Source organism: Mytilus californianus, unplaced genomic scaffold (genome assembly GCF_021869535.1).
Source record: "Mytilus californianus isolate M0D057914Y unplaced genomic scaffold, xbMytCali1.0.p SCAF_56, whole genome shotgun sequence".
NCBI classification, from domain to species: domain Eukaryota; kingdom Metazoa; phylum Mollusca; class Bivalvia; order Mytilida; family Mytilidae; genus Mytilus; species Mytilus californianus.
Window position 1 is genome coordinate 966,526 of NW_026262708.1, and position 72,089 is coordinate 1,038,614.

Genomic DNA, 72,089 nt, shown 5'->3' on the forward strand with positions numbered 1-72,089 from the left:
GTTTTTGTGTACGTTAATGTAGTATAAAAAATTCTCAAAATATGTAAATTGGCTTATTGATATTATTCACAAATTTAATATGTATATACAAATACTGTTTCGATCCCTAACATCACTGAAGATACATTGATTGTCAAAATCCGGATATGGTGTACTAATTTTTGCACCTTTTGTTTGCGGTATACCATCTTTACTGCAAGTTTATTGTTTTCTGTTTGGTATTAAATTCATCCATTTTGTTACATCTTGCGATCCGTTTATTTGGCAATCGCCAATGTCAGTCAGCAGGGTTTAAGAACATCAGTTATTCGACCTGTTAGTCAAATGGGTTTTGTTAAAATTTGTCATATCTAGAAAGCAAGTGGTGGTACCAGAAACATATTAAAAGCAGTTCATGTCGGTTGTTCTATAAATTATCATCTCGAGCTCATCACTGGCATCGTTATTCATCTTTCTGGGTTTTTTTTACATCCATTCTAAAGTTTAAAATAAGACAACGCACTTTATACCATCAACTGGAACTCATCTTCGACAGTTCGTGAAGCACAAAACTATAATATGAATTTGACGTAAATACACGGACACGACTGGAAACACCATTTTTCAATCTTTCAAGAACCATAACTCCTAAAGGTATAAAACCACTAATTCATAGCCCCATTGCTTTCTATGTTAAAATCTGCAATTTCAAGCATTAATGGCTAATTTGTCTTAAGTTCAAATAAAGTAGCAGTTATTTCATGTCAAAACTATACCTTATCCTGACTTGTGCTGAAAAATTCAACATACCTTTAATTGCATTTTAGAGCGTACTGGTTCCCGGAAGTTTGATAGTACAAAAACAGGTACTTCTGATCTGAACAACAGGGCAAATGTGCCCTCCTATTAAAATTGTATATACTTCTTTATTATTCAAAAGAAACTTTCAACACGGGTTCTACAGTGATCCCAAGTCCCAAAGCTTTCATTTGATACCAAAACTACCCAAATATTCCACCTATTGACAAAGATAAAGCTATGCGTAGGAACTATTTTGTTTAAAATATGTACTACTTTCTTGTATGTTCTTTCCGACCGGGCCTTAATTAGTGGTTCTATACCTATAACAGCACCTAACTTGTTATATTGACTTCTGCTTGACTTAATTTCTTTCTATGATCTATTTCTAGCATAGAAAAACACATAAAGCTTTAGTCAAAACACAATATCACTGAATTCAAGCTCAAATTGGACTGGTAGTAATATATGCGTTATACAAAGAAAACTCCATATGGATACTAATAGTGACAGATATGACACTTTTTCAATGTTTACCAGTTATTATTTGTTAATATCTACTCAAATAGCAGTGTCCTTACATATCTGTTTTATTTTTATCAAAGATTCTTCCTTGAATATAAATACAGTGGTCCAAACATAAAAAAATAATAGATAATTTTGACCCCCCTTTTTTCTACATGTTGAAAAAGGAGAGTGATTTGGTAAAAACCATACTTTTATGTATAAACATGGATCAACAAGAGCAATTTATGTATCTCCCAGTTAGACAACTTGCTAAACTGGTTATAAAATGCATTTCAAGTGAGATTTGGGAAATCCTATATAAGTATACACTCACTAGATAATTTGACCAAAAGCAATATTTATACTATTAACTAGTCAAAATGTACATGTTTCATTGGTTTCAGTCTTAGGTAATGCAAAAATTCAAACATCAGGTAAAATCTTAACTGTGTGCATGCTAAATGATCCAAAAAGGCTGATATACCTTATTGTAGCAATTTGAGGGTTGTAATTTGACACCAACATAATTGTTACATAAAAAAAATAATGTAACATGATTACTGACAACAAATGTGACTAAATTTCATTGTAAAGGGTGTCATTTCTAAAAATAGAATTTCACATGCCTTTCAGTAATAGGTATAAAACCACTAATTCATAGCCCCATTGCTTTCTATGTTAAATTCTGCAATTTCAAGCATTAATGGCTAATTTGTCTTAAGTTCAAATAAAGTAGCAGTTATTTCATGTCAAAACTATACCTTATCCTGACTTGTGCTGAAAAATTCAACATACCTTTAATTGCATTTTAGAGCGTACTGGTTCCCGGAAGTTTGATAGTACAAAAACAGGTACTTCTGATCTGAACAACAGGGCAAATGTGCCCTCCTATTAAAATTGTATATACTTCTTTATTATTCAAAAGAAACTTTCAACACGGGTTCTACAGTGATCCCAAGTCCCAAAGCTTTCATTTGATACCAAAACTACCCAAATATTCCACCTATTGACAAAGATAAAGCTATGCGTAGGAACTATTTTGTTTAAAATATGTACTACTTTCTTGTATGTTCTTTCCGACCGGGCCTTAATTAGTGGTTCTATACCTATAACAGCACCTAACTTGTTATATTGACTTCTGCTTGACTTAATTTCTTTCTATGATCTATTTCTAGCATAGAAAAACACATAAAGCTTTAGTCAAAACACAATATCACTGAATTCAAGCTCAAATTGGACTGGTAGTAATATATGCGTTATACAAAGAAAACTCCATATGGATACTAATAGTGACAGATATGACACTTTTTCAATGTTTACCAGTTATTATTTGTTAATATCTACTCAAATAGCAGTGTCCTTACATATCTGTTTTATTTTTATCAAAGATTCTTCCTTGAATATAAATACAGTGGTCCAAACATAAAAAAATAATAGATAATTTTGACCCCCCTTTTTTCTACATGTTGAAAAAGGAGAGTGATTTGGTAAAAACCATACTTTTATGTATAAACATGGATCAACAAGAGCAATTTATGTATCTCCCAGTTAGACAACTTGCTAAACTGGTTATAAAATGCATTTCAAGTGAGATTTGGGAAATCCTATATAAGTATACACTCACTAGATAATTTGACCAAAAGCAATATTTATACTATTAACTAGTCAAAATGTACATGTTTCATTGGTTTCAGTCTTAGGTAATGCAAAAATTCAAACATCAGGTAAAATCTTAACTGTGTGCATGCTAAATGATCAAAAAAGGCTGATATACCTTATTGTAGCAATTTGAGGGTTGTAATTTGACACCAACATAATTGTTACATAAAAAAAATAATGTAACATGATTACTGACAACAAATGTGACTAAATTTCATTGTAAAGGGTGTCATTTCTAAAAATAGAATTTCACATGCCTTTCAGTAATAGGTATAAAACCACTAATTCATAGCCCCATTGCTTTCTATGTTAAATTCTGCAATTTCAAGCATTAATGGCTAATTTGTCTTAAGTTCAAATAAAGTAGCAGTTATTTCATGTCAAAACTATACCTTATCCTGACTTGTGCTGAAAAATTCAACATACCTTTAATTGCATTTTAGAGCGTACTGGTTCCCGGAAGTTTGATAGTACAAAAACAGGTACTTCTGATCTGAACAACAGGGCAAATGTGCCCTCCTATTAAAATTGTATATACTTCTTTATTATTCAAAAGAAACTTTCAACACGGGTTCTACAGTGATCCCAAGTCCCAAAGCTTTCATTTGATACCAAAACTACCCAAATATTCCACCTATTGACAAAGATAAAGCTATGCGTAGGAACTATTTTGTTTAAAATATGTACTACTTTCTTGTATGTTCTTTCCGACCGGGCCTTAATTAGTGGTTCTATACCTATAACAGCACCTTACTTGTTATATTGACTTCTGCTTGACTTAATTTCTTTCTATGATCTATTTCTAGCATAGAAAAACACATAAAGCTTTAGTCAAAACACAATATCACTGAATTCAAGCTCAAATTGGACTGGTAGTAATATATGCGTTATACAAAGAAAACTCCATATGGATACTAATAGTGACAGATATGACACTTTTTCAATGTTTACCAGTTATTATTTGTTAATATCTACTCAAATAGCAGTGTCCTTACATATCTGTTTTATTTTTATCAAAGATTCTTCCTTGAATATAAATACAGTGGTCCAAACATAAAAAAATAATAGATAATTTTGACCCCCCTTTTTTCTACATGTTGAAAAAGGAGAGTGATTTGGTAAAAACCATACTTTTATGTATAAACATGGATCAACAAGAGCAATTTATGTATCTCCCAGTTAGACAACTTGCTAAACTGGTTATAAAATGCATTTCAAGTGAGATTTGGGAAATCCTATATAAGTATACACTCACTAGATAATTTGACCAAAAGCAATATTTATACTATTAACTAGTCAAAATGTACATGTTTCATTGGTTTCAGTCTTAGGTAATGCAAAAATTCAAACATCAGGTAAAATCTTAACTGTGTGCATTCTAAATGATCAAAAAAGGCTGATATACCTTATTGTAGCAATTTGAGGGTTGTAATTTGACACCAACATAATTGTTACATAAAAAAAATAATGTAACATGATTACTGACAACAAATGTGACTAAATTTCATTGTAAAGGGTGTCATTTCTAAAAATAGAATTTCACATGCCTTTCAGTAATAGGTATAAAACCACTAATTCATAGCCCCATTGCTTTCTATGTTAAATTCTGCAATTTCAAGCATTAATGGCTAATTTGTCTTAAGTTCAAATAAAGTAGCAGTTATTTCATGTCAAAACTATACCTTATCCTGACTTGTGCTGAAAAATTCAACATACCTTTAATTGCATTTTAGAGCGTACTGGTTCCCGGAAGTTTGATAGTACAAAAACAGGTACTTCTGATCTGAACAACAGGGCAAATGTGCCCTCCTATTAAAATTGTATATACTTCTTTATTATTCAAAAGAAACTTTCAACACGGGTTCTACAGTGATCCCAAGTCCCCAAGCTTTCATTTGATACCAAAACTACCCAAATATTCCACCTATTGACAAAGATAAAGCTATGCGTAGGAACTATTTTGTTTAAAATATGTACTACTTTCTTGTATGTTCTTTCCGACCGGGCCTTAATTAGTGGTTCTATACCTATAACAGCACCTAACTTGTTATATTGACTTCTGCTTGACTTAATTTCTTTCTATGATCTATTTCTAGCATAGAAAAACACATAAAGCTTTAGTCAAAACACAATATCACTGAATTCAAGCTCAAATTGGACTGGTAGTAATATATGCGTTATACAAAGAAAACTCCATATGGATACTAATAGTGACAGATATGACACTTTTTCAATGTTTACCAGTTATTATTTGTTAATATCTACTCAAATAGCAGTGTCCTTACATATCTGTTTTATTTTTATCAAAGATTCTTCCTTGAATATAAATACAGTGGTCCAAACATAAAAAAATAATAGATAATTTTGACCCCCCTTTTTTCTACATGTTGAAAAAGGAGAGTGATTTGGTAAAAACCATACTTTTATGTATAAACATGGATCAACAAGAGCAATTTATGTATCTCCCAGTTAGACAACTTGCTAAACTGGTTATAAAATGCATTTCAAGTGAGATTTGGGAAATCCTATATAAGTATACACTCACTAGATAATTTGACCAAAAGCAATATTTATACTATTAACTAGTCAAAATGTACATGTTTCATTGGTTTCAGTCTTAGGTAATGCAAAAATTCAAACATCAGGTAAAATCTTAACTGTGTGCATGCTAAATGATCAAAAAAGGCTGATATACCTTATTGTAGCAATTTGAGGGTTGTAATTTGACACCAACATAATTGTTACATAAAAAAAATAATGTAACATGATTACTGACAACAAATGTGACTAAATTTCATTGTAAAGGGTGTCATTTCTAAAAATAGAATTTCACATGCCTTTCAGTAATAGGTATAAAACCACTAATTCATAGCCCCATTGCTTTCTATGTTAAATTCTGCAATTTCAAGCATTAATGGCTAATTTGTCTTAAGTTCAAATAAAGTAGCAGTTATTTCATGTCAAAACTATACCTTATCCTGACTTGTGCTGAAAAATTCAACATACCTTTAATTGCATTTTAGAGCGTACTGGTTCCCGGAAGTTTGATAGTACAAAAACAGGTACTTCTGATCTGAACAACAGGGCAAATGTGCCCTCCTATTAAAATTGTATATACTTCTTTATTATTCAAAAGAAACTTTCAACACGGGTTCTACAGTGATCCCAAGTCCCCAAGCTTTCATTTGATACCAAAACTACCCAAATATTCCACCTATTGACAAAGATAAAGCTATGCGTAGGAACTATTTTGTTTAAAATATGTACTACTTTCTTGTATGTTCTTTCCGACCGGGCCTTAATTAGTGGTTCTATACCTATAACAGCACCTAACTTGTTATATTGACTTCTGCTTGACTTAATTTCTTTCTATGATCTATTTCTAGCATAGAAAAACACATAAAGCTTTAGTCAAAACACAATATCACTGAATTCAAGCTCAAATTGGACTGGTAGTAATATATGCGTTATACAAAGAAAACTCCATATGGATACTAATAGTGACAGATATGACACTTTTTCAATGTTTACCAGTTATTATTTGTTAATATCTACTCAAATAGCAGTGTCCTTACATATCTGTTTTATTTTTATCAAAGATTCTTCCTTGAATATAAATACAGTGGTCCAAACATAAAAAAATAATAGATAATTTTGACCCCCCTTTTTTCTACATGTTGAAAAAGGAGAGTGATTTGGTAAAAACCATACTTTTATGTATAAACATGGATCAACAAGAGCAATTTATGTATCTCCCAGTTAGACAACTTGCTAAACTGGTTATAAAATGCATTTCAAGTGAGATTTGGGAAATCCTATATAAGTATACACTCACTAGATAATTTGACCAAAAGCAATATTTATACTATTAACTAGTCAAAATGTACATGTTTCATTGGTTTCAGTCTTAGGTAATGCAAAAATTCAAACATCAGGTAAAATCTTAACTGTGTGCATTCTAAATGATCAAAAAAGGCTGATATACCTTATTGTAGCAATTTGAGGGTTGTAATTTGACACCAACATAATTGTTACATAAAAAAAATAATGTAACATGATTACTGACAACAAATGTGACTAAATTTCATTGTAAAGGGTGTCATTTCTAAAAATAGAATTTCACATGCCTTTCAGTAATAGGTATAAAACCACTAATTCATAGCCCCATTGCTTTCTATGTTAAATTCTGCAATTTCAAGCATTAATGGCTAATTTGTCTTAAGTTCAAATAAAGTAGCAGTTATTTCATGTCAAAACTATACCTTATCCTGACTTGTGCTGAAAAATTCAACATACCTTTAATTGCATTTTAGAGCGTACTGGTTCCCGGAAGTTTGATAGTACAAAAACAGGTACTTCTGATCTGAACAACAGGGCAAATGTGCCCTCCTATTAAAATTGTATATACTTCTTTATTATTCAAAAGAAACTTTCAACACGGGTTCTACAGTGATCCCAAGTCCCCAAGCTTTCATTTGATACCAAAACTACCCAAATATTCCACCTATTGACAAAGATAAAGCTATGCGTAGGAACTATTTTGTTTAAAATATGTACTACTTTCTTGTATGTTCTTTCCGACCGGGCCTTAATTAGTGGTTCTATACCTATAACAGCACCTAACTTGTTATATTGACTTCTGCTTGACTTAATTTCTTTCTATGATCTATTTCTAGCATAGAAAAACACATAAAGCTTTAGTCAAAACACAATATCACTGAATTCAAGCTCAAATTGGACTGGTAGTAATATATGCGTTATACAAAGAAAACTCCATATGGATACTAATAGTGACAGATATGACACTTTTTCAATGTTTACCAGTTATTATTTGTTAATATCTACTCAAATAGCAGTGTCCTTACATATCTGTTTTATTTTTATCAAAGATTCTTCCTTGAATATAAATACAGTGGTCCAAACATAAAAAAATAATAGATAATTTTGACCCCCCTTTTTTCTACATGTTGAAAAAGGAGAGTGATTTGGTAAAAACCATACTTTTATGTATAAACATGGATCAACAAGAGCAATTTATGTATCTCCCAGTTAGACAACTTGCTAAACTGGTTATAAAATGCATTTCAAGTGAGATTTGGGAAATCCTATATAAGTATACACTCACTAGATAATTTGACCAAAAGCAATATTTATACTATTAACTAGTCAAAATGTACATGTTTCATTGGTTTCAGTCTTAGGTAATGCAAAAATTCAAACATCAGGTAAAATCTTAACTGTGTGCATTCTAAATGATCAAAAAAGGCTGATATACCTTATTGTAGCAATTTGAGGGTTGTAATTTGACACCAACATAATTGTTACATAAAAAAAATAATGTAACATGATTACTGACAACAAATGTGACTAAATTTCATTGTAAAGGGTGTCATTTCTAAAAATAGAATTTCACATGCCTTTCAGTAATAGGTATAAAACCACTAATTCATAGCCCCATTGCTTTCTATGTTAAATTCTGCAATTTCAAGCATTAATGGCTAATTTGTCTTAAGTTCAAATAAAGTAGCAGTTATTTCATGTCAAAACTATACCTTATCCTGACTTGTGCTGAAAAATTCAACATACCTTTAATTGCATTTTAGAGCGTACTGGTTCCCGGAAGTTTGATAGTACAAAAACAGGTACTTCTGATCTGAACAACAGGGCAAATGTGCCCTCCTATTAAAATTGTATATACTTCTTTATTATTCAAAAGAAACTTTCAACACGGGTTCTACAGTGATCCCAAGTCCCCAAGCTTTCATTTGATACCAAAACTACCCAAATATTCCACCTATTGACAAAGATAAAGCTATGCGTAGGAACTATTTTGTTTAAAATATGTACTACTTTCTTGTATGTTCTTTCCGACCGGGCCTTAATTAGTGGTTCTATACCTATAACAGCACCTAACTTGTTATATTGACTTCTGCTTGACTTAATTTCTTTCTATGATCTATTTCTAGCATAGAAAAACACATAAAGCTTTAGTCAAAACACAATATCACTGAATTCAAGCTCAAATTGGACTGGTAGTAATATATGCGTTATACAAAGAAAACTCCATATGGATACTAATAGTGACAGATATGACACTTTTTCAATGTTTACCAGTTATTATTTGTTAATATCTACTCAAATAGCAGTGTCCTTACATATCTGTTTTATTTTTATCAAAGATTCTTCCTTGAATATAAATACAGTGGTCCAAACATAAAAAAATAATAGATAATTTTGACCCCCCTTTTTTCTACATGTTGAAAAAGGAGAGTGATTTGGTAAAAACCATACTTTTATGTATAAACATGGATCAACAAGAGCAATTTATGTATCTCCCAGTTAGACAACTTGCTAAACTGGTTATAAAATGCATTTCAAGTGAGATTTGGGAAATCCTATATAAGTATACACTCACTAGATAATTTGACCAAAAGCAATATTTATACTATTAACTAGTCAAAATGTACATGTTTCATTGGTTTCAGTCTTAGGTAATGCAAAAATTCAAACATCAGGTAAAATCTTAACTGTGTGCATGCTAAATGATCAAAAAAGGCTGATATACCTTATTGTAGCAATTTGAGGGTTGTAATTTGACACCAACATAATTGTTACATAAAAAAAATAATGTAACATGATTACTGACAACAAATGTGACTAAATTTCATTGTAAAGGGTGTCATTTCTAAAAATAGAATTTCACATGCCTTTCAGTAATAGGTATAAAACCACTAATTCATAGCCCCATTGCTTTCTATGTTAAATTCTGCAATTTCAAGCATTAATGGCTAATTTGTCTTAAGTTCAAATAAAGTAGCAGTTATTTCATGTCAAAACTATACCTTATCCTGACTTGTGCTGAAAAATTCAACATACCTTTAATTGCATTTTAGAGCGTACTGGTTCCCGGAAGTTTGATAGTACAAAAACAGGTACTTCTGATCTGAACAACAGGGCAAATGTGCCCTCCTATTAAAATTGTATATACTTCTTTATTATTCAAAAGAAACTTTCAACACGGGTTCTACAGTGATCCCAAGTCCCCAAGCTTTCATTTGATACCAAAACTACCCAAATATTCCACCTATTGACAAAGATAAAGCTATGCGTAGGAACTATTTTGTTTAAAATATGTACTACTTTCTTGTATGTTCTTTCCGACCGGGCCTTAATTAGTGGTTCTATACCTATAACAGCACCTAACTTGTTATATTGACTTCTGCTTGACTTAATTTCTTTCTATGATCTATTTCTAGCATAGAAAAACACATAAAGCTTTAGTCAAAACACAATATCACTGAATTCAAGCTCAAATTGGACTGGTAGTAATATATGCGTTATACAAAGAAAACTCCATATGGATACTAATAGTGACAGATATGACACTTTTTCAATGTTTACCAGTTATTATTTGTTAATATCTACTCAAATAGCAGTGTCCTTATATATCTGTTTTATTTTTATCAAAGATTCTTCCTTGAATATAAATACAGTGGTCCAAACATAAAAAAATAATAGATAATTTTGACCCCCCTTTTTTCTACATGTTGAAAAAGGAGAGTGATTTGGTAAAAACCATACTTTTATGTATAAACATGGATCAACAAGAGCAATTTATGTATCTCCCAGTTAGACAACTTGCTAAACTGGTTATAAAATGCATTTCAAGTGAGATTTGGGAAATCCTATATAAGTATACACTCACTAGATAATTTGACCAAAAGCAATATTTATACTATTAACTAGTCAAAATGTACATGTTTCATTGGTTTCAGTCTTAGGTAATGCAAAAATTCAAACATCAGGTAAAATCTTAACTGTGTGCATGCTAAATGATCAAAAAAGGCTGATATACCTTATTGTAGCAATTTGAGGGTTGTAATTTGACACCAACATAATTGTTACATAAAAAAAATAATGTAACATGATTACTGACAACAAATGTGACTAAATTTCATTGTAAAGGGTGTCATTTCTAAAAATAGAATTTCACATGCCTTTCAGTAATAACAGCACCTAACTTGTTATATTGACTTCTGCTTGACTTAATTTCTTTCTATGATCTATTTCTAGCATAGAAAAACACATAAAGCTTTAGTCAAAACACAATATCACTGAATTCAAGCTCAAATTGGACTGGTAGTAATATATGCGTTATACAAAGAAAACTCCATATGGATACTAATAGTGACAGATATGACACTTTTTCAATGTTTACCAGTTATTATTTGTTAATATCTACTCAAATAGCAGTGTCCTTACATATCTGTTTTATTTTTATCAAAGATTCTTCCTTGAATATAAATACAGTGGTCCAAACATAAAAAAATAATAGATAATTTTGACCCCCCTTTTTTCTACATGTTGAAAAAGGAGAGTGATTTGGTAAAAACCATACTTTTATGTATAAACATGGATCAACAAGAGCAATTTATGTATCTCCCAGTTAGACAACTTGCTAAACTGGTTATAAAATGCATTTCAAGTGAGATTTGGGAAATCCTATATAAGTATACACTCACTAGATAATTTGACCAAAAGCAATATTTATACTATTAACTAGTCAAAATGTACATGTTTCATTGGTTTCAGTCTTAGGTAATGCAAAAATTCAAACATCAGGTAAAATCTTAACTGTGTGCATGCTAAATGATCAAAAAAGGCTGATATACCTTATTGTAGCAATTTGAGGGTTGTAATTTGACACCAACATAATTGTTACATAAAAAAAATAATGTAACATGATTACTGACAACAAATGTGACTAAATTTCATTGTAAAGGGTGTCATTTCTAAAAATAGAATTTCACATGCCTTTCAGTAATAGGTATAAAACCACTAATTCATAGCCCCATTGCTTTCTATGTTAAATTCTGCAATTTCAAGTATTAATGGCTAATTTGTCTTAAGTTCAAATAAAGTAGCAGTTATTTCATGTCAAAACTATACCTTATCCTGACTTGTGCTGAAAAATTCAACATACCTTTAATTGCATTTTAGAGCGTACTGGTTCCCGGAAGTTTGATAGTACAAAAACAGGTACTTCTGATCTGAACAACAGGGCAAATGTGCCCTCCTATTAAAATTGTATATACTTCTTTATTATTCAAAAGAAACTTTCAACACGGGTTCTACAGTGATCCCAAGTCCCCAAGCTTTCATTTGATACCAAAACTACCCAAATATTCCACCTATTGACAAAGATAAAGCTATGCGTAGGAACTATTTTGTTTAAAATATGTACTACTTTCTTGTATGTTCTTTCCGACCGGGCCTTAATTAGTGGTTCTATACCTATAACAGCACCTAACTTGTTATATTGACTTCTGCTTGACTTAATTTCTTTCTATGATCTATTTCTAGCATAGAAAAACACATAAAGCTTTAGTCAAAACACAATATCACTGAATTCAAGCTCAAATTGGACTGGTAGTAATATATGCGTTATACAAAGAAAACTCCATATGGATACTAATAGTGACAGATATGACACTTTTTCAATGTTTACCAGTTATTATTTGTTAATATCTACTCAAATAGCAGTGTCCTTACATATCTGTTTTATTTTTATCAAAGATTCTTCCTTGAATATAAATACAGTGGTCCAAACATAAAAAAATAATAGATAATTTTGACCCCCCTTTTTTCTACATGTTGAAAAAGGAGAGTGATTTGGTAAAAACCATACTTTTATGTATAAACATGGATCAACAAGAGCAATTTATGTATCTCCCAGTTAGACAACTTGCTAAACTGGTTATAAAATGCATTTCAAGTGAGATTTGGGAAATCCTATATAAGTATACACTCACTAGATAATTTGACCAAAAGCAATATTTATACTATTAACTAGTCAAAATGTACATGTTTCATTGGTTTCAGTCTTAGGTAATGCAAAAATTCAAACATCAGGTAAAATCTTAACTGTGTGCATTCTAAATGATCAAAAAAGGCTGATATACCTTATTGTAGCAATTTGAGGGTTGTAATTTGACACCAACATAATTGTTACATAAAAAAAATAATGTAACATGATTACTGACAACAAATGTGACTAAATTTCATTGTAAAGGGTGTCATTTCTAAAAATAGAATTTCACATACCTTTCAGTAATAGGTATAAAACCACTAATTCATAGCCCCATTGCTTTCTATGTTAAATTCTGCAATTTCAAGCATTAATGGCTAATTTGTCTTAAGTTCAAATAAAGTAGCAGTTATTTCATGTCAAAACTATACCTTATCCTGACTTGTGCTGAAAAATTCAACATACCTTTAATTGCATTTTAGAGCGTACTGGTTCCCGGAAGTTTGATAGTACAAAAACAGGTACTTCTGATCTGAACAACAGGGCAAATGTGCCCTCCTATTAAAATTGTATATACTTCTTTATTATTCAAAAGAAACTTTCAACACGGGTTCTACAGTGATCCCAAGTCCCCAAGCTTTCATTTGATACCAAAACTACCCAAATATTCCACCTATTGACAAAGATAAAGCTATGCGTAGGAACTATTTTGTTTAAAATATGTACTACTTTCTTGTATGTTCTTTCCGACCGGGCCTTAATTAGTGGTTCTATACCTATAACAGCACCTAACTTGTTATATTGACTTCTGCTTGACTTAATTTCTTTCTATGATCTATTTCTAGCATAGAAAAACACATAAAGCTTTAGTCAAAACACAATATCACTGAATTCAAGCTCAAATTGGACTGGTAGTAATATATGCGTTATACAAAGAAAACTCCATATGGATACTAATAGTGACAGATATGACACTTTTTCAATGTTTACCAGTTATTATTTGTTAATATCTACTCAAATAGCAGTGTCCTTACATATCTGTTTTATTTTTATCAAAGATTCTTCCTTGAATATAAATACAGTGGTCCAAACATAAAAAAATAATAGATAATTTTGACCCCCCTTTTTTCTACATGTTGAAAAAGGAGAGTGATTTGGTAAAAACCATACTTTTATGTATAAACATGGATCAACAAGAGCAATTTATGTATCTCCCAGTTAGACAACTTGCTAAACTGGTTATAAAATGCATTTCAAGTGAGATTTGGGAAATCCTATATAAGTATACACTCACTAGATAATTTGACCAAAAGCAATATTTATACTATTAACTAGTCAAAATGTACATGTTTCATTGGTTTCAGTCTTAGGTAATGCAAAAATTCAAACATCAGGTAAAATCTTAACTGTGTGCATGCTAAATGATCAAAAAAGGCTGATATACCTTATTGTAGCAATTTGAGGGTTGTAATTTGACACCAACATAATTGTTACATAAAAAAAATAATGTAACATGATTACTGACAACAAATGTGACTAAATTTCATTGTAAAGGGTGTCATTTCTAAAAATAGAATTTCACATGCCTTTCAGTAATAGGTATAAAACCACTAATTCATAGCCCCATTGCTTTCTATGTTAAATTCTGCAATTTCAAGCATTAATGGCTAATTTGTCTTAAGTTCAAATAAAGTAGCAGTTATTTCATGTCAAAACTATACCTTATCCTGACTTGTGCTGAAAAATTCAACATACCTTTAATTGCATTTTAGAGCGTACTGGTTCCCGGAAGTTTGATAGTACAAAAACAGGTACTTCTGATCTGAACAACAGGGCAAATGTGCCCTCCTATTAAAATTGTATATACTTCTTTATTATTCAAAAGAAACTTTCAACACGGGTTCTACAGTGATCCCAAGTCCCCAAGCTTTCATTTGATACCAAAACTACCCAAATATTCCACCTATTGACAAAGATAAAGCTATGCGTAGGAACTATTTTGTTTAAAATATGTACTACTTTCTTGTATGTTCTTTCCGACCGGGCCTTAATTAGTGGTTCTATACCTATAACAGCACCTAACTTGTTATATTGACTTCTGCTTGACTTAATTTCTTTCTATGATCTATTTCTAGCATAGAAAAACACATAAAGCTTTAGTCAAAACACAATATCACTGAATTCAAGCTCAAATTGGACTGGTAGTAATATATGCGTTATACAAAGAAAACTCCATATGGATACTAATAGTGACAGATATGACACTTTTTCAATGTTTACCAGTTATTATTTGTTAATATCTACTCAAATAGCAGTGTCCTTACATATCTGTTTTATTTTTATCAAAGATTCTTCCTTGAATATAAATACAGTGGTCCAAACATAAAAAAATAATAGATAATTTTGACCCCCCTTTTTTCTACATGTTGAAAAAGGAGAGTGATTTGGTAAAAACCATACTTTTATGTATAAACATGGATCAACAAGAGCAATTTATGTATCTCCCAGTTAGACAACTTGCTAAACTGGTTATAAAATGCATTTCAAGTGAGATTTGGGAAATCCTATATAAGTATACACTCACTAGATAATTTGACCAAAAGCAATATTTATACTATTAACTAGTCAAAATGTACATGTTTCATTGGTTTCAGTCTTAGGTAATGCAAAAATTCAAACATCAGGTAAAATCTTAACTGTGTGCATTCTAAATGATCAAAAAAGGCTGATATACCTTATTGTAGCAATTTGAGGGTTGTAATTTGACACCAACATAATTGTTACATAAAAAAAATAATGTAACATGATTACTGACAACAAATGTGACTAAATTTCATTGTAAAGGGTGTCATTTCTAAAAATAGAATTTCACATGCCTTTCAGTAATAGGTATAAAACCACTAATTCATAGCCCCATTGCTTTCTATGTTAAATTCTGCAATTTCAAGCATTAATGGCTAATTTGTCTTAAGTTCAAATAAAGTAGCAGTTATTTCATGTCAAAACTATACCTTATCCTGACTTGTGCTGAAAAATTCAACATACCTTTAATTGCATTTTAGAGCGTACTGGTTCCCGGAAGTTTGATAGTACAAAAACAGGTACTTCTGATCTGAACAACAGGGCAAATGTGCCCTCCTATTAAAATTGTATATACTTCTTTATTATTCAAAAGAAACTTTCAACACGGGTTCTACAGTGATCCCAAGTCCCCAAGCTTTCATTTGATACCAAAACTACCCAAATATTCCACCTATTGACAAAGATAAAGCTATGCGTAGGAACTATTTTGTTTAAAATATGTACTACTTTCTTGTATGTTCTTTCCGACCGGGCCTTAATTAGTGGTTCTATACCTATAACAGCACCTAACTTGTTATATTGACTTCTGCTTGACTTAATTTCTTTCTATGATCTATTTCTAGCATAGAAAAACACATAAAGCTTTAGTCAAAACACAATATCACTGAATTCAAGCTCAAATTGGACTGGTAGTAATATATGCGTTATACAAAGAAAACTCCATATGGATACTAATAGTGACAGATATGACACTTTTTCAATGTTTACCAGTTATTATTTGTTAATATCTACTCAAATAGCAGTGTCCTTACATATCTGTTTTATTTTTATCAAAGATTCTTCCTTGAATATAAATACAGTGGTCCAAACATAAAAAAATAATAGATAATTTTGACCCCCCTTTTTTCTACATGTTGAAAAAGGAGAGTGATTTGGTAAAAACCATACTTTTATGTATAAACATGGATCAACAAGAGCAATTTATGTATCTCCCAGTTAGACAACTTGCTAAACTGGTTATAAAATGCATTTCAAGTGAGATTTGGGAAATCCTATATAAGTATACACTCACTAGATAATTTGACCAAAAGCAATATTTATACTATTAACTAGTCAAAATGTACATGTTTCATTGGTTTCAGTCTTAGGTAATGCAAAAATTCAAACATCAGGTAAAATCTTAACTGTGTGCATTCTAAATGATCAAAAAAGGCTGATATACCTTATTGTAGCAATTTGAGGGTTGTAATTTGACACCAACATAATTGTTACATAAAAAAAATAATGTAACATGATTACTGACAACAAATGTGACTAAATTTCATTGTAAAGGGTGTCATTTCTAAAAATAGAATTTCACATGCCTTTCAGTAATAGGTATAAAACCACTAATTCATAGCCCCATTGCTTTCTATGTTAAATTCTGCAATTTCAAGCATTAATGGCTAATTTGTCTTAAGTTCAAATAAAGTAGCAGTTATTTCATGTCAAAACTATACCTTATCCTGACTTGTGCTGAAAAATTCAACATACCTTTAATTGCATTTTAGAGCGTACTGGTTCCCGGAAGTTTGATAGTACAAAAACAGGTACTTCTGATCTGAACAACAGGGCAAATGTGCCCTCCTATTAAAATTGTATATACTTCTTTATTATTCAAAAGAAACTTTCAACACGGGTTCTACAGTGATCCCAAGTCCCCAAGCTTTCATTTGATACCAAAACTACCCAAATATTCCACCTATTGACAAAGATAAAGCTATGCGTAGGAACTATTTTGTTTAAAATATGTACTACTTTCTTGTATGTTCTTTCCGACCGGGCCTTCATTAGTGGTTCTATACCTATAACAGCACCTAACTTGTTATATTGACTTCTGCTTGACTTAATTTCTTTCTATGATCTATTTCTAGCATAGAAAAACACATAAAGCTTTAGTCAAAACACAATATCACTGAATTCAAGCTCAAATTGGACTGGTAGTAATATATGCGTTATACAAAGAAAACTCCATATGGATACTAATAGTGACAGATATGACACTTTTTCAATGTTTACCAGTTATTATTTGTTAATATCTACTCAAATAGCAGTGTCCTTACATATCTGTTTTATTTTTATCAAAGATTCTTCCTTGAATATAAATACAGTGGTCCAAACATAAAAAAATAATAGATAATTTTGACCCCCCTTTTTTCTACATGTTGAAAAAGGAGAGTGATTTGGTAAAAACCATACTTTTATGTATAAACATGGATCAACAAGAGCAATTTATGTATCTCCCAGTTAGACAACTTGCTAAACTGGTTATAAAATGCATTTCAAGTGAGATTTGGGAAATCCTATATAAGTATACACTCACTAGATAATTTGACCAAAAGCAATATTTATACTATTAACTAGTCAAAATGTACATGTTTCATTGGTTTCAGTCTTAGGTAATGCAAAAATTCAAACATCAGGTAAAATCTTAACTGTGTGCATGCTAAATGATCAAAAAAGGCTGATATACCTTATTGTAGCAATTTGAGGGTTGTAATTTGACACCAACATAATTGTTACATAAAAAAAATAATGTAACATGATTACTGACAACAAATGTGACTAAATTTCATTGTAAAGGGTGTCATTTCTAAAAATAGAATTTCACATGCCTTTCAGTTATAACAGCACCTAACTTGTTATATTGACTTCTGCTTGACTTAATTTCTTTCTATGATCTATTTCTAGCATAGAAAAACACATAAAGCTTTAGTCAAAACACAATATCACTGAATTCAAGCTCAAATTGGACTGGTAGTAATATATGCGTTATACAAAGAAAACTCCATATGGATACTAATAGTGACAGATATGACACTTTTTCAATGTTTACCAGTTATTATTTGTTAATATCTACTCAAATAGCAGTGTCCTTACATATCTGTTTTATTTTTATCAAAGATTCTTCCTTGAATATAAATACAGTGGTCCAAACATAAAAAAATAATAGATAATTTTGACCCCCCTTTTTTCTACATGTTGAAAAAGGAGAGTGATTTGGTAAAAACCATACTTTTATGTATAAACATGGATCAACAAGAGCAATTTATGTATCTCCCAGTTAGACAACTTGCTAAACTGGTTATAAAATGCATTTCAAGTGAGATTTGGGAAATCCTATATAAGTATACACTCACTAGATAATTTGACCAAAAGCAATATTTATACTATTAACTAGTCAAAATGTACATGTTTCATTGGTTTCAGTCTTAGGTAATGCAAAAATTCAAACATCAGGTAAAATCTTAACTGTGTGCATTCTAAATGATCAAAAAAGGCTGATATACCTTATTGTAGCAATTTGAGGGTTGTAATTTGACACCAACATAATTGTTACATAAAAAAAATAATGTAACATGATTACTGACAACAAATGTGACTAAATTTCATTGTAAAGGGTGTCATTTCTAAAAATAGAATTTCACATGCTTTTCAGTAATAGGTATAAAACCACTAATTCATAGCCCCATTGCTTTCTATGTTAAATTCTGCAATTTCAAGCATTAATGGCTAATTTGTCTTAAGTTCAAATAAAGTAGCAGTTATTTCATGTCAAAACTATACCTTATCCTGACTTGTGCTGAAAAATTCAACATACCTTTAATTGCATTTTAGAGCGTACTGGTTCCCGGAAGTTTGATAGTACAAAAACAGGTACTTCTGATCTGAACAACAGGGCAAATGTGCCCTCCTATTAAAATTGTATATACTTCTTTATTATTCAAAAGAAACTTTCAACACGGGTTCTACAGTGATCCCAAGTCCCCAAGCTTTCATTTGATACCAAAACTACCCAAATATTCCACCTATTGACAAAGATAAAGCTATGCGTAGGAACTATTTTGTTTAAAATATGTACTACTTTCTTGTATGTTCTTTCCGACCGGGCCTTAATAAGTGGTTCTATACCTATAACAGCACCTAACTTGTTATATTGACTTCTGCTTGACTTAATTTCTTTCTATGATCTATTTCTAGCATAGAAAAACACATAAAGCTTTAGTCAAAACACAATATCACTGAATTCAAGCTCAAATTGGACTGGTAGTAATATATGCGTTATACAAAGAAAACTCCATATGGATACTAATAGTGACAGATATGACACTTTTTCAATGTTTACCAGTTATTATTTGTTAATATCTACTCAAATAGCAGTGTCCTTACATATCTGTTTTATTTTTATCAAAGATTCTTCCTTGAATATAAATACAGTGGTCCAAACATAAAAAAATAATAGATAATTTTGACCCCCCTTTTTTCTACATGTTGAAAAAGGAGAGTGATTTGGTAAAAACCATACTTTTATGTATAAACATGGATCAACAAGAGCAATTTATGTATCTCCCAGTTAGACAACTTGCTAAACTGGTTATAAAATGCATTTCAAGTGAGATTTGGGAAATCCTATATAAGTATACACTCACTAGATAATTTGACCAAAAGCAATATTTATACTATTAACTAGTCAAAATGTACATGTTTCATTGGTTTCAGTCTTAGGTAATGCAAAAATTCAAACATCAGGTAAAATCTTAACTGTGTGCATTCTAAATGATCAAAAAAGGCTGATATACCTTATTGTAGCAATTTGAGGGTTGTAATTTGACACCAACATAATTGTTACATAAAAAAAATAATGTAACATGATTACTGACAACAAATGTGACTAAATTTCATTGTAAAGGGTGTCATTTCTAAAAATAGAATTTCACATGCCTTTCAGTAATAGGTATAAAACCACTAATTCATAGCCCCATTGCTTTCTATGTTAAATTCTGCAATTTCAAGCATTAATGGCTAATTTGTCTTAAGTTCAAATAAAGTAGCAGTTATTTCATGTCAAAACTATACCTTATCCTGACTTGTGCTGAAAAATTCAACATACCTTTAATTGCATTTTAGAGCGTACTGGTTCCCGGAAGTTTGATAGTACAAAAACAGGTACTTCTGATCTGAACAACAGGGCAAATGTGCCCTCCTATTAAAATTGTATATACTTCTTTATTATTCAAAAGAAACTTTCAACACGGGTTCTACAGTGATCCCAAGTCCCCAAGCTTTCATTTGATACCAAAACTACCCAAATATTCCACCTATTGACAAAGATAAAGCTATGCGTAGGAACTATTTTGTTTAAAATATGTACTACTTTCTTGTATGTTCTTTCCGACCGGGCCTTAATTAGTGGTTCTATACCTATAACAGCACCTAACTTGTTATATTGACTTCTGCTTGACTTAATTTCTTTCTATGATCTATTTCTAGCATAGAAAAACACATAAAGCTTTAGTCAAAACACAATATCACTGAATTCAAGCTCAAATTGGACTGGTAGTAATATATGCGTTATACAAAGAAAACTCCATATGGATACTAATAGTGACAGATATGACACTTTTTCAATGTTTACCAGTTATTATTTGTTAATATCTACTCAAATAGCAGTGTCCTTACATATCTGTTTTATTTTTATCAAAGATTCTTCCTTGAATATAAATACAGTGGTCCAAACATAAAAAAATAATAGATAATTTTGACCCCCCTTTTTTCTACATGTTGAAAAAGGAGAGTGATTTGGTAAAAACCATACTTTTATGTATAAACATGGATCAACAAGAGCAATTTATGTATCTCCCAGTTAGACAACTTGCTAAACTGGTTATAAAATGCATTTCAAGTGAGATTTGGGAAATCCTATATAAGTATACACTCACTAGATAATTTGACCAAAAGCAATATTTATACTATTAACTAGTCAAAATGTACATGTTTCATTGGTTTCAGTCTTAGGTAATGCAAAAATTCAAACATCAGGTAAAATCTTAACTGTGTGCATGCTAAAAGATCAAAAAAGGCTGATATACCTTATTGTAGCAATTTGAGGGTTGTAATTTGACACCAACATAATTGTTACATAAAAAAAATAATGTAACATGATTACTGACAACAAATGTGACTAAATTTCATTGTAAAGGGTGTCATTTCTAAAAATAGAATTTCACATGCCTTTCAGTAATAGGTATAAAACCACTAATTCATAGCCCCATTGCTTTCTATGTTAAATTCTGCAATTTCAAGCATTAATGGCTAATTTGTCTTAAGTTCAAATAAAGTAGCAGTTATTTCATGTCAAAACTATACCTTATCCTGACTTGTGCTGAAAAATTCAACATACCTTTAATTGCATTTTAGAGCGTACTGGTTCCCGGAAGTTTGATAGTACAAAAACAGGTACTTCTGATCTGAACAACAGGGCAAATGTGCCCTCCTATTAAAATTGTATATACTTCTTTATTATTCAAAAGAAACTTTCAACACGGGTTCTACAGTGATCCCAAGTCCCCAAGCTTTCATTTGATACCAAAACTACCCAAATATTCCACCTATTGACAAAGATAAAGCTATGCGTAGGAACTATTTTGTTTAAAATATGTACTACTTTCTTGTATGTTCTTTCCGACCGGGCCTTAATTAGTGGTTCTATACCTATAACAGCACCTAACTTGTTATATTGACTTCTGCTTGACTTAATTTCTTTCTATGATCTATTTCTAGCATAGAAAAACACATAAAGCTTTAGTCAAAACACAATATCACTGAATTCAAGCTCAAATTGGACTGGTAGTAATATATGCGTTATACAAAGAAAACTCCATATGGATACTAATAGTGACAGATATGACACTTTTTCAATGTTTACCAGTTATTATTTGTTAATATCTACTCAAATAGCAGTGTCCTTACATATCTGTTTTATTTTTATCAAAGATTCTTCCTTGAATATAAATACAGTGGTCCAAACATAAAAAAATAATAGATAATTTTGACCCCCCTTTTTTCTACATGTTGAAAAAGGAGAGTGATTTGGTAAAAACCATACTTTTATGTATAAACATGGATCAACAAGAGCAATTTATGTATCTCCCAGTTAGACAACTTGCTAAACTGGTTATAAAATGCATTTCAAGTGAGATTTGGGAAATCCTATATAAGTATACACTCACTAGATAATTTGACCAAAAGCAATATTTATACTATTAACTAGTCAAAATGTACATGTTTCATTGGTTTCAGTCTTAGGTAATGCAAAAATTCAAACATCAGGTAAAATCTTAACTGTGTGCATTCTAAATGATCAAAAAAGGCTGATATACCTTATTGTAGCAATTTGAGGGTTGTAATTTGACACCAACATAATTGTTACATAAAAAAAATAATGTAACATGATTACTGACAACAAATGTGACTAAATTTCATTGTAAAGGGTGTCATTTCTAAAAATAGAATTTCACATGCCTTTCAGTAATACAGCACCTAACTTGTTATATTGACTTCTGCTTGACTTAATTTCTTTCTATGATCTATTTCTAGCATAGAAAAACACATAAAGCTTTAGTCAAAACACAATATCACTGAATTCAAGCTCAAATTGGACTGGTAGTAATATATGCGTTATACAAAGAAAACTCCATATGGATACTAATAGTGACAGATATGACACTTTTTCAATGTTTACCAGTTATTATTTGTTAATATCTACTCAAATAGCAGTGTCCTTACATATCTGTTTTATTTTTATCAAAGATTCTTCCTTGAATATAAATACAGTGGTCCAAACATAAAAAAATAATAGATAATTTTGACCCCCCTTTTTTCTACATGTTGAAAAAGGAGAGTGATTTGGTAAAAACCATACTTTTATGTATAAACATGGATCAACAAGAGCAATTTATGTATCTCCCAGTTAGACAACTTGCTAAACTGGTTATAAAATGCATTTCAAGTGAGATTTGGGAAATCCTATATAAGTATACACTCACTAGATAATTTGACCAAAAGCAATATTTATACTATTAACTAGTCAAAATGTACATGTTTCATTGGTTTCAGTCTTAGGTAATGCAAAAATTCAAACATCAGGTAAAATCTTAACTGTGTGCATTCTAAATGATCAAAAAAGGCTGATATACCTTATTGTAGCAATTTGAGGGTTGTAATTTGACACCAACATAATTGTTACATAAAAAAAATAATGTAACATGATTACTGACAACAAATGTGACTAAATTTCATTGTAAAGGGTGTCATTTCTAAAAATAGAATTTCACATGCCTTTCAGTAATAGGTATAAAACCACTAATTCATAGCCCCATTGCTTTCTATGTTAAATTCTGCAATTTCAAGCATTAATGGCTAATTTGTCTTAAGTTCAAATAAAGTAGCAGTTATTTCATGTCAAAACTATACCTTATCCTGACTTGTGCTGAAAAATTCAACATACCTTTAATTGCATTTTAGAGCGTACTGGTTCCCGGAAGTTTGATAGTACAAAAACAGGTACTTCTGATCTGAACAACAGGGCAAATGTGCCCTCCTATTAAAATTGTATATACTTCTTTATTATTCAAAAGAAACTTTCAACACGGGTTCTACAGTGATCCCAAGTCCCCAAGCTTTCATTTGATACCAAAACTACCCAAATATTCCACCTATTGACAAAGATAAAGCTATGCGTAGGAACTATTTTGTTTAAAATATGTACTACTTTCTTGTATGTTCTTTCCGACCGGGCCTTAATTAGTGGTTCTATACCTATAACAGCACCTAACTTGTTATATTGACTTCTGCTTGACTTAATTTCTTTCTATGATCTATTTCTAGCATAGAAAAACACATAAAGCTTTAGTCAAAACACAATATCACTGAATTCAAGCTCAAATTGGACTGGTAGTAATATATGCGTTATACAAAGAAAACTCCATATGGATACTAATAGTGACAGATATGACACTTTTTCAATGTTTACCAGTTATTATTTGTTAATATCTACTCAAATAGCAGTGTCCTTACATATCTGTTTTATTTTTATCAAAGATTCTTCCTTGAATATAAATACAGTGGTCCAAACATAAAAAAATAATAGATAATTTTGACCCCCCTTTTTTCTACATGTTGAAAAAGGAGAGTGATTTGGTAAAAACCATACTTTTATGTATAAACATGGATCAACAAGAGCAATTTATGTATCTCCCAGTTAGACAACTTGCTAAACTGGTTATAAAATGCATTTCAAGTGAGATTTGGGAAATCCTATATAAGTATACACTCACTAGATAATTTGACCAAAAGCAATATTTATACTATTAACTAGTCAAAATGTACATGTTTCATTGGTTTCAGTCTTAGGTAATGCAAAAATTCAAACATCAGGTAAAATCTTAACTGTGTGCATGCTAAATGATCAAAAAAGGCTGATATACCTTATTGTAGCAATTTGAGGGTTGTAATTTGACACCAACATAATTGTTACATAAAAAAAATAATGTAACATGATTACTGACAACAAATGTGACTAAATTTCATTGTAAAGGGTGTCATTTCTAAAAATAGAATTTCACATGCCTTTCAGTAATAGGTATAAAACCACTAATTCATAGCCCCATTGCTTTCTATGTTAAATTCTGCAATTTCAAGCATTAATGGCTAATTTGTCTTAAGTTCAAATAAAGTAGCAGTTATTTCATGTCAAAACTATACCTTATCCTGACTTGTGCTGAAAAATTCAACATACCTTTAATTGCATTTTAGAGCGTACTGGTTCCCGGAAGTTTGATAGTACAAAAACAGGTACTTCTGATCTGAACAACAGGGCAAATGTGCCCTCCTATTAAAATTGTATATACTTCTTTATTATTCAAAAGAAACTTTCAACACGGGTTCTACAGTGATCCCAAGTCCCCAAGCTTTCATTTGATACCAAAACTACCCAAATATTCCACCTATTGACAAAGATAAAGCTATGCGTAGGAACTATTTTGTTTAAAATATGTACTACTTTCTTGTATGTTCTTTCCGACCGGGCCTTAATTAGTGGTTCTATACCTATAACAGCACCTAACTTGTTATATTGACTTCTGCTTGACTTAATTTCTTTCTATGATCTATTTCTAGCATAGAAAAACACATAAAGCTTTAGTCAAAACACAATATCACTGAATTCAAGCTCAAATTGGACTGGTAGTAATATATGCGTTATACAAAGAAAACTCCATATGGATACTAATAGTGACAGATATGACACTTTTTCAATGTTTACCAGTTATTATTTGTTAATATCTACTCAAATAGCAGTGTCCTTACATATCTGTTTTATTTTTATCAAAGATTCTTCCTTGAATATAAATACAGTGGTCCAAACATAAAAAAATAATAGATAATTTTGACCCCCCTTTTTTCTACATGTTGAAAAAGGAGAGTGATTTGGTAAAAACCATACTTTTATGTATAAACATGGATCAACAAGAGCAATTTATGTATCTCCCAGTTAGACAACTTGCTAAACTGGTTATAAAATGCATTTCAAGTGAGATTTGGGAAATCCTATATAAGTATACACTCACTAGATAATTTGACCAAAAGCAATATTTATACTATTAACTAGTCAAAATGTACATGTTTCATTGGTTTCAGTCTTAGGTAATGCAAAAATTCAAACATCAGGTAAAATCTTAACTGTGTGCATTCTAAATGATCAAAAAAGGCTGATATACCTTATTGTAGCAATTTGAGGGTTGTAATTTGACACCAACATAATTGTTACATAAAAAAAATAATGTAACATGATTACTGACAACAAATGTGACTAAATTTCATTGTAAAGGGTGTCATTTCTAAAAATAGAATTTCACATGCCTTTCAGTATAACAGCACCTAACTTGTTATATTGACTTCTGCTTGACTTAATTTCTTTCTATGATCTATTTCTAGCATAGAAAAACACATAAAGCTTTAGTCAAAACACAATATCACTGAATTCAAGCTCAAATTGGACTGGTAGTAATATATGCGTTATACAAAGAAAACTCCATATGGATACTAATAGTGACAGATATGACACTTTTTCAATGTTTACCAGTTATTATTTGTTAATATCTACTCAAATAGCAGTGTCCTTACATATCTGTTTTATTTTTATCAAAGATTCTTCCTTGAATATAAATACAGTGGTCCAAACATAAAAAAATAATAGATAATTTTGACCCCCCTTTTTTCTACATGTTGAAAAAGGAGAGTGATTTGGTAAAAACCATACTTTTATGTATAAACATGGATCAACAAGAGCAATTTATGTATCTCCCAGTTAGACAACTTGCTAAACTGGTTATAAAATGCATTTCAAGTGAGATTTGGGAAATCCTATATAAGTATACACTCACTAGATAATTTGACCAAAAGCAATATTTATACTATTAACTAGTCAAAATGTACATGTTTCATTGGTTTCAGTCTTAGGTAATGCAAAAATTCAAACATCAGGTAAAATCTTAACTGTGTGCATGCTAAATGATCAAAAAAGGCTGATATACCTTATTGTAGCAATTTGAGGGTTGTAATTTGACACCAACATAATTGTTACATAAAAAAAATAATGTAACATGATTACTGACAACAAATGTGACTAAATTTCATTGTAAAGGGTGTCATTTCTAAAAATAGAATTTCACATGCCTTTCAGTAATAGGTATAAAACCACTAATTCATAGCCCCATTGCTTTCTATGTTAAATTCTGCAATTTCAAGCATTAATGGCTAATTTGTCTTAAGTTCAAATAAAGTAGCAGTTATTTCATGTCAAAACTATACCTTATCCTGACTTGTGCTGAAAAATTCAACATACCTTTAATTGCATTTTAGAGCGTACTGGTTCCCGGAAGTTTGATAGTACAAAAACAGGTACTTCTGATCTGAACAACAGGGCAAATGTGCCCTCCTATTAAAATTGTATATACTTCTTTATTATTCAAAAGAAACTTTCAACACGGGTTCTACAGTGATCCCAAGTCCCCAAGCTTTCATTTGATACCAAAACTACCCAAATATTCCACCTATTGACAAAGATAAAGCTATGCGTAGGAACTATTTTGTTTAAAATATGTACTACTTTCTTGTATGTTCTTTCCGACCGGGCCTTAATTAGTGGTTCTATACCTATAACAGCACCTAACTTGTTATATTGACTTCTGCTTGACTTAATTTCTTTCTATGATCTATTTCTAGCATAGAAAAACACATAAAGCTTTAGTCAAAACACAATATCACTGAATTCAAGCTCAAATTGGACTGGTAGTAATATATGCGTTATACAAAGAAAAATCCATATGGATACTAATAGTGACAGATATGACACTTTTTCAATGTTTACCAGTTATTATTTGTTAATATCTACTCAAATAGCAGTGTCCTTACATATCTGTTTTATTTTTATCAAAGATTCTTCCTTGAATATAAATACAGTGGTCCAAACATAAAAAAATAATAGATAATTTTGACCCCCCTTTTTTCTACATGTTGAAAAAGGAGAGTGATTTGGTAAAAACCATACTTTTATGTATAAACATGGATCAACAAGAGCAATTTATGTATCTCCCAGTTAGACAACTTGCTAAACTGGTTATAAAATGCATTTCAAGTGAGATTTGGGAAATCCTATATAAGTATACACTCACTAGATAATTTGACCAAAAGCAATATTTATACTATTAACTAGTCAAAATGTACATGTTTCATTGGTTTCAGTCTTAGGTAATGCAAAAATTCAAACATCAGGTAAAATCTTAACTGTGTGCATTCTAAATGATCAAAAAAGGCTGATATACCTTATTGTAGCAATTTGAGGGTTGTAATTTGACACCAACATAATTGTTACATAAAAAAAATAATGTAACATGATTACTGACAACAAATGTGACTAAATTTCATTGTAAAGGGTGTCATTTCTAAAAATAGAATTTCACATGCCTTTCAGTAATAGGTATAAAACCACTAATTCATAGCCCCATTGCTTTCTATGTTAAATTCTGCAATTTCAAGCATTAATGGCTAATTTGTCTTAAGTTCAAATAAAGTAGCAGTTATTTCATGTCAAAACTATACCTTATCCTGACTTGTGCTGAAAAATTCAACATACCTTTAATTGCATTTTAGAGCGTACTGGTTCCCGGAAGTTTGATAGTACAAAAACAGGTACTTCTGATCTGAACAACAGGGCAAATGTGCCCTCCTATTAAAATTGTATATACTTCTTTATTATTCAAAAGAAACTTTCAACACGGGTTCTACAGTGATCCCAAGTCCCCAAGCTTTCATTTGATACCAAAACTACCCAAATATTCCACCTATTGACAAAGATAAAACTATGCGTAGGAACTATTTTGTTTAAAATATGTACTACTTTCTTGTATGTTCTTTCCGACCGGGCCTTAATTAGTGGTTCTATACCTAAACGGTAAAAGTCAAAATCGTCATTATTAACCTTGACCTCTATTTTGTCATCAGGAACACCATGTTAACATTTTAAAAGCTTTGGTTGAACTGTTCATGAGTAAATTCACGGACATGACTGGAAATGCCATTTTTTTAATCTTTCAAGAACCATAACTCATTAACGGTAAAAGTCAAAATCGTCATTATTGAACTTGACCTCCATTTTGTTGTCACTAACAACATATATAAATTTTAAAAGCTTTGGTTGAACGGTTAATGATAAGATGCACGAACAACATTTGGCTGCCGGCCGCCGTACATCCCCAAATCAATAACCGACATTTTTATCACAAAAATCCGGTTAAAAATGGTAAGTCAATTGCGAAAAATTCAAAAGGGGTGCCTTTATTAGCAGTTATATTACAAAGAGAAAAAACCTTTTGCAGATTTGTAAATTTTTCATTTCATCTCTTTTTGTCGGGCCAGCAACTGGTCTTAAACAATATCACATCGAACATTTAAATCACTTTTTATTTCACATCATCTTTCTAACTTCTAACAAATCAATTATAATTGAAATTGCATATTTTTTTCTCTTCCTTATACACTGCATACATACGTGAAACTTATTTTGTTATTTCAGTAATTGACATGTAATGCAATCATTCCTGCTGTTCTTTGTAAAGTTCTTTCTTTTAATGATTTCAATTTATTACAAATTTCTTAAGAAACTCATGAAGGGCTCTGGTAAAGGTTAGTAGCCAATCTTATAATAACATTCCCATTTATGTCAGTTTTTTAATTATGTTTTTATATATTAGGAATTGTAGCCAACGCAACATATACATGTCTGCACGAACTCGCTAACGCGAGTTTCCGATCTTTTTTATACCGCACTCGCTTTAGCGAGTGAGACGTCATACTGTACTATTTGCGAGTATACTTACCTGTAAGTGAATGTATTCACCTGTAACGCTAATAAACACTTTTGGACAAGAAGTTTGTCAGAAATTCGGGCAAGTGTCAGGGAAATATCTCCAAAGAATAGTTCAACACACTACAACTTCCTGTATTTGTCTCTGGCAATTCATCTATACGACGTAAGCAGCAACAGATAACAGACGGTGGTATAATATAGGACAATATAGACCAGCTGGTGCAAAAACAGAATACTGAAAACGGCACAAAGATGTGTTCAAAATGTGGCGTTCGTAACACAAAGACCAAGCGCAACTGCATTGCTTGCAAAACAAATCTTAAGAAGGCAGAATTGGAGGAATCTGGACAAGACATGTACGGCACCTTTGGTACCATTGACAAGAAGTCACAGACACCAAGACACCACAAAGAAGTACGACTAAGTGTGATCCAACAAGGTGACAGCTCTTTACTTACACCAGGAACTCCTACCAAGACGCGGAATGGTATTCTACAGCACGTGGAGTCGGGTCATCGTCCAGTTCAACCAAAATTGTCAGTAAGCGACCCTTGTTTTGTCAACCCAAATTCGTATGAAAGCTGCAGATTAACTTTACGACAGATTGGTCTGAAGGCAGGGATACAGATTTATGGAGACCGACAATGGATGTTTGTAGTGTGTGATGGGCTGCAGTTTGGTTTATGTAAAGAAGTTATAGCACAAACACTTCGATGTCGTACACGTGACAGATCAGAAGACAGTTTCCATGGGCAAGACCAATTTCTGCAACATCATAACGACTGTCATTCAGAAATACCATATACAGAGAAGTCTCAACTGAAAAAATTCCAATGGGTAATACTGAGGCCCGGTAATGGTCACATATAAATGAACATGATGAAAAGTTTCACAAGTCTTAACTGGGATGTGTTTATGGACGAACTTGCCAAGTTGATGGGATTCTGTTCAGAAAATGCCCAAAAAGCTGCCAAAAACTGCACAGACAACCATAAAGCCTGGACCATTATTGAAACAGCATATGAAGGGAATATGAAAGAACTTTTAGTCCCCTACGTCAGACACTGTCTCAGTAATGGAGTTGATGCTACACCTCAAGGGTTCATTAAATATACAACTATTCAGGCTGCGAATCCTAACTACATTTATTTGGCTTTGATGACCCTTACGTATCTTCAAGCAATTATGAACATGAGAGCCGGATTAAGAAGGAATAATACCGACCTAATAGTTTCGGCAAAATCAGCATTTGCCCCCTTGTTTCATGCCAGAAACCATCCAAAATATAGAGACCTTGAAATGGTTGAGGCAATTCAACGAACAGCGGTATCAGATGAACTGATACAATTCTTCAATGAAACAGAGTCAGTTTCGCTGAATGATGACCCTTATACTGGCGAAGGACTGGATTTCAAACCTGTGCAAGCTTGGATGCCTCGTGGTGTACCAGATGGAAACGACTGGTTACGGGTCACCAGAAATCTGGACAAGTTGAAGCAACTTGGTAAAAAGTGCAAAGAATTGTATGGAGTGAAGAGGCGACAGATAGGCCAAAGAAACAATAACATCAGCGAACAAATAACGGCATACAGAGTACTGCTACGTTCGAAGGAATACCTACTGCCGCATTTAGACAAGACCAAAACCCAGCATTCTTTGTCAGGAATTGAGTTAGATTCTGATCTGATAAATTTCCAGGAAAGGGCATCGAACCGATAAACAGAATATTACGACACCAAATTTGAGAATGTAGATGCGACCAAGGATACATCAATGGTTTGTGTAACGACAGATGAAATACGACAGATGAACGACAAACAAAACCAGTCAAAAAGTTCTATCTGTGATGTTGCAGACAATCTACTAGAGAACATCGTTGACAAAGAATACCAAGCAACACTAAAGAATGAATTAAATAGTTGCAGACTTCGCCTGTCAAGAACAAAAAGAGACATTCTAATAATTTTTCATTCTAAATTGAAGGACGTTATTGCCGAACAAGATATCGCCCAAGACATCCAACAGAACGAAGATGCACACTGTACAGAGACACCACAACTACAAACATTAAAAGGATTAAGGAAACTTCAAGTGGTCAAAGGAGTAGGATCTGGAAGCATATGATGTAGAAAACTGGACCATAGCACCTCCCTGAAGGGCTTTCTTCTATTAACATTATTTCCGCCTCACCACTTCTTCGTCTAAAAAAAGTAAATGTTCTGCAAGACACATCTTTGTACATTCCACATATTGTTCATCGTCATTTATACCTGATCTCTTTATTTTTTGAGCAATTGATTTTAGGTGATTACTTAAAGTCACTACATCTCCAACGAAAGGCAATAGTTGAGTTTTGTTCTAGGGGAGCTAAAGCTTTTGAAGAAATATCTACCATTCATGCTGTCTTGTACATTTTAAAAAAAGTGTCTGCAACTTATGCTTCTTCAGTATTACCTTTTATTTGTGATCTAAAGTACATATCATGGGCACATTCTTTTTAAAAAATTCGTTTAACAAAGAATAGAATGAAGTAAACATTTGCCAATTCCAGGATAATTATTAAATTTTCCAGATTTTCACCAAATACGGATCAGAATTACCATTGACATTTTTGCTTGAATGTTTTTCTGCACTAGTTCAAAGTAATAAGAGGGGCCGAGTGGTATAAGTAGTTCTTCTGAAATCACTAGCCAGTCAACACTGAGTTCGAACCCTGCACGTGCTTGCCGCCACGAAATACCCTAAATGCGGTGCTTAAAAATGGCGTTAAAACACCATAAAAATCAATCAAAAATAAAAAGAAGATTGGTCTTACCAGTTTTCCTAGGAAAATCACTGTCTTTTAGAAATCTGGCATATAGCTCTGCCAGCTCATCTGCTGTTTTCATAGGAGTTGGTATCAAATCATCAAGGTCTGAAACTCCATCAGCAGATCTGTATGGTTGGCCACTGATTAATCTTCTCAACACGTGTGCGTGTTCTAGAAGAGTCCTCTCTATTCTAGCCAACCCCATCGCAACTTTGTCTTCAAACCTTATAAATATATATAATGGAAAGAAATAACCTTTATGATCAGAACCCTTCAAATCAGTTTTGTCAAACAGTTTGTATGGTAAAGACACGGTTTCGTTTGGTGACCCAGGGTGTGCTGTGTCGACTGGGTTGATAAGGGAAGTTATTCTTAACTGCCAAATGTCAGAAATTGTTGACAAAACATTTGTTAGAGGCAAATTTTACACGTGTGTCAATGATGATTTTACAAGCGATTCACCTTTCAGGCATGCTGCTTTTATGACTTAAATTTAAAAAACGAAGAACGTAGGTTTATCTTACGAACAATAACAGATGGTGGGAAAAAGTAAGCTGTTCGCACACAGCTTTATTTCGTGAATTTGACTTAGATAAATGCCGATTCATGTGAGATGTGAGAGCTGGGTAAATCATGCTGAGAGAGTAATGAGTTCACTGAGGTGCAGACAAATGAATTGGTGGGATTTTTCAAATTATCTTTTACATGCTGAAGATTGACTACTATTTGTAACACTTCAATGCATTTGACTTGGAAGGAGTTACATCTCAAACAATTATCGATAAAATATGTTCGCTTTAAGGTTACATCTAATATAGTATATCTAAAATGGTTAAATCTTGTTAAATCTAATACAATTATCAATAACAAAGTTACCGAATTAAGGTTACAGCTAAAATTATTCTCTATAAAAGTTGTAGAAGTTTGTAAAATGACCGATTTCAGGTTACTTCAAATACAATTATAAGGAAGTCGTAAAATTTACTGTAAAATGTTGTAAAATTGTCAATAGAGCAGTGGAAGGTTTGCTGTTACATCTCAAAAAAAAATTATCCATAAATTATGTTTGAATTAAGGTTACGTCTGATATATTATATTGAAAAATTTAAATCTTGTAAAATCCAAGACAATTATCAATAAGAAAAGTGACCGATTTAAGATTACATCTAGAACAATTCTCTATAGAAAGTGGTAGAATTTTGTAAAATGACCACAGTTTCAGGTAACATCCAAATTTAATTATCAAAAACTGTTAAAATTTACTGTAAAATGTAGAAAAATTTGTCAACTGAGCAAATGAAGGTTTGCTGTTATATCTCAAACAATTATCGATAAAATATTTTCGATTTAAGGTTACATCTAATATATTATAATTAAATTGGTTAAATCTTGTTAAATATAATACAATTATCAATAAGAAAAGTTTCCGATTTAAGGTTACTGCTAAAACTATTCTCTATAAAAAGTTGTAGAATTTTGTAAAATGTCCGATTTAAGGTATCATCAAATACAATTATAAGAAAGTCGTAAAATTTACTGTAAAATGTAGTAAAATTGTCAGTAGAGCAGTGGAAGGTTTGCTGTTACATCTCAAAAACAATTATCCATAAATTATGTTCGAATTAAGGTTACGTCTGATATATTATATTTAAAATTTTAAATCTTGTAAAATGTAAGACAATTATCAATAAAAAAAAGTGACTGATTTAAGATAACATCTAGAACAATGCTCTATAGAAAGTGGTAGAATTTTGTAAAATGACCCCAATTTAAGGTAACATGAAATACAATTATCAAAAAGTAGTAAAATTTACTGTAAAATGTAGTATAATTGTCAATTGAGCAGTGGGAGGTTTGCTGTTGCATCTCAAACAATTATCGATAAAATATGTTCGATTTAAGGTTAACTCTAATATAGTATATTTGAAATGGTTAAATCTTGTTAAATCTAATACAATTATCAATAAGAAAAGTTACCGATTTAAGGTTACAGCTAAAACTATTCTCTATAAAAAGTTGTAGAATTTTGTAAAATGACCGATTTAAGGTATCATCAAATACAATTATAAGAAAGTCTTAAAATTTACTGTAAAATGTAGTAAAATTGTCAATAGAGCAGAGGAAGGTTTGCTGTTACATCTCAAAAGCAATTATCCATAAATTATTTTCGATTTAAGGTTACGTCTGATATATTATATTGAAAATTTTAAATCTTGTAAAATGTAAGACAATTATCAATAAGAAAAGTGACCTTTTTAAGAAAACATCCAGAACAATTCTCTATAGAAAGTGGTAGAATTTTGTAAAATGACCCGAATTTAAGGTAACATCAAACACAGTTATCAAAAAGTAGTAAACTTTTCTGTAAAATGTAGAAAATTTGTCAATTGAGCAGTCGAAGGTTTGCTGTTATATCTCAAATAATTATCGATAAAATATGTTCGATTTAAGGTTACATCTAATATATTATAATTAAAATGGTTAAATCTTGTTAAATATAATACAATTATCAATATGAAAAGTTACCGATTTAAGGTTACTGCTAAAACCATTCTCTGTGAAAAGTTGTAGAATTTTGTAAAATGACCGATTTTAGGTAGCATCAAATACAATTATAAGAAAATCATAAAATTTACTGTAAAATGTAGTAAAATTATCAATAGAGCAGATGAAGGTTTGCTGTTAAATTATCCATTAATTATGTTCGAATTCAGGTTACGTCTGATATATTATATTTAAAGTTTTAAATTTTGTAAAATGTATGACAATCTTGTTTTCATCTGATACAAAAAAAAATCATCTTGATCAAATGACCAATTTAAGATAACATCAAATACAATTATCAAAAAGTTGCCAAATTGACAGTAAAATGTGGAAAAAATTATCAATATACCTATGGCCGGTTTGGTGTACATTTTAGACAAATATCTATAAAATATGGTCGATTTAAGGTTTCATCTAATACAATTATCCAAAAAGTAGTTAAATTTACAGTAAAATAAAAAAAAATTATCTCTACACCGATGGCAGGTTTGTTATTATATTATATACAATTATCTTTAGAATATGGCCGATTTAAGGTAACATCTGAATGATTTATCCAAAAAGTGGTAAATTTACTGAAAACTGTTGTTATTTTGTTAATAAAGCTGTGGCTGGTTCAAGTTTACTTCTAATACAATTGTCATTACATATCAGCAAATGATCTTGATCAAATGACCGATTTAAGGTAACATCAAATACAATTATCAAAAAATTTGTCAAACTTACAGTAAAATGTGGAAAAATTATCTATACACCGATGGCAGGTTTTGTGCATATTCTATACAATTATCTTTATAATATGGTCGATTTAAGGTTTCATCTAATACAATTATCCAAAAAGTGCTTACACTTACAGTAAAATGTAAAAAATTATCAATATACCGATGGCAGGTTTGGTATTTTATTATATACAATTATCTTTAGAATATGGTCGATTTAAGGTAATATCTGAATGAATTATCCAAAAAGTGGTAAAATTTACTGAAAAATGTATTTTTTTTAATAAAGCTGTGGTTGGTTCATGTTTACGTCTTATACAATTGTCAATACATATTAAAAAATCATCTTGATTAAATGGCCGATTTAAGGTAACATCAAATACAATTATCAAAAAATATGTCATATTTATTTACAGTAAAATGTGCAAAAATTATCAATACACGGACGGCAGGTTTGGTGTTCATTCTATACATATATCATAAAAGTATGGTCGATTTAAGGTTTCATCTAATACAATTATCCAAAAAGTGGTTAAAGTAACTGAAAAATGTAAAATTTTCCACAAAGCTGTTGTTTGTTCATGTTAACATCTGATACAACTTTCAGTACATATAAGAAAATGATCTGGAACAAGTGACCGATTTTAGGTTATATCAAATACAAATATCCAAAATGTGGTCAGATTTACTGTGAAATGTAGAAAAATTATCAATAAACCGATGGCAGGTTTGGTGTTACATTCTATAGAATTATCTTTAGAATATGGTCGATTTAAGGTAACATATGGATGAATTATTCAAAATGTGGAAAAATTTTACTGAAAAATGTTGCAATTTCATAATTATGGTGTGGTTGGTTCAAGTTTACTTCTAATACAATTGTCAATACATATTAAAAAAATCATCTTGATCAAATGACCGATTTAAGGTAACATCAAATACAATTATCGAAAAAGTTGCCAAATTTACAGTAAAATGTGGAAAAATTATCAATATACCGATGGGAGTTTTGGTGTACATTTTAGACAAATATCTACAAAATATGGTCGTTTTCAGGTTTCATCAAATGCAATTATCCAAAAAGTGGGTAAATTTACAGTAAAATATAAAAAAAAATCAATAAACCGATGGCAGGTTTGGTAATATCTTATATACAATGATCTTTAGAATATGGTCGATTTAAGGTAACATCTGAATGTGGTAAAATTTACTGAAAAATGTTGTAAATGTTTTGATTACGCTGTGGTTGGTTCAAGTTCATTCTAATACAAATGTCAATACATATTAGAAAATTATCTTGATCAAATGACCGATTTAAGGTAATATCAAATACAATTATCATAAAGTTGCCAAATTTACAGTAAAATGTGGAAAAAATTATCCATATACCGATGGGAGGTTTGGTGTACATTTTAGAAAAATATCTATAAAATATGGTCGATTTAAAGTTTCATATTATACAATTATCCAAAAAGTGGTTAAATTTACAGTAAAATATAATAAATTATCAATACACCGATGGCAGGTTTGGTATTAAATTATATACAATTATCTTTAGAATATAGTCGATTAAAGGTAACATCTTAATGATTTATCCAAAAAGTTGTAAAATTTACTGAAAAATGTAATTTTCTAAATAAAGGTGTGGTTGGTTCAAGTTTACTTCTAACACAATTGTCAAAACATATTAGAAAATTATCTTGATCAAATGACCGATTTAAGGTAACATCAAATACAATTACCAAAAAATTCAAATTTACAGTAAAATGTGCCAAAATTATCAATACACCGACGGCAGGTTTGGTGTACATTCTATACATGTCAGTTAACTGCTAGTAGTCTGTTGTTATTTATGTATTATTGTCATTTTGTTTATTTTCTTTGGTTACATCTTCTGACATCAGACTCGGACTTCTCTTGAACTGAATTTCAATGTTCGTATTGTTATGCGTTTACTTTTCTACATTGGCTAGAGATATAGGGGGAGGGTTGAGATCTCATAAACATGTTTAACCCCGCCGCATTTTTTGCGCCTGTCCCAAGTCAGGAGCCTCTAGCCTTTGTTAGTCTTGTATTATTTTTAATTTTAGTTTCTTGTGTACAATTTGGAGTTTAGTATGGCGTTCATTATCACTGAACTAGTGTATATATTTGTTTAGAGGCCAGCTGAAGGACGCCTCCGGGTGCGGAAATTTCTCGCTGCATTGAAGACCTGTTGGTGACCTTCTGCTGTTGTCTGTTCTATGGTCGGGTTGTTGTCTCTTTGACACATTCCCCATTTCCATTCTCAATTTTAAATATCTATAAAATATGTCCGATTTAAGGTTTCCTCTAATACATTATCCAAAAAGTGGTTAAATTAACTGAAAAATGTAAAATTTTCCACAAAGCTGTTGTTTGTTCATGTTTACATCTGATACAACTTTCAGTACATATAAAAAAATGATCAGGAACAAATGACCGATTTTAGGTAATATCAAATACAAATATCGAAAATGTGGTCAGATTAACGGTGAAATGTAGAAAAATTATCAATAAACCGATGGCAGATTTCGTGTTACATTCTATAGAATTATCTTTAGAATATGGTCGATTTAAGGTAACATATGGATGAATTATTCAAAAAGTGGCAAAATTTACTGAAAAATTTTGCAATTTCATAATTATGGTGTGGTTGGTTCAAGTTTACTTCTAATACAGTTGTCAATACATATTAAAAAATCATCTTGATCAAATGACCGATTTAAGGTAACATCAAATACAATTATCGAAAAAGTTGCCAAAGTTACAGAAAAATTATCAATATACCGATGGGAGGTTTGGTGTACATTTTAAACAAATATCTATAAAATATGGTCGTTTTAAGGTTTCATCTAATACAATTATCAAAAAGTGGGTAAATTTACAGTAAAACATAATAATAATAATACTTCTAATACAATTGTCAATACATAATAGAAAATTTATCAATGAACCGATGGCAGATTTGGTTACATTCTATACAATTATCTTTAAAATATGGTCGATTTAAGGTAACATCTGAGTAATCCAAAAAGTGGTAAAATTTACTGAAAAATGTTATATTTTTTTTAATAAAGCTGTGGTAGGTTCAAGTTTTCTTCTAATACAATTGTCAATACATATTAGTAAATTATCTTGATCAAATGACCGATTAAAGGAAACATCAAATACGATTATCAAAATACTTGTCAAATTTACAGTAAAATGTGGAAAATTTATCAATATACCGATAGTAAATTAGGTTTATCTTCTCTACAAATATCTACAAAATATGGTCAATTTAAGGTTTCATCTAACGAAATAATATCCAAAAAGTGGTTATATTAACTGAAAATGTAAAATTTTCAACAAAGCTGTGGTTGCTTCATGTTTACATCTGATACAACTTTCAGTACATCTAAGAAAATGATCTGGAACAAATGACCGATTTAAGGTAATATCAAATACAGTTATCAAAAAAGGGGTCAAATTTACAGTGACATGTAGAAAAACTATCAATAAACCGATGGCAGGTTTAGTGTGACATTCTTTCAATTATCTGTAGAATTTGGTCGATAAAGGTAACATCTGAATGAATTATCCAGAAAGTGGTAAATTTTACTGAAAAATGTAAAATATTCAATAAATCTCTGGTTGTTTCAAGTTAATTTCTAATAAAATTTTCAATACATATTACAAAATAACTTTATCAAATGACCAATTTAAAGGAACATCAAATACAATTATCACAAAAGTTGTCAAATTTACAGTAAAATGTTCATGTTAACATCTGATACAACTTTCAGTACATCTAAGAAAATGATCTGGAACAAATGACTGATTAAAGTAACATCCAATAGAATTATCAAAAAAATTGTCAAACTTACAGTCAAAATGTGGAAAAAATATCACTACAATGATGGTTGGTGTTCATACTATACAAATATCTATAAAAGATGGTCGATTTAAGGTAACATCAAATACAATTATCAAAAAAGTTGTCAAATTTCCAGTGAAATGTAGAAAAATTATCAATAAACCGATGGAAGGTTTGATGTATATTCTATACAATTATTTTTAGAATATGGTCAATTTAAGATTACATCTGAAAGCAGAATTCAAGAAGTGGTCAAATTTACTGAAAAAATGCTGTAAAATTTCCAATAAAGCTGTGGTTGTTTCAAGTTTTCATCTGATACAACTGTCATTACAGGTAAGAAAATTATCTGGAACAAATCACGTACTAGTATTAAAGGTAATATCAAATACGTTTATTAATAAAGTGGTCAAATTTAAAGTTACATGTAGAAAAATTATCAATACACCGATGGCAGGATTGGTGTTACATTCTATACAATTATCTATAAAATATGGCCGATTTAAGGTTAAATCTAATACAGGTATCTAATGAAAGAACCTTACTGAGCGCGCTCACATACACCACGTCCCCACATTGTCATTGGAGAAATAAAATAAGTGTAAGAAAAAAAAAATTGTATCAGAAAAAAAAATTGAATCATAATTTCCTGTCGATATGCACAACTGCATACTATGTCCTTATTATCTAAAAAGGTTTCGTGAAATTCTGTTGTGTGGTTTGAGAGGAGTTGCGATGACAAGAAACAGGACTGACGGACTGACGGACGGACAGACGGACGGACGGGTCAAAAACATTATACCCTCCGCAACTCGTTAGTGGTTAGATTTACTGGAAAATGTTGTAATTTTTCAAATAAAGCTGTGGTTGGTTCAAGTTTACTTCTAATACAACTGTCAATTTATATTCGAAAATCATCTTGATCAAATGACCGATTTAAGGTAACATCAAATACGATTATAAAAAAAGTTGCCAAATTTACAGTTAAATGTGGAAAAATTAACAATAAACCGATGGCAGGTTTGGTGTTACATTTTATACAATTATCTACGACAATTATCCAAAAAGTGGTAACATTTACTGAAGAATGTTGTAAAATTTTCAATAAAGATGTGATTGGTTCAAGTTTTAATCTAATACAACTGTCAGTACATATAAGAAAAATATCTGGAACAAATGACTGATTTAAGGTAACATCAAATACAATTATGAAAAAAGTAGTCAAACTTAGTGAAATGTAGAAAAAATATCAAGAAAGCGATGAGAAATGTAGAAAATATATCAAAAAACCGATGGCAGGTTTGGTGTTACATTCTATACAATTATCTTTAAAATATGGTCGATTTAAGGTAATATCTAAGTGAATTATCCAAAAAGTGGTGAAATTTACTGAAAAGTGAACTTCTTTTAATAAAGCTGTGATTGGTTCAAAATAATTTCTCATATAACTGTGTACAAATTTGTTGAATTCGTTTTTAAATATAGTAAAATAATCAATTAAGGTAGTGACCAATTGAAGGTTACAGCTTATTAAACTATCTTGAAAAATGATCTAATTAAGGATATATCTTAAAATCTTAATAGTTGTTACGTTTCGTGAAATATAATACAATTATCAATAACGAAAATGGCCGATTTAAAGGTAATATATAATAAAATTTTTTGGATCAAATGACCGATTTAAGGTAACATCAAATACAATTATCAAAAAAGGAGTCAAATTAACAGAAAAATGTAAAAAAATTATCAAGAAACCGATGGCAGGTCTTGTGTTACATTCTATATAATTATCTTTAAAATATGGTCATTTAAGGTAATATCTAAATGAATTATCCAAGAAGTGGTGAAATTTACTGAAAAGTGAACTTCTTTTAATAAAGCTGTGATTGGTTGAAAATAATTTCTCATACAACTGTGTACAAATTTGTTGAATTCTTTTTTAATATAGTAAAATAATCAATTAAGACAGTGACCAATTGAAGGTTACAGCTTATTAAATTATCTAGAAAAATGACCTAATTAAGGAAATATCTTAAAATCTTAAAAGTTGTTACGTTTCGTGAAATATAATACAACTATCAATAACGAAAATGGCCGATTTAAAGGTAATATATAATAATTTTTTTTGGAACAAATGACCAAAAATGTGATATTTTTGTGGAAATTTGAGCCTTTTCCAGTAGATGGCGCTGAAAAATCTAAAAATAGCTTAAAATACAATTTCAGTTAGAATTTTTTTTCTCTTGACTATCATAACATGTGTGCAAAATTTCATCTCATTTGGTTGACATGTCATGTGGACCCCCTTATAAGCATTTTGCATTGTTCTATCAAAGACTGGGTGTTAAATGAAAACAAATTATTGCCATCTTTAAAATGTTTGGCCGTGGTTTTAGAAAATTTACCTTTTATTTATGCATTGTGTTTCATAATATTGTCATCGGATTGCGAGATGAAATCCCAGAGTCAATTTTTCCCCAAGACGTCCGTCATGCTTGCATGCAATTCGGCCGTGTCTTAACGCGAAAAATAAGGAAGGAAATTATTCAAGTTTTCCGTCTTACCCATCAGCAGAGGAATACAGATATTTGGTAGATTATGTGATTAAAATGTAAAAAAACGTAAAAAAAAAATTCGATTAGGTAGAGCGGAAAACCCGGAAATTCTATACTAAGGTAGTATGGGGATTCGTATGGTATTGCATTGAATGTCAAAAACAATGTTACTGTATAGTAAACAGAGCAATGTCAAAAACCTTGTGATTGATTGATTGATTGTTGGTTGCTTTACGCCGCATTTGCACAACAAGGCTATATCGCGGCGAGAGCTAATTCGAATATTTTTTTACAATTTAAAGCATATTCTTAAAATCAGACAAAAGGCCCTTCAATAAACTAAAATTCTAGATTAAAGCAAATTGATTATTTACAAATAAAAATGAACATTAATGATTTAGGTTACAGAAAGTACACTGTTTGCTGAATTTTGGTTGAATCTTTAATGTTGAAGGTATATATGTTGAAAAATGCTGTTTAAAAGTTGATTCTTTTATGTTCAAATCAAGGCACTGGCTGTGGTTACACACAGAAACTAAAAAACAATAAGAAATAGCTAAATTGTTATAAGCGCTGGTGAAGTGGACCCCCTTTTTTATTTTTGTGTTTCTTTTAATTGACAATATTTTTTTTCATATTTCAACCTATTTTTACTCAATTTAGCTTATAGTTAATAATTATAAGTGCATGTTCAACAGTTTTTATAATAAATGCAATTCTACTTTATACATTTTCCCTCTTATTCAATTGTATACGACTCCCGATACGACTTAAAAAGTCTCAATATATTTTTTTTGGTTAATTACAAACAATTAATTAACAGTGGCAGATCCAGATTTTTTTTAAAAGGGCACTGACTATAACATATAATATATATGGGTCCGCTCTAGTCATGCTTCAGTGATTCCATTTATAATTTACCCCCCCCCCCACACACCTTTGATCCGCCTATGAATACTAAGCGGTGATAAAACTGAATAGCAGAAATGGTGACTCTTTCAAGTTCAGGTTGTATATAAATGCCAAACGAATGACCAACTTTAACTAATTAAGTCCACAATATAATTATATCGTCATATTGACAAAAATGATAGTCGGAAATTATCAAATAGAACGAAAGCACGCGTGCGCGGCTTTTGGCGGCATTTCTCTGCATACGCGCGTTGGTCAAGTCACTCCTAAATCCAAAACAGCACATCACCCAGAAGAAGATTGTATTAGAAGTTTTGTAAGTATATATTAACTTGTCTACAAATATATGGATACTTTAAATTTTGTTTTATCATACTTAAAAATTATATATTATTCTTTCAACATCAGTTAGATAAACTGTTTAGTCGCGACAGGAAATATATATTATTGCATGGTGGACATTTTGAGGTGAATCAACTAAACATTCAAAGAAATTATTAATTAGCCAACACAATTTGTCAGTTTAAATAAACGTAATTAAATCAATTCATATTTATTCAGATAAGATTGCTTCTGGGTATGGAAATTATGTTTTAATTTAAAAAAACGAGGTGAATTTTGACACGGAACAAAAAACCGGAAGTATGTTCGCATTTGTAAGGATTTTAGGTAAATTTATAAACAAAAATTTGACACGCTAAATATGATCAAATATAAAACGCTCGTATTTACGCTGTCTTTGAACTAAGTCATTGAGTGTAGTAGTCGGTCGAGGACCAGCTTAATATATTCTAACCAGATGATGTAAAAAAATGAAAAAGTAAGATGAAGGACCTCGTTTTGAATCCTAAACTTTTTTTCAGAAATTAATGAATATAACTGTATAACATAAATCACCTGGAACTTGTACAGCTGTCATGACTACATGTAGTCATTATTGAAGAGTGACCATGACTTCTCTAGTTGAAAAATTAACATATATTCTTGCATTTGTAAACAAATGTAATTTATGTAGTAAATCACATTGTAGTCTGATTTGTCCCTTTTATTACAGTGCGGTCGAGATAAAGCCATTAACAAAAATTCAGTGTTGAAGATTGAATGCACCACCCGGGGGGCCTACTGACCATCTTTTTGGGTATAACTGTGCCGATAGCACTTGCCAAATGAGACCCTGTTCTAACCAGAAAATATTGAAAAACATACCCTGTTCTAGACACACTCAGAACATTTATACCCTGTTTAAGATATTTAGACTGTTATTTTACATAAGCGATCCTGTTCTAGACTGTATGTTTAAAAAGTGTCCCTGTTCTAACAACAGGACATGAAAAAAGGACCCTGTTCTAAAAGCATGGCATGAAAGAAAAAGGGACCCTGTTTTGCGGCACACCCATACCACGTAAAATATATATAAAGATATATAATACAGAGTTTTATTTCTACTGTACTCAATATCCTGTACATATAAAAATAAGAAGTGGTATATATCGATGCCAATGAGACAACGAATCCATCCATCATGTCCAAGACTCAATGCAGTGAAATAATGTACATTGTAAGTGTATACACCATGTTATATGGAAACCTGGGTTGATTTTCCTTTTTGATTCTTACAAAATAGCAGTAGTGGTAATCTTAGTATTTTATTTTTAGTAGCGAGTGATGCTTTTGTATATCTTGGCAACTTCAAATAAAATTGAGTGAACAAATACTGTTTTAAAATTCATGTAAATAATATAAATTGAACAAAAGAAGATGGGGTATGAGTGCCAATTAGACTCTTAATCGAAGATTTATTGTACATGTATTTAATTCATGTTAATTGTATATATTTAGTCAGATTCATCATTATTGTATCCATGCACTTGTAATTGACAGAAGTAGTGAATACACTATTTACTTTTGTCTGTCTCATGATGATGGGTGGCAAGGTCCTCACAAGGTTGGTGTCTGTCTCAGATGGCCATTCTTAACCTTTTTTAGAAGGTAAAAATGTACTAATGGGTGTGGTTTCATTATTTTGGTATTTTGCTTTTAACAACAAGTGACACTTTTTCAAATCCTGGCAGTTTGAAATAATAAGTAACTACAAATAGGGGCTGGTGCACACTTAGTTACAGATGTCACCATCATGTGTACCTGTATATGCTTTGAAGTTATGCATTGTATACAAAATGTCTCCAGGAGCTACATGTAGCATGGTCAGATAGATGTCAAGAAAAGATATTTTGGTCTCCTAAGAGGGATATATAATCGACAGTTTATAAATTTATGTAAATTTTTACCCAAAGGTTTGAATTTTATTTAAATTTTTTTACCAACTATATAGCTAACTGACATTGAAATTAGCAATAAATGATTAAAAAATGTATAACTATTTTCACTGTTTCATTACAGGTTTTATAGTCTGTTAATTATTTGATTATAAGTAGTCTGGATATACCATTATAAAATAGGATGGCAGAAGGAAATGGAAGAGATCTACCTGTGAGTTTATAAAATTACTTTTTTTAAGCATTAAATTATAAAACCGAAAAACATGGCTTCACTCAGCGTTGGATGTTGATATCTTATCAATAATAAAAGTCTGTAAATTAAATACATGTATTAAATTAAATCAATTATAAAAATATAGCACTCGCAGAGAGAAATTCATCTGTGATGGTTTCTCAATTTCAGAGATGAATCCATTTTGCAGAGGAGCCTACAGGGAGGAGATAACTGCTATTTGGCATGTTGCATGAGAATGCATGTCACATGTTTTTGTCACAATCATGTTTATTGAGGATTTTGAAATATTTGACCCCATAGAATAAACAAACTAGGCTATATATATATGGAACTTTAATATAATGTTCCTTAGAGTATCTATTTTATAAATTGTATAAGTTTTGATCAATTGACAAACATGACCGCCATAGCTATAAATAGAACATAGGGGTTATTTTAAGGAAATTTTGCAGTTTTTGATCACTATCTTGAATATTATTATAGATAAAGAGAAACTGTAAACAGTAAAACTGTTAAGCAAAATAAGATCTACTAATAAGTCAATAATACCAAAATTGTCAATTGACCTTATAAGGATTTATTGCCCTTAAAACTTAAAGATATTTTACTTAAATTTCTTTTACTTGTTAGCTTACTTTAAAAAATCTTCTCCTTTGAAACTGCTGAATAAATTTCAGCCAAACGAGTTTCAGAGTATTTAGTATAAATTTTATATTTATTTCCTTGTACGTCAAGAAACATAGCCTGTATTGGCTAAAATAGAACATAGGGGTAAAATGCATTGTTTTGCTTTTGAAGAAGATATGACCAGATTAAAGAATATATTTATATAAATTAAAAAGCCAAAATAATCATTGATGAAAGATTAAAATAAATAATTTAAGGTGAGCGATTCAGGCTCTTGAGAGCCTCTTGTTTATAGTTACTTGTACAATTCTTTCCAGAATTTTATGAAACTTATGTCATAGGTTTATATCAACAATTCACACGACTCTGACAACTTCAAAATTTGGTACCAATCACTTTTTTTAATAGAAAATTTTCAAGAATTTTATAAAACAAATTCTATATAGAATAATATCAGCAATATCTCTAACAATTCTAAAATGGTTGCCATTTGACTTTTTAAAAAAGAGTGATGCCATCTGTATTTGTAACATTTGATACATGAATTGTTTGCAACGTGGGGAACATGGAAACTATGTTCTCTTATATATTTTACTTCAGAATCACTGTTTTCTATTCTTATGCATGTAAACCTAAATGCATGCATGCAGCAGAGCCTCATGGGCCATTTTTTATATCAAGTTTTTTGTTTGATTGCTGTATTTTTTGGAAACTTTTATGATTGAAGCCAGAGTATAGAAAACCAAGAAAATCTCTGAGGAAACTATATAAAAAATAATATGTTATAAAGTCATCCTTTAATAACAACAATTGTCCACATATTAGTCAAAATTAAAATGGTTACCCAAGTCTTAAAAATGTACCCAAAAGCCCCCTTCATTTTATTGTAAATTTTAAATGCTGCTGGAAAATTATCATTGTGTGGATCTATAAGAGACAAAATAAATGTGAGCATATCTTCAAAATGGTTTTCCCCCCAAGGGTGACTGGGGAATAGAAGTATGGTCACCATTGGTCTTCCTCCGACCGGCAGTAAAACCCGTGCTAAAGTGGGGCGTCCGTTTGGCTGTGCGGGATGTACAAATTTGCAGCCACGTCCGGTCAGAATGGGGACGTTAAATCCGATGCCTCGTGTAAAGAGAGTGCCACGCTCTTTGCACGTTAAGAACCCTTGCAAAAACTCATTGAGGGGTCCGTAGGTGACCTGTTGCAAGGCTAAATTTCTGTCCCTATCCAATATACCCTCATTTCCCGTGGCAGTCTAAATTTCTCCGACCTTAATCCCTTAATCTTTTACAGAACCTACCTATTGTATTTATTGTGAACTTGTTCTCGTCCTGAATATGCATGAAATATTTGCCACTGGACGTTAAGCAACCAACAATCAATCAATCAATCAAAATGGTTTTATCAAGAATAAACTTAGAATTGTCAGTTATATATACTAATATCAATCTGAAACTTGATAAAAAAGAATATTAATTTTAAAATTTCTGCCCAGCCTACATGTATACCCTATTTTGTTTTGCCTAATCTATGAAACATCAGGGGCGGATGCAGGAATTTTCAAAAGGGGGGGGGGGTGCAAAATATATGTCCCGATACAAATGCATTGATCGGCCAAAATAAAGGGGGGGTGCGGAACCCCTCCCCCCTCTGGATCCGCCACTGAACATTATGTCACAACGAAACAATTATTAAAATTAAATAGATAATTTTCAGACTTAATTAAGGCCAGACTTTTTTTATTATTTGTTAAGAGAGAAAATTTTGGGCGAAATAGAAATAAAAGTCAAAAGTTGTGCTCAGTTGGTTCCAAAAATGAAAATACAATTAATTATGATTAGAAAAAAAAACCTGCAAAATAACTAACGGTTCTCATTCAAGATTATTTTTTTCTGGTTCTTAACATAGAGGGTAGGCAGGTAGGAGGGAAAGTAAAAATAAAAGTTGACAAAGTCTATTTTATTTTGGTTTTCCAAAACTTAGGGTAGGCTTATGTCGTTGAAAAACAATAAAAAGTCTAGCCTAAAGGATTATCATATTTATATTAAAGGGCAAACGAAATGCATGATCAACTTTCAGGAATTTTAACACAACATATAACATGTATAAACATATGCATGTAACAAAATTCAAACCTTTTACAACGCTCATATCTTAGAAGATGGAGAATGTATAACACTGAGGTAGAAAACTTGGCTTGCCTAAGTGATGATGAGGAAAGTGTGTCAAGCCATGTATCAGCTGTACAAGAAGGTTCAGATAGAATGCATGAATTGTCTGAAAGTCAGAGCAGTAACATTAATATTAATCATGAATATGGCAACAATGAAAATGAAGCGAGTAGTGATAATGTCGAAAGCAGTAATGATGAAGAAATAAGTAGTGAAGAAGAACAGAGTAGTGAAAATGATAGTTCTGGAAGTAGCCGAGTATCAAGTGAAGATGAACAATCTGATTCTGATAATAATGATCTTTGTAAAGATTTAGCTGAATGGGCCACTGAGAACAAAACATCAAGAGATGGCTTAAATTCTTTGTTATTTATCTTTAGAAAATATGGACACCGCGTTCCAAAGGATTCTAGAACACTGTTAAAAACTCCTCGACATATCGATATAAATAAAAAATGTGGAGGTGACTATATATATTTAGGAATTGAAAGTGGTATTTTAAAAATTTTGACTCAAAACGCAAGACATTTTACAAGAAATAATGAGCTGTTGTTAGATTTTAACATTGATGGTATCCCACTTTTAAATCATGCAGTTTGTCAAAAATGGCTTTATACTGTGGAAATTCCAAGCCAAATTCTGTGTCAGATTTTTTAGGAGAGTTGGAAAATTTAAAAACGCATGGAATAACTTTTAATGAAATTTTATACACCGTCAAATTAAATGCTTTTATATGTGATGCTCCAGCCAGGTCCTTCATAAAATGTACTGTAGGTCACAATGGTTACTACAGCTGTGAAAGATGTACCATTAGGGGTGAGTGGAATGGCCGTGTTGTTTTTAATTCATCTGATAACAGTCCTCCATTGCGAACTGAGGAGGAATTTAGAGCATGCCTATACAGCAACCATCAAACATCACGCTCACCATTAATAGATGCAGGACTGTTTTGCATAAATACCTTCCCACTTGACTACATGCATTTAGTTTGTCTAGGTGTAGTGAAGAGGATTCTTATGTTCCTGAAGCAAGGTCCAAGGGAGTGCAAGTTGTCACAACAACAACTTAAATTGATATCAGACAAACTAAAAAACCTCCGTGGGAAAATGCCAAGGGAGTTTGCTAGACAGCCACGTTCTCTTGAATTGGACAAATGGAAAGCAACAGAATTCAGAGTTTGTCTTGTACAGTGGGCCCTAAGTGCTGAAGTCTGTTCTTTCTAGGGCTATGTACAACCATTTTTTAACATTGACCGTGGCCTTAAGCATTCTTTTAGACTCAATTAAAGAAACCAGAAATGCCTACTTGGATTATGCCCAAGAACTTATGACATATTTTGTGAAGAATGCCACAACTCTATATGGAAATACATTTGTTTCCTATAATGTTCATGCATTGGTCCATGTTACTGATGACGTAAAAAACTATGATACATCACTCAACGATTTGAGTGCATTTCAGTTTGAAAATTATTTACACCAGATTAAAAAGAAGGTTAAAAATGGACAAAACCCTATTGTGCAAGTAGTCAAGCGATTGACAGAGGCAGAAAAGTCTAATATTCGTCGTATTCATAGTAAGACCTTTATGTATGTATCCATGAAAAAAAAGGATGGTTGTTTTCTTCTCTGGAATCAGAATTTCGCCTTTGTCAGAGAACGACGCCCAGGAAAAAAATATGTTTGTGATATATTAAAGCCACAATATACTGAACAATTTTTCAAGGAGCCATGTGATTCCAAATTGATTAACATTGCTGTTGCTAAAAACATAGAAAGATATGCTTCAAGGCAAATGGTGGAAGAAGCTGACATTGAAAGAAAAGTTGTTTGCTTGCCATATGAAGGAGGGTACCTGTTGATGCCTATGTTGCATGGTATTGAGAGACATTAGGTAAAGATTCAATAACATATACACATTCATATTTTAAGCTAATGTGTAATTGTGTAAATAGATTTACAAGTTAATACTACAAAATGCATGTTAGAGGTTTATTGAATGTAAAACATAGAATGTTTTAATACTAGAATGGGCCTAAATTCCTTTTGTGAAATATTAAACATTTTTTAATGCATTTAAGGTACATTAGAGAGTTGGAAAAACACCCTCTATAAAAGAACAAAATATAATAAAATTCATGTTATAAAATGTGATAATTTTAATTTTGTGCATCCTCAGGCATGATAAATTAGTGCATGAAGCATCATGGTACATTTTCACGCATGTTGTAGCATTAGGTTACAATATTATTGTTAATTCATATATTACAACTTTTTCATAGGAAAATAGTGAAGCAACATGGGCGTTGGCTGTTTGGAAGGAGCAGGGTGAAGAGGAGGAGGGAACTTTACCACTCTCTTGGATTGGAGAGAAACACATCATGTGGCCACCTGGCACCAATGTAAAAAGGTTAATGAAAGAGATGAAAAAACCAAGTGACAACTGGATGAAGTTTGAGTTGGTAAAAATCAAGTTTAAATCTAGTAAGTATAAATTTATTTTATTTATATCATGCATATATATATACCAAATTTGCAAATAAACACAATTCTGAAAGCTCTTGTCCTTTTTTAATCTGTTTAAAATTTTACAATGCTGATTAAGGTGTTGATTGAGTGGCTTCTGTAGACCTTAAACTTTCAAAAACTGTTATACATGTACTTTTATTTTAGTAGTCAATTATAAATCTGAAAGTACCAACACTACATTTTAATCAGAATGTTTGAAAGGACCATTAAAAAAAGTATTTCCTTTTTTCTGTTCGTCTACTTCAATTTAAACCATATTAGAATAAAGAATGTAAACAGGGAATATGTCAAAAAGACAACAACTCTACCAAAATAAAACAACCCAAGACCACCAATTTGAAAACCTGTACCCAGAGTTGGGCTTGAGCAGGCCTGGAAACCCTTATGTATACCAGACCATGAGGATTGATCCACTCGAAGCAAAATAGAAAAAAATACACAACTAACAAACTATTTATATATGCAAAAAAAATTGTTTTAAACGATGGGTGCACTCTTTACTAGTTATTGTAATTATTTTGATCTAAACATTTGGTTATTTCTGGAAAATTTTATGTATTAAAAAATGTTGAACTTTATATTTTGATAAATTTACAGACAAAAGAAAAGAATGTGAAGATTATGACTTTACCACTACAGCTGAATTATCTCCTGATGAAGCTGATAGTGATCATGGGAAAAAAAGGATACTTAAGAAAAAAGTGTTCCAAGACTTTATTACAGGTATAAATTTCTACCAATAGATGTCGCCATAAATCAAATAATATCTTTTGAACAATAAAAACAATTCCAGTATTTATATTGATACGTATTAACTAATAGAGAAAAAAATAATGTTTTTCTTCTGAGCAAAATTATGTGTCTCATTCTAAGAAGTCCATCAATTATTTATTCATTGATAAGATATTATTTCAACTTATGATGTTATAAATTAGTTTTAATTTCCAGTTGTCTGCCATTTGCTGAGAATGTGTTTGTCAGTCCAATTTATTTTGTGTACTTTAAGTATCAGACATATTAAAAGTGCTGGAGCTGTAAATCAATATATGGATGCTGCTATATATATAACAATAAGGATCAATATGATCATTCTTTCTCAAAGAGGATATAAATGCAATACTGGATCAATTTTTGAACCAGATTAAAGGCTATTTCCTGTATTGCAGATCACACAAAAAATGTTTTGCTGACCTTTGGACTCCATTTATTTCAGCCGATGTCCCTAAACATTTTGCCAGGTTTTTTTTTTTGCCTATAAATAATTTTACCATATTTTCTATATATTTCAGAAATTGGTAATGAAGAAGGCACAAAAGCTACTGATAAATCAGGTACAAAAAATACTCTCTCGCTATTCATTTGTTTTTACCTAATTTATTATTTTATGTCAACAAATAGCTGCTTTAAATCAATGTTATAAATAATATTCAGACAAGTTTTTTGCTCTATCTAACAAGTAGTTGTGAGAAAAGTTAATGTTGAACCCTGTTTTTTTCTGTTTAATTTAAAATGTACCACATTGTAAAACTGCTTTTATTGTAGTTGGAGCATCTAAAAATGGAAAAAATAAGGATAAGGGTGAAAGTCAAGCTACTGTTCCAAGAAACCAAGGTAAGGAAAACAAAATCAGCTTAAAATTTGTGCATGATTATATATTTGTTAAAGTTAAAGACTTTAAATGTTATAAGTACATATATACGTATACATGTATGCTTGAGTAATGTTATAGTTTGAAGAAAAATGCTTTTTAAATTAAAATCTAGACTTTCATGACATGCAAACTTACGAGACTTGAGCCATTGAAAAATCAAGGTTATCTTAATCAGTTCAAGGGTTTCTGTTTTACTAATTTTAACTAGCAGTATAATTGTGGTTTTGTCATATCATTGTCTAAAGCATTTGATTTGAAGTTTGATGACTGTCTATCGTAGTTATGTGTGTAACTTTAGTGTATGGTTTCATTTCTTAAATTGTGTCACAGAGTTATACATTTGTAATTATGATACATGCATGTACAAGATCCTTTAATGTCAATTCAACAAAGAATAACACACCATACAAGATGTTATTTTAAGCATAATTTAAGTTATTCACTTAATTTCAGAAAAATCTTCATCAATGCCGAAGCCTCCCACAAAGTTAATTGAAAGAAACGCACAGTGCAAAGAATTGGGTGAGTTTGATAAATAGCTTTAATTAAAATATACATTGAACTAAATTTTTTTGTTAACTCCTGTGAAATATTGGTTGCCACCAGAGATAAAAAAGGTGTATTATTAAATGAATAGATTATTCAAAATGATGCCTAGAGGATTGTGTTTTCTTTTTTGTGGAAGTATGCTGTCTAATGAGTCCATTGCTTTCAAATTATCTTTATGAAAACTAAATCTGGGTATCAATAAATATGAAGTTGTTAAATTTTCAATCAAAATTACTTCTGTTTACCAAAAATAAATTGGTGGCCCTTTAGTAGAATAAGCCTGTTGAATAAACCATTTTAAGGGTACAGTGAAACCTGACTAAACCGAACCTCTTTGGGACTTGATATGTTGTTCGGTTTTGGCAGGTATTCGGTTTAATCAGGTTCATAATGCATAAAATGTGATATGATTGGTCTTCAGAACAAGTTTGTTTTAGACAGGTTTTCGGTTTAGTCAGGGTTCGGTTTAGTCAGGTTTCACTGTACATGTTTGTATCCATACGGGGCCACCTTTAAAAAACTACTGTTTGGTGTTGCCTTATATTATCACAGTCTGTGCCAAAAACTTTTTCATCTACTTGTACGAAATCTAAATATCAAAATTTGTCCCTATATGCCTATATTAAATTTTGGAAATTGGTACTAGTCCAAATCAATATTTACTAGTATGGTTCATAGGACTAGTGGCAACCTCGGAGCAGGAAATAATCTTAAAATTTTTTTTGTGAAGGCTGCTTTTTAGGAGAAAAAGGCATGTTTCGATGAATTTTAATAGAAAATGTTATTTATGACGTAAACTGTTCCTGTTGTCTTTTTTATGTGCTTTTGTTATATGATTGCTTTAAATGGAAAAAGAAATAATTGTTTGCCTTCTTTTTAATTCCATAGTTACAGAGAAGAAGAGTTCCAGTCAGACTTCTAACCACAGAGATTCTAGATCGCCATCAAAAAAATTGAGTTCCAGTCAGACTTCTAACCACAGAGAGTCTAGATCGCCATCAAAAAAATTGAAGTCTACAAATACATTGAAGTCCACAACAAGACCATCTACCAGGCAAGAATCACCACCATTTCGTCAGAAGTCAATATCTCGATCACCACTTATCACACAGAGGTCCAGATCATGATCAAGATCCCCACCATTATCTCAGAGGTCAAGATCTAGATCTCCATCAAACAATCAGACATGGAGATCTAGATCAAGAAGCTATTCACCGCCGACAGATATTTTTTCAAAACTAAAATCTATTTATTCCTATTCGTCCAAGTCCACAACAAGATCACCAACAACACAGAATCCATCACAAAGAAAACCGTCAAACACAACTCAAAAATCCACAATACCTTCAATAGAGGAGATATTACAAGAATTGAAAAAAAGATCCTCACATAGTCTCCATACTCAGAAATCAAAATCTAGTGAAGATAGGTCACATTCAACAGGGAACAGTCAAGGGTCTAGATCTTCCTCACCTCTTGAGGATTATCTACTGCCAAGCTCACAATCTCAACCACAGAGAGTTTCTACCAACAACAACAGAGCAAGGTCTAGATCACCACTAGAGGATTGGCAGTCATTCAGCAGCAACATAAGCTCAAGGTCTCATGTCAGGGAAAATACTTCAACACCAGCTGCAAAAAATATACCATCTGGCAGAAAGACGAGTAACAATTCAGAGACATTTCCAATGTCTGATGAACGTAAGTGTAAATTTACATCTGCATTTCAAAATGATATCACACAAAATTTTGAATCAAACACTAGGAAATACCTTCAACATGCCTTACTATTTTGATATTTACCTGCACCACACAACTACTACTTCAATTGTTGGTTAACCCTAGATGTTTCAGTTTTATTTTGATATTTATTAAGGAAAGGTTTTGAAAATACTAATTTTTTTCTTATGAGAGCTTTCTGCATAGAAATTGTTTTTATGCCCCACCTACGATAGTAGAGGGGCATTATGTTTTCTAGTCTGTGCGTCCGTTTGTCTGTTCATCTGTCTGTCCTGTGTCAGGTTAAAGTTTTTGGTCAAGGTAGTTTTTGATGAAGTTGAAGTCCAATCAACTTGAAACTTTGTACACATGTTCCCTATGATATATTTTTAATTTAAATGCCAAATAAGGGTTTTGACCCCAATTTCACGGTCCACTGAACATAGAAAATGATAGTGCGAGTGGGGCATCCCTGTACTATGGACACATTCTTGTTTACATATAATACATGTCACATTTACACCCTTACTATATATATGTATTGAATATACTGGGTATTTAAGACAAGGCATTGTAATGTTGCATTAATCATAGATTGGTTTTATCATTTTAGGTTTCCAGAGAAGAGTATTGTTTTTACTAACAGAAACAAGAGACCTGCTGAAAAAAAATCAGTGTGCCACAACTGCACAGACACACTGTGAACTTGAAAGGGCGGAAACCTTAGAAGAATTTTTTGAATTGGAAAATGCCTTGGATGATGTAGCTCAGCAGACAAGATTGGTTAGTTTTATATTACAGTTTATGTTTTTTTATAAATATAATGTTTTGTTCTGACATATAATATTTAAAAATAATAATCAAAATACATGCTTGATAATGATTCTTTTGAAACTAGACATTTTTACTATGATTCTCCTTTAAATTATTTTATTTGTTTTTATTAGTTTCAGATGAAAATTATGCTTTGCACAGGAAAGTGATACATATTAACAATGATAATTTTTCGGAAAAATAAGCACATAAAGAATTTTAATTTCTCACAGACACATTTGTTGTTTTGAAGGGTCATTGTTAATTTCAGTCAATGCATACAAGTATACAAAAACCATTTTTGTTTATAGACAGAATATTTGAGAAGAATTGGAGGTGCTGGAAGCAGTGACCTAATGAAGAAAGCCATGACATGGTAAGTTGAAAGAGACTACAATTTATTTACAAAAGTCTGTCGAAAAGATTAAATAATTCTGTTAATGCCAGTTGAAAAAGTAATTCATTGTGTTTAAGGGGCACTAGCTTTGGAGTTTATAAAAATTAAATGATTTTTTTTTGCAAACATTTATGTGGAATTTTAAAATAATATTTCGCTATTAGCAGTCAGTTTGGTTTACATTTTGTCATAATGAGCTAATAAATTCTCTAAATGTATTACTCAATTGAAACTGAATAATTCACTTGTTTAAATTCATATTACTTTGAACTTCAATTTGCCCCTTAACCGGCATTTGTTATGTATGAGCTTAGCAAGTTTAGTTAATATTGAAAAGAAAGAAATATCAACCTTTCAATAGAATGGTCAATTGCACTTCCTTAATTGTCTTTTATTTTGACATATTTTGTAACCAGGTTGAAGAAAAAATGTTATACTGGGTATTTTATTTTAATGTATTTAGATATTGAAACTGCATATTCACTTTTAATATGTATGCAAATTTTGTTTTTTTTATACCCTGAAAAAACAAAATTTAGGGGATATATATGATAAATATTTCTTGTCAGAATTTCAAGGGAGATAATTGATTTTACTTAGTTAATATTGCAATAAATGGCAACAAGTCTTGTAAGCACAACTACTAACAAATTAATCAATATTGATGAAACTTTACACAGTTGTTGTACACAACCCGAAGATGTGCATGATGGAGGATATTTCTGATCTGATTTTTTTCAAGGGAGAAATTGCAATTACTTAATTTAAATATCACAATATGTGGCATAACGGGATGGGGGTATCCTTAGTGAGTTAACTCATAGTTTTATGCAATACTCTTATAATGCATAATACTATCCACACTCATCTGTGTCCACTTGTTTTTATTAGCAGTAGAAACCTGTATTCAAATATTTAAACTTCAATCCTAAGAAAATGAACTAGGTTGAAATTAAGTGGTCATATTGTATCAGATTTATATTTTGTGTTCCAGAATGATGTCAAACATTGTCATGGCAAGAATGAACCTAAAAGGGAAAAAGAATAAGATAGCTTTCCTAAAAACAAAGCTTTACAAGGTGATCTCAGGTAAGCTTTGATAAATCAATAAACATGACAACATTATTAATTTATAGACATTTTGATTTGCTGAACTTTTGAAAAAAAACTTTAAAAAAACCATGCATTCAATGGATTGAAACTAGACTTTGAACAGGTGCCAATTCAAAATTAAAAATTGCCACCATGGAAGGTAAAAGTTTTGTAAAGATGATCTATTATCTAGCATTTATATATATATTTTATATTATCTTTTTGATATAATTTGATTATTTTATATATAAATTAAAGAGAAAATAAAAAAATATTCACTTTATTCAAGTAATTAGTTTATGTTGTTGAACAGGATTTTTTTAGCATTGATATCAATCAAAAATGAAATTAGTTGCAAGCTTACTTACAAACTCCAAGGAATATTATTTGAATTGTAATTTGGGCTTCTTATTTTTGATAAATAAGTGTAAATAAGTATGTGATGATAGAAGGGTTAGCAATTTCAGGCTCTTAGGGACTTGATGGGTGCTTTGAATGTGACCTGTATAGAAACAAATTGAAATTTCAACAAAATGGTTTCAGCCTGGTGGCATATTTCTATCTAGAAATTGTTATAAATTTATTGCAAGGAATATAAATTATAAACAATGATATTTTTCATTTATTTTACTCAATGTATGTTTTTTTTTACCAACTAATTCTAAACTTCACTAGAAGCCTTACAGTAAGCTTTATTTGCATCAACCCTCCATTTTCAGCAAAGTACTTGTTGTGTTATTTATATTTTATTGAGTGTGCAAAGTTTTGGCAAATGACACTGTTCACAATAATTGATTTGAAGTATACATATTTTAAGACTTACCATGATGTATATGTGTTTACAGGATGCGTAATGATGGTGTATCCTGAGATCACAGAAACTAAAGTAAAGGAAGATATTGGGAAGTTTTTAAAATATGCCCCCGAGAGAGCTGGAGGAGGGGGAAGGACCAGCAAAGATTAATCCAAATTACAAAAATAAATTCAATTTTAAACAAATTTATTGCATTCATTTCACTTACTTCAATCAAGAAAGGTGTCCAAAATTAGAGCAGACATCAGTGAAATTCTGAAAGAACTTATTTTATCAGTTCACTATTTCTGTGTGTAACTACAGTTACAGACAAATACTCAAAACTTGATTTACCGACGATAAATTACTGTTTGCTGCTTAAAATAAATAACCTCAATTCAGACCGACTTATAGGCGGGTCAAGCCTGAATCCTCAGATTTTCAAACTGAAAAGGGCATCCGACTTATAGGCAGATTGACTTATAAGCGAGTATCTACAGTAGTTTCTTTGCTAGCTGAACCGTGAAGTCATTACTAGCTCGGATTAATACCTCCTTTTGGCGGAGTCTAGTCAGCCAGAGAACCAATAAAAAAGTGTAAACATAAACATTGTACTACAGTTTTACCTATTTAGAATCCACATGCAAGACTCATTCCATATTTGGAAGGTGTACATGAGCTAATAATGACTTTGTGGTTCATGTAGCATGGAAGCTAATCAAATAGTTTGGTTTTACCTACACTTTAAGTCCGATGGCTGTAATAGGTATTTTTTTATTTCTCATTTTATATATAGATGAGACTCTTGGTTTTCCTGTTTGCATTGTTTAACACTGATATTTTTGCCTTGATAGCTTTCTGTTGTGTGAGCCAAGACGTCTTTCCCTGTTGAAGGCAATTATTAACCTATAATTGCTTACTTTAACAAAGTTGTGACTTGGATGGAAAGTTAGTCTCATTAGCATTCATACCACATCTAATTTATACTGTTCACCTTAATCAACTGTTTTCCTTTTCATCGATTATTCAATTTCAGTCAGTCTACCAAAAATCAGCCTTGTTGAAACCTTGAAATAATTGTTATTTACATATTGTCAACCAAAAATCAACCTTATTTCAACGTTGAAATATGATGTTGTTTCAACGTCAACCTTTCAACCTATTCTCAACCAAAAATCAACATTGTTTCAACGTCGAAATATGACGTTGTTTCAACGTCACCTTTTCAACGTCATCTCAACTTTCAAAATCAACAGTTAAATCAACGTCATTTCAACGTTGAAAGTCGACGTTATTTCAACGTTGAAACAACGTTGAAATGCCTGGTGGGCATGTACTTACTTGGTGAAAAGTTGGATCAAAGAAGAAGTCTAGGGCATGGTCTAATTTCTCTCCGTCCATTTTCTCTTTTTTTTGCATTTTCTTTTGATGGCACACTCATCCCTTTGTTAAAAAGAAACCGCCTTATTAAATATCTCAAATATGCATATATCAAACAAGAAATTATGCATTTATTACAACTGCTGATCAAATATGAAGTAATTATGTACAGTAGTAATTTGATAAGGAGTGAAGAAAGCAAATGAACTCTATAAACAGGGAGCATAATATTATAGGATTAAACGCCTTTTTAAAGGAATTTTTTAGTGTATAAACTCGACCAATGCATTCACAAACAAATAAAAGTGAGACATTTATGATATGTTTGTGAGTGACTTGGTCCAGTTTATACACCAATAAATTCCTTTAAAAAGGCGTTTAATCCTTATAATTCTTTAGAAATTGAGAAAAGGAATTCATTTTCCCACACTCGTAACCTCTATCACACATAAATTGTATATTTGTGTCATTGAATTGGCCTGGCGCATGAATATATATATGTTGGTAAACGCAAAAATATGTACTCTTTTAAATTTCTGATAATAAATAAACTGCAAAAAACTCTTATTATCATTCAAATGAATGTTTTGTGTTTATTATTTAATTTAATGATTAACGCGAAGTGAAAATACATTTTGTTAATGTCGAGCTGGACTGTGTTATTATCGCCATTATCTTGTTAACATTGGTTACGAAAAGAAGTTGGGTCAACGTCGTCTATCAAAAAATAAACAACGTCAAGAACAACTACCGGAAGTCCTCTCGACCAATCATATCAACGTATTCCCTAATATGCAAATCATATAAGAATTATTACAAAACAATTGAGATATATCATAAGGATCATGCATACTCTATATCTGTTCTTTATCAGCATTTCAATTTGATTTAACTACAACATCTTAATAAATTACCTTGAACAAAAAATGTACCATAAAATATATGTTAGCATATGATAATCATTGGAGTGACAAATTTATTTTAAAATTTTCTGTTTCCTGATAAGATCTGTAGGACAGAATACATAATATATAAAGTTTGAAATTTACTAGAGTCCTCGGGTTCACCCCCTACCCCCCTTCTTTTTGAAAACTTTTAACGGTCAAGATCCCCACCATGAACAATCTGGACAATAAAACAAATCAAATGAAATAAACGGTGAGTCCCCTGAGGTCAAACCAACCCCCTCCTGTTTGAGAACTTGTAGACGGTCGAGATCCTCACCCTGAAACCCTATATATTCTTGTATGTGACAATAAAACAAATCAAATGAAATAAAAGGCCAGTCCCCTGAGGTCATCCCCACCCCTCCTGTTTGAGAACTTGTCAACGGTCGAGATCCCCACCCCGAAACCATATAAATTCTTGTATGGGACAATAAAATAAATGAAATGAAACATAGGGGAAGTCCATGGGGGTAACCCCCGCCCCCCCCCCCCCCCTTCTTTTTGATAACTTGTAAACGGTCAAGATCCCCACCCAGAAACCCTATATATTCTTGTATGGGACAATAAAACAAATCAAATGAAATATAGGGGAAGTCCATTGGGGTAATCCCCCCCCCCCCTTCTTTTTGAAAACTTGTAAACGGTAGAGATCCCCACCCATAAACCATATATATTCTTGTACTGGACAATAAAACAAATCAAATGAAATTTTTGGGAAGTCCCCTAGGGTCATTCCCACCCCCCTCATGTTTAAGAACTTGTAAAAGGTAAAGATCCCCACCCTGAAACCAGATATATTCTTGTATGGGACAAAAAAACAAATCATATGAAATAATTGCCTTAATACTGAACTCACCTGCTCCAATCATGGTTGCATGTTTACGAGCTTCATCAACGGCATGAACTGTCACTCCTGTAATTAGCTGCTGTTACTCTGATTTGGTATGGGAATGTGCAATCATAGACAATAACTGTTTTTTCAAGCTTCTGTCTGAATTCTCCATGTACAAATTCAATACCACTTCATGTAAGTTCCAGTATCACCCTTACTGTCTGGCTCTTGTAGAATCTTTAATAATTTGGTACTTTGCCCAGGTGCAATTGCGTAAAAACAAGATAATTCTTACTAATAAATTTCTTATATACCCACTTCTCTAATTTTCGGTGAAAGTAACAATCTCTCAGCCCTTTGGTTAAAAACAAACACTGATAATTAACATGTGAATTTTTGTCCTCGACATACGTTTGGCTAAGAAATTGATTGTCCTGGACTCCATCTTGAATGCCCTAATTAATGGTCTGAGGTGATTTATTTCATTTATACAAGCTATATTTCTTAAGCTCGTGCTGAAAGTACTGTCATTTTACTATCGCGATTGGAGAAATCTGATAATCCACTCGTTACAATGTAAGAAGCTTTATTCTGTATGTTATTATGTGCTCATAAAAAAATCATTCAATCAACATGGGTCATGAAACCTTTTTTTTTGGTGTGGCCCTTACATTTTTCAGTGGATGTCTTGCAAGGAGCAGGACCTGCTTCCACACCAGAGCACCTGAGGTCCCCACGGTTAATTTGGAGTGCATGTTTATCTTTTGTTTTTAAATTGCAATGCTGAATGTAACTTCTTATTTGTCCTTGTGTTTCTTATTCGTTCAAAAGTTTGTCTTTTGTCCATTGATTGCCCTTCTTTTTAGATAGTGCTTCGGTTGTCAGTTTTTTTTTATTTTTAAATACCGCATTTTATTTCATGCCTTGTAAAAAATTTACTCACCATTACTAAATATTTCATGCATATTCAGGACGAGAACAAATTAACAATAAATACAATAGGTAGGTTCTGTAATAGGGGCTTCCGGGATTAAGGTCGGAGAAATTTAGACATGTCATGAATGTTCAGGACGAGAACAAGTTAACAATAAATACAATAGGCAGGTGTTGTAATAGAAGCCATCCGGGATGAAGGTCAGGGAAATTTGGACTGCCACTGGAAAATGAGGGTATACTGGATAGGGACAGAAATTTAGCCTTGCAACAGCTCTTTGAGGGGTCCGTAGGTGACCTGTTGCAAGGCTAAATGTCTGTCCCTATCCATAATACCCTCATTTCCCGTGGCAGTCTAAATTTCTCCGACCTTAATCCCGGTTGCCCCTATTACAGAACCTACCTATTGTATTTATTGCTAATTTGTTCTCGTCCTGAATATGCATGACATATTTGCCACTGGACGTTAAGCAACCAACAATCAATTAATCAATGCTGACTGTTTTTGCCTATTTTGATTTACAAATAAAGTATTTAAATTGTCAAATATTAAGTAAGACTCTTAATTAAAACAACTGCAGCATTGCATGAAATTGAAACAATCAGTTTATATTAGGGACACAATCATTTGTTCTCTGTAATCGTTGTGGATGCCTTTTTGCAGGTGTTGATCCTTCAATTTCATGCACCATTGAAGTCACTGTCTTTTACATTTAATTTGTTGATTATGTATACTGAAAAATAAAAGTAGAACAATCTAGCATATGAAAGTATAATCATACAAAAGTCTTTTACACGTTTTGAAGGCTACTTCCTATGTCGTATCAATTGGTCTTTTTTTCCTGCTCATACAATTTATTCTGAAATGGCCTTTACTCAAATATAAGTTATGCATGTTTTGCTCTTATTCCCTTTGTCACAATTAGCAAGCCCATTCAAAAATGGAAAATTGTCATAAAAAATGACAAACAGGAAGTGTATAGATACGGATAATGAAAATAAAATGTTGGATTCAATAACTAGAGTTCATTTTAAAGGGTTGGTAGGCAGGAATAACTTTTAATTTAATTTTATTCTTTTTGCGTTGAATTAACATGGCATGTTTACAGTTTTGATCTAGAGATTTTTCCTTTACCTATAGACAGGAAATTCTGCAAAAAAAAACTTGTCAGACATTATATCTTGATATATATATTATGAAATGAACTATTTTAACTTTAATAATGGCATTCCTCATTTAAAATATTAATATTTTCCTTATGAATATCGACATTTTCCTCATTGCTATCATTTTCCAATAATGCAGAGCTCTAAGTGCTGTGGACATACAGGGTGAGGTTGAAGGCTGTAGGTCTGAATTCACATGGTTTTTATCAGGGTTTATCTCATTAGAAGTATAAGGCAAAGGATAAGTTACATCGTGATGAGGTTGGTCATAAAAAGCAGAATTGCTAGCACTAAAGAAGTTATGGTTATAGTAGGGATGAGGTTGAGGTGGAGTGAAAGGGTAAGAATAGAAAAAAAAAAGGATGAGGTGGAGGTTGAGTTGCAGGGTTATAGAAGGCTGGCGTGTTTGGATAAGATGGAAGATGTGTTAAAAGATTATAGGTGTTAGGGTGTATTGGCGGTTGAGTTGCAGGGGTAGAAAGACTTGCGGGATGGAAATTTCCAAACAATATCTCTTTTGTTTTAAACACAGATGGAGTTGCAATTTTCAAAAGCTCAAAGTTTTCTCTTTGCCTATATATTTGAAGATTAATGAACTTCCTTGTAAGAATAGAAAGCAAGTTGAAAATATGGTTCTCGTATGGTTTAGTGATAGTAAACCACTGATGTCAACATTTTTGAAACCAATTTATCAATCTTTACAAGAACTTGAAAGAAATGGTGTAGGTATAAATGTTCATGAAAATGTTATAAAAGTGAAAGCATTTCTACTTTGTACAGCAGCATATCTCCCAGTAAAAAGTCTATTAATGAACATGAACAAGTCTAATGGGGAATATAGTTGTGGAAAGTGTGTCCAGACTGGACAAACATTTAAGACAAATAAGGGTGGATGTGCACACATATTTCCTTACAAAAAGGATGAAGTCATAGAACTCAGAACAAAAAGAACATGTATTGAGAAGGCCATCACTGCAAGGGAGGCATAAAAACCAATAAATGGCATCAAAGGACCTTCTCTTTAATGGGGCTTCAAACTTGTGACTTTGTTGAAGGTGCTAGCATAGACTACATGCATGGTATTCTTTTAGGGATAACAAAGCTCTTGATACATATCTTGATAACATCACCCTACAGTAAAGAGGACTTTTCACTTGCAGAATATGCAGATGTTATTGACCTGCGTTTGATGTCAATTAAACCATCAAACTATATTACTCGTGTGCCACGTTCTATCAGCTCACATCTGAATTGCGTTCCTGGATGTTTTTCTATGCTCTTCCAGTTCTAAATGACTTGATTGAGGATTGCTACTTTTTACATTTTGCATCTTCAGTCAAAGCTATTAATTATCTATGTGGTGACAACATATCTTTGGATTCAGTTGCCAAGAGTGAAAGACTTATTAAGTATATTGTAATGATGTTACCTGCCTTATATGGGGAAAGGTATTTGACACTGAATGTACACCAGTTGTTGCACTTGCCCGATTGTGTTCGAAACCATGGGCCATTATGGGCATACTCATGTTTTTTCCCTTGAAAATGAAAAAGGTGAACCAAACAAACTAGAACTACAGGTTTTAAGTTCAGTGAATATAATTCAACATTTGCCAGCAATGTTAGAGTCTCTGCCTGAAACATTTTAAAAACTTTATCCTGAGGAAATTACAAATTTAGTTAATCATTTTCATGTTAGTTTTCTTGGGAAAAGATATGCAAAGGAATTGCCTTTGTTTATTTAGAACAACTTGTGCCTTTTACTTGGAATGGTTGCTCCAAATATGGAATTCTATAAACGTTTAATATTAAGAGGACATGTATTTCATTCCATAGAGTATGAAAGAGTTATTAAAAGAAATTCATATACAGTAAAATATTTCTGTCCACAAAACAAATGTACGCGATTTGGTTTTATTCAATACTTAGGAGTCACAAATGCAAAGATGATGAGCATAATTGACAGTTTTTGGATTAATTTTCAATGCTAAAAATATAACAGAATAAACAGCTCTGACAGACAGTGACATTGCTTTATCCTTGAATGATTTTTTTTTCTTCAATAACCTCGTTATATAGACTGATGCCAGCGGTTAGCTACAAACATAACACACTGTACCAAGAATTAAGTGGTAAAAAGACAACAGACAAAGATGAATCTATCTTAAACACACTTATAACCAGGATATCAACTATTGTGACCAACAAAGACTTGACAGAGGAGGTATATTTTTGTTTATTTAAATGTTGTTTTGTTACCTTAAAGGGGGCAGATTCTAATGTATCATTCAATATTATAATTACTCATAAATAGTGTGTGTATAATTTCATTTTAGAATCTTAATAGTTTATGGGACAGAAGTAATTGAAATGTTATTTAAACAGAGTCCCACAAGTTTTTAACATATTTAATGATGACTTCTTAGAAGGCCAAAAAAAAAATTAATTCAATCAAATGTTTTATATGATGGAATTTTTCTCTTTTTATCAGTAGAATATAAAGAAATACAATTCTATTGTATTGAACTTTAGGACACTAAAAGTATACTTGAATTATTTTATTGCTGTTACAAAACACTTTTTGCAACAATAACCTGTTAAACATTAAATACTCTAAAAGTTAGATTTTGTTTGAATTGCATTTAACAAAAATAATAAGTGGTTCCTATAATATTGGTTGACTACCAAAAATATTCAGCTAAATATCTTAAGCACCTACATGTACCTTTGTCATTTTGATAGTTTGTTCTCATATAAATTGAATTTGATTAATGTTCGTAGGCTTCAGACCACATACGAGTGATGCCAGACTATATAGCTGTAAGGCCGTCTGAGATTTCGAAACTTCTTGACATGCCAGAAGATCAGACGAGGAAGATTTTGAATCATCCTGGCTGTAGTAGAGGGAAAGGTTCGCATGCAAACCGGGAATAAAGTGCTACAAGATCTTCAAGAATCTTTTAACTAACAACGTTGTCAAGAAGTTGGAAGAAGGTACATGTATGACAATGTATAAAATAAATTAATAAACGCCTGATTCCAATCGTTATCACACTACTGTTTTAAAAGTTATCATTTTATTTGTGCTTTTTTGGCCTCGACATCTCTGTTTATAATTCTGAGCAATCTAATTAAATATTGGAGTTTTTCTTGTAAAAGAATAATAGGAATCAAGTGTTACATACTGTATTGATTAGTAATGATATTTTAACTATGTAATTATTATTATTGTAGGGCTACCTTAGTTTGTTTCTAAATATAAAAGGTGTTGCGCTCATCTTGAAGAAATATTGACTTATACAATGTTAGTTCATTCTCAACAACAGATTTATATTTTAAAATATGCTATCAAATTTCACAATGCATACATAAAACTAGATAATTGTAGGTAACCGATATAACTTTGCCGATATGATACCTACCAGCTTCTTAAGTTAAAAGTAATCAACTTACACAACACAAGTGCATCCACCACTTCTGAAATGACCTTCCGTTCCAACAATGACCCAGGGGTTGTAAGGGTTTTCTGACTGTCTGGTCTTGGGAACATATGCTGCTCCCACATATAAATACTAGTAGCCAGTGTTAATAATTTTGTGTAATTTAACTTCATGAATGTGATTGGATGTGTATAAATTAAACCCATTATCTCTCTTGTAATTGATAAACAAATGTATGCACTGCCAATATCCAGAGTCTTTCATTGCAGAGAAAAATAGGGTAGAGGCTCACATTTTAAAGAGACATCTGGCTGATAAAGCCAGATTTTATTGCAAGTGTGCATGTTTCGTTGTAATGAAAGAAAGAACTTAGACAGCCATCTGTGGTCCTTAGTGCAACACATCAGACAAAAAGAAACCCAAATTACCAGCAACAAGTACCTAGGGGATATAGCATACTTGAGGGAAAGTCCTGCTCCTCAAATATTTAACACCACAATGATGGACTAATGCATCGGAAGACGAAAAGGTCCGAACTAAGGCCAAAGAGGTTTTGGAAGATGCTTCGAAGATTCAAATAAACAATGTCGTATTCTGTTTTTTTTTTTCAATTTATCAATATTTTAACATATACATTAATGATCTGTTTCTAAACATTGCCTGCTTCAAATACTTTTAGTCGTCAAGATAACAGACCAATATTTATATATTTACTATGAATTTCAACATTGATTGATTGAATGTTGGTTGCTTAACGTCCAGTGGCAAATATGTCATGAATGTTCAAGACGAGAACAAGTTAACAATAAATACAATAGGCAGGTGTTGTATTAGAGGCCATCCGGGATGACGGTCAGGGAAATTTGGACTGCCACTGGAAAATGAGGGTATATTGGATAGGGACAGACATTTTGCCTTGCAACAGGCCACCTACGGACCCCTCAAAGAGTTGTTGCAATTGGTTCTTAACGTGCATAGAACGTGGCACTCTCTTTACACGAGGCATCGGATTTAACGTCCCCATTCTCACCGGACGTGGCTGCAATCTTGATACATCTCGCACAGCAAAACGGACGCCCCACTTTGGCAAGCGTTTTAAACGATGATAACACAATGTTGACTGCTGTACCCCTATTTTTGACATTTTTACCTATTGTGTCTGTTTGTTTTGTTCACGCATCGTTGTCAATATAATGGAATTTGATGCGACTGTCATACAAGTGAGAGGTTTAGCTAGCTACAAAACCAGGTTCAATCCACCATTTTCTTCATGAGAAAATGCCTGTACCAAGTCAGGAATATGACAGTTGTTATCCATTCGTTTGAGCTTTTGATTTTGCCATTTGATTATGGACTTTCCTTTTTGAATTTTCCTTGGAGTTCAGTATTTTTGTGGTTTTACCTTTTACTGCCGGCCGGAAGAAGACCAAGTGACCATATTTCTTTTCCCCAGTCATCCTTGGGTTTGAATTTCAACATTACTATTCATTACACAAAATGATACTGTTCAATTTATTGCTCGTTTTGAACTGTTGCCTTAATTTGTTTACATCAAAACGCGGAGTAATATGTAAAAGAAGAAACGCGCATCAGGCGGAAATGTTTACATGCAATATCGTTGATTATTGTCCGTTAAAACAATGGACCATAAAACAACAATCACTGTAAATCTTTTTGAAGAACAAATATAAGATTTCTTAAACTTTAAGAAAGCTTGTAATGACAAACTCTCTTATATTGTTTTATATTTCCTAACTTGTTTAATTTAAGTGCCAGCTTTAATGTTTAATTATTTTTTTTATCTTTAGAATCAACAAATAATTCATCGGCACGTAATTCAGATAAAGTTCTTCAAATTGGATGACCCCCAAAGGTGACTGGGGAATAGAAGTATGGTCACCATTGGTCTTCCTCCGACCGGCAGTAAAACCCTTGCTAAAGTGGGGCGTCCGTTTGGCTGTGCGGGATGTACAAATTTGCAGCCACGTCCGGTCAGAATGGGGACGTTAAATCCGATGCCTGGTGTAAAGAGAGTGCCACGCTCTTTGCACGTTAAGAACCCTTGCAACAACTCTTTGAGGGGTCCGTAGTTGACCTGTTGCAAGGCTAAATTTCTGTCCTTATCCAATATACCCTCATTTCCCGTGGCAGTCTAAATTTCTCCGACTTTAATCCCGGAAGCCCCTATTACAGAACCTACCTATTGAATTTATTGTTTATTTGTTCTCGTCCTGAATATGCATGAAATATTTACCATTGGACGTTAAGCAACCAACAATCAATCAATCAATCAAATGGGATGGGGCATATATAATTCCCCAGCCCATCAACTGGAAAAAGAACAACTGTACACGTATACCTAACAACAAAATTATTTTCATTTACCCGTGTCTAAAGTAATTGCAAATGGCTGATATTTTTGTTCAAGCATATTGTTTTTCTTAAATTGTTTAACATTTCACAGCGGTATAACATGTTACTTTAATTATTCTTCCCTTAGTTTATTAATTTTGTATTTGCATTGTATCATAGATCAAATTTATTTATTCAGTGTATGTTCACTGGTGTTAATATGTCTTTTGATTGAGTTAAGCCATTTCAATTGATATTTTATAGTGTGTCTTTCTATGTTGTGATGTTACACTATTGTTTCAGATAAGGGTGAATGTTTGGTACCATTTAAACGGTTAAACCCGCTGCAATTGTTTGCACCTGTCCTAAGTCGGGAATCTGATGTTCAGTAGTTGTCTTTTGTTGATGTGGTTCATAAGTGTTTCTCGTTTTTTATATTGATTAGACCGTTGGTTTTCCCGTTTGAATGGTTTTACAGTAGTAAGTTTTGGGGCCCTTTATAGCTTGTTGTTCGGTGTGAGCCAAGGCTCCGTGTTGAAGACCGTACTTTGATTGATTGATTGATTGTTGTTTGCTTTACGCCGCATTAGCACAGAAAGGCTATATCGCGGCGAGAGCTAATTCGAATATTATAACAATTTAAGGTATATTTTTAAAATCAGACAAAAGGTCTTTCAATAAACTAAAATTCTAGACTAAAGCAAATTGATTATTTACAAATAAAAATCAACACCAAGATAACGCGATAAAAATTAAAATCGTTTTAAATACAACAACATTTTTATATTTTATAATATATTCCAATTTCTTTTAAGAATGAAACAATATTTGTAAATGGAATATTATTAAATAAATCATACATATTATTGACATTGAAATGCTTCTTCCGAATATCAGCAAAGTCAATACAATTGATTAAAACATGTTTAATAGTATACTTGCAGTTACAAGGTATACATTGTGGTTCTACTTCATTTTTTAAAAGATATTCGTGTGTTATTCTAGTATGACCAATACGACATCTAGAAATAACACACTGATCTTTTCTGCACATAAAATTATTGAAAGGTTTACATAAATTAGGTTTAATTTCATGTAATTTATTACCATCTTTTTTACTCCATTCATTTTTCAATATATTAAAAACATATTCTTTAATATTAGATTTAAAATCCGTATATGGTATATCACAGTTAGATAAAGGGTCACCCAGGGCATTCTTTGCCTCAAGGTCTACAGCTGTGTTTCCAAGGATTCCAACATGACTCGGCACCCATAGAAATAATATTTCTTTAAGAAGAATTTTTAAATTCCTCATTACATATAAAATTTTGAGAATTGTTGGGTTTTTAATTTTAGTATTTTGTATAGCTTGTAAGCATGAAAGTGAATCAGAACATATAATAAATTTGGATTTATCTGAAGAAGCAATAAATTTCATTGGATGATATTAGTCATGTTTTGTTAATAGACGGGCGAATGCTATCGAGTTTGCCAGCATTCTTATTTCGCTCACCCTGAGATTGTAATCTTGCGGGTGGCGGAACACTTTCGATTTCCATTTCTGATTCGTCGTTAAGTGTTGAAAATCTGTTGTGTGAGGAGAGTCGTCGATCTGCAGGACCATGCGCAGCTGGTTTTACTCCGCCTCGACCCCTACCCCGCGACCTCGAATCAGAAGACTTCTGAGAGGATGTATTTGCTGGCTTCTTTGGGACATCCTTCTGTTCTGGAGAACGAAGAGGAGACGGAGCTTTAGAAGACTTTGTACTAGATGCAGAAGATAAACTAGTTTTATTAGATGCAGATGAAGGAGGACTATTGGAGATGGAAGAATCATCAATGTCACTGGGAAGATCCCAGACAGATTCACCGCCCCAACTGTCTGATTTAACTGTATCTTTTTTATTTGATTTCTTTTTTTCATTTTTTTTAGATGATGACACTGAGCTCTGTAAGGAAGATTGAGTTTACTGAGTACTGGTTTTAGAAGGTGTTGGTTTTCTTGGAATTAATATTTTATCGTTAGGTTCTGTTTCAACAGGCAGCATTGTAAATGTCTCAGCATCAATTGGCCAGGTCATGCGAGTTTGTGTATGCTCGTGACTGAATGAGCGGACAACTTTGCTGGCGTACGATGGTCTGTTCGAAACAAGGAGATCATTCGAAACAGAATCTATCTGTTTAGCTTCTGGGTAACTGATGTTTCTTTCTGTTTTAATTTGACCGTACTTTGACCTATAATGGTATTTTATAAATAAATTTTGACTTGGATGGAGAGTTGTCTCATTGGCACTCATACCACATCTTCTTACATCTATTCAGGTTACTGATGGATGCAGTAAACTATACTAGAAATGTGGAAAAGCGCGAACCAGAACTGGACAATTTGTCTGAATGGATCAATGCTATTGATCATTCATTCAGAAACTACGATGTACTATGAGCACAAGGGTTTCTAATCCATTCAGGAACTCTGGGGTTGTAAATATGACGATGTTCCAGCAGATAAAGCCTCCATTAATATTGTCTTTGATTGTTAAAACGATTATTTGTAATGTCTCACAAAAGATCTTGAAATTAACAGCGAAACTGGTAATCCTACATATTCTTTAACATCATTTACAAAGGATGAAATTTTACAAAATCACAAATCTGTCCTTCTTTCATTTAGTATTTACATCAACGAAAACGACGAAAATCTACCGTCGTTATACTGGATACTTAAAACTTCACAAAACCCCGTATAAAAACGATACATAGCTGGATAATCAATATGTTCGACTAAATTAATGTAGGCATATTTATTAAAATTTTGGAGGGAGTGATTTTTTTCTTAAATTTTTCTATCTTTACTATTAGCTATGAAAAATAACAAGGATTTTTTAAATTATATGAAATTGAAATTTAAAAAAGAAAAGTGTGGGACCAGGGCAAATGTTTTAATGTCGCTTCGGTAGATAAA

At 31.7% G+C, this 72,089-nt stretch overlaps 2 protein-coding genes across 2 annotated transcripts; both read left to right on the plus strand.

Annotated features, from left to right (window-relative positions):
- The first annotated feature begins 45,640 nt into the window (after nt 1-45,640).
- LOC127703923 (muscle M-line assembly protein unc-89-like) lies at nt 45,641-54,387 on the plus strand. Its single transcript, XM_052207969.1, has 7 exons — nt 45,641-45,704; nt 50,814-51,015; nt 51,658-51,783; nt 52,350-52,391; nt 52,603-52,671; nt 53,165-53,233; nt 54,149-54,387. The coding sequence occupies exons 1-7, from the start codon at nt 45,675-45,677 to the stop codon at nt 54,385-54,387; spliced, it is 777 nt and encodes a 258-aa protein (XP_052063929.1). The 5' UTR covers nt 45,641-45,674.
- Nucleotides 54,388-57,184: 2,797 nt separating this feature from the next.
- Nucleotides 57,185-58,270, plus strand: LOC127703924 (uncharacterized). Its single transcript, XM_052207970.1, has 2 exons — nt 57,185-57,278; nt 57,968-58,270. The coding sequence occupies exons 1-2, from the start codon at nt 57,185-57,187 to the stop codon at nt 58,243-58,245; spliced, it is 372 nt and encodes a 123-aa protein (XP_052063930.1). The 3' UTR covers nt 58,246-58,270.
- Nucleotides 58,271-72,089: the final 13,819 nt, after the last annotated feature.

Coding starts and splice junctions, on each gene's coding strand:
- LOC127703923 (XM_052207969.1), top strand. CDS start 45,675: ATGGCAGAAGGAAATGGAAGAGATCTACCT. Junction 51,016..51,657: donor AAAAATCAAGTTTAAATCTA/GTAAGTATAAAT, acceptor ATAAATTTACAG/ACAAAAGAAAAGAATGTGAA. Junction 53,234..54,148: donor CGCACAGTGCAAAGAATTGG/GTGAGTTTGATA, acceptor TTAATTCCATAG/TTACAGAGAAGAAGAGTTCC.
- LOC127703924 (XM_052207970.1), top strand. CDS start 57,185: ATGATGTCAAACATTGTCATGGCAAGAATGAACCTAAAAGGGAAAAAG. Junction 57,279..57,967: donor GCTTTACAAGGTGATCTCAG/GTAAGCTTTGAT, acceptor GAAGCCTTACAG/TAAGCTTTATTTGCATCAAC.